This window comes from Symsagittifera roscoffensis, chromosome 7 (assembly GCF_963678635.1).
Source record: "Symsagittifera roscoffensis chromosome 7, txSymRosc1.1, whole genome shotgun sequence".
NCBI lineage: Eukaryota > Metazoa > Xenacoelomorpha > Acoela > Convolutidae > Symsagittifera > Symsagittifera roscoffensis.
The window spans coordinates 38,456,517-38,522,259 of record NC_087068.1 but is presented as its reverse complement, the minus strand read 5'-3'; the positions used below and the strand labels follow the sequence as shown (position 1 = coordinate 38,522,259).

At 38.7% G+C, this 65,743-nt stretch overlaps 1 protein-coding gene across 2 annotated transcripts; it reads left to right on the top strand.

The window, feature by feature from the left end:
• Positions 1 to 6,802: 6,802 nt before the first annotated feature.
• LOC134851604 (protein SCAI-like) lies at positions 6,803 to 60,117 on the top strand. Of its 2 annotated transcripts, none has more exons than XM_063867752.1 (3): positions 6,803 to 6,929; positions 57,803 to 58,650; positions 58,973 to 60,117. In XM_063867752.1, the coding sequence occupies exons 1-3, from the start codon at positions 6,899 to 6,901 to the stop codon at positions 60,005 to 60,007; spliced, it is 1,914 nt and encodes a 637-aa protein (XP_063723822.1). In that variant the 5' UTR covers positions 6,803 to 6,898; the 3' UTR covers positions 60,008 to 60,117. The 2 variants fall into 2 exon arrangements, with proteins under 2 accessions (XP_063723822.1, XP_063723821.1); XM_063867751.1 differs by lacking the exon at positions 6,803 to 6,929 and adding an exon at positions 57,371 to 57,590.
• The last annotated feature ends 5,626 nt before the right edge of the window (positions 60,118 to 65,743 follow it).

The following is a 65,743-nucleotide window of genomic DNA, read 5'->3' as shown; positions in this document are numbered from 1 at the left end:
TTGAAAGTCGAAACAAATTTTTATAAAACGCCTGCCATAGCAACAATTTTCTGACATAATTAAATACTTGAGCACGACGTTTGGGTAAAAAGCAAAAAAGGTTGTTTGGCGATATGTGCTCTGAAATGCAGCCTCATTGATAGCCATATTTCATAATTGGCTGAGTGGGGCAGTACAAGTGCCGAAGTACAACAGAGCCGAAAAAAATTATTTCAACAATGCCAAAAATGAAAACTTTGTTTAACAGTGCCAAAAGTTTCAACAAATTTCAACGTATTAAGTGCAGCAATCAAAAATTGAACGGCGATCGTTGTCATTATTAAGTGACACTTCAAGATTTTGAGCGAGAAAGTTTGCCTTCTTAGACGTTTTGGCGCAAAGTAATTGTTTAAGTTGCAGTCAGTTGCATACATTTTGGCGCCAAAATGGGAATGATTGTTCCGAATTTCGTAACGAAAGTAACGGAATAAATGTGCTCGGGGTGGGTTTTTTTTCTTCAGACAAAATATGACTTTTTAACTAGCCCTTTTTGACGGGATTTTTTTCATATCATTCAAAAGGTATTGTTGTCCTGCGCTTAAATTTGAAAAGATATTTCACCAGTGATTAATTTTGTAAAAATTTGTAAACGTTTTATTAACGCGTAAGCGGAGATTTAATCCGTCTTAGATTTCGTTCCAAATTGATTGAAGGAAGTTTATTTGCCATAATTGATTTGTTGGAGCGAAATCTATCACTATGAACTGTATATGGCGTGTGGGGTTGGTTGGAGGGTGAATTTCAAAAAAAATCTCAATTTAAAATAAATTCATTTTTATTTATTGCATTTAATTTTTTCATGTTATTACTGCTCCATAGACCTTGAGAGGTAGTCGGAACATTCAAAACCTCACCCTGATACGAGCAGTTTTGTTTTCTTTGTTCATTAGCGTCAGTAGTTTCCCGCTCTTTAGAAAAAGCATTTAAATGATTCTGAAACTTTCCCGCTATTTTCGGCACTGTTGTACTTCGGTACTGTTGAACGCCCACGACTGGGTTGATAATTCACTTTTTATCAGAGAGCTAAGCGGCTCATTTTTGAGCTATTGCAAATATGTTAATTGGCTTTTTGCAGCACCAGTTTGAAAAAAACTAGCAGTTGATATGCTAATTGGTCTGCTCTTCTCTATGTTGAGCCTTGTCAGTTTACTGATTTCAAAAAAACACTTCGATGAAATTGAACACTTCCTGTTTCTCAGCGTTAATGGATTGAATTAGTTGGAAGTGGAGCTAAGCTTTAATTTTGCATCATTTCTTTAGCAGTCTTGAAAGTTTTCAATTGTTGGGTTGCAAGTCAAAATTGTCTAGGAATATTTCTAACTGTATTGTTTCGTCGATTCGAATAATGGCTGGCTGTGAACCGAATATATTTTTACAATTATGTCTGACCCGCTTATATTCAAACTCATTCTGTGTCTGTCTGCCGGCCTCAGGGATTCCTAAAAAACTTCATTCATTTTTTTTTTATTTTTGCGCCAGCTAACGCATTTAAAAATTTCAGAAGTTTCGTGTAAATCAGACTACCTTTCATTTTTTGTATTCAATAATTGCAAAAAAAATTAAATAACATGTTCAGTTGCTGTTCAGTTGCATGTCATATTTTTTCGCATACAATCGCATATTTTATATAGAAGTTTTAGCTTCAAAAAAGAATGTAGAAAAAAAAGCGACGTATGTTTAACATAACGCTACTACGTAAAACAGAAATGCCCGACTGAAAATCAAACGTGTTAATACGTACCAAGTATCTCGCTTTTCTCCAAAAACAGCAAGTTTGAAACAATTTTATTCACAACTGCAATAAATCTGTGGAAATGTGGAAAAAAACTTATTACATGGAAAAATTTATAGCATTTCTATTATACTTGATTCTATCCTCTGTTTAATTTTTAATTTTGGAAAAAATTTTCAAAAAAATTCGCTTCTCTGACAAGGTGATTATTTTTTTAAATGGAAACAGTAAAATCGTCACATATTTCTTCTGCATTTTTATACTTTTAAATACATTTTTTTTTGTCCCATAAAAAGCCGAATTTTTTTTGGCCAATAAAAAACCAAAAAAAGTAAGAAAATTTCAAAAAGAAACAGAGGATTTTTTTCGTTTTGACACGTTTTCAATTGATTTTAAATATTTAATCTTAAAACCTTTTGGTCTGCAGCTAACGAGATTTTAGCGGAAAATAATGACTTAAAACACTTAATAACATGATTTTTCAATAATCAGCACAATTTGACCTCAATTTCAATGAAAAAAAAATCAACGCATGAAACTTTTATAAATAAACGAAAATGGTTTTCAAAAACAACTGGTATTATCTCATTTCAGGAATTAGGCAAAAAAAAAACTTTCAAGATTTGCGTTTTTTCAAACAAATTATCATGAAACCCAGTTAGGTATTATTTTAAGATCTCTTATAAAGAGTTCGATTGCATGCTTCCATTTTGGAAACTTGCTCTTGATCAGTTGACAAAATTGGTTTTTCAATGCGCTTATTTAAAAATGCAATGTACTGAGTGAGCCACTTGAAAATTTCAAACAAAATTTTTCGTTAAGGCTCTGTTGCATAGAAAATCCTAAAAAACTAGGAAAGCCCGTTATTGTGCAAATTGCACAGAACATTTTAGAAATGCGAAAAAAGGATTTTTTTTTACGAATGGTTAGTTTGTTTTGCGTGGTGTGATAAAAAGATCTGAACAAAAAAACTACAATTTTGGCATATTCGACAGTCATACTAAAACAAGCAAATGGAAAACATTTTTTGAAAAATATTTAAGAAAAAACGAAAAACGTACTAAATATTTTTGTATTTTTGAAGTTTTGATCATAAGATGGCGCTAAAACTCCATAAATTAACATTAATTTAGTGGAAACAATTTTTCAAGGCTCAAATTAAGCTTAAATAAGCTAATGCAAGCATGTTTCTTCGCTCGAAATCGGTTGAAAAACCAAAAATTTTATACCGGTTCTTTCTCGACAACATTAAAATGTTTGGAAAAATTTTATGACCTTTGAATCCCGGCTTGAAGGATTTTCACTTAATAAATCACTCAACCCAGTCCGATGATTATTTTTAGTACCTGATTACGAACCTGATTACACGCTCACCCGAATACAAAAATCCTCCCCATGTTCAATTGTCGGAAAAAACATAATATCAAAATTAGCCTTTGTAAAAAAAATGTCGATGATTTATTTTAGTCTGTCTGTTCAAATTTTTTTAATTATATTTTTTCCAAAGTTATACTAACAAACTTTTATTCTAACCCGTTTTTAAACAAGATAGAAACGTATTTGTGGTCAAAGAAAATATATTTTCTAACATTAAATTAATACCATATCTACCCGCTTTGGAGTTCCATGAATAAAAATCGATTATAATTGAGTTTCCTTGTCAGTGCCCTCAAAAGTGAAAAAAAATGGATTATAATCAATTGAAAATGGATTTTTTTAATACCATTTTTCGAGGCAACAAAATATTTTTTTCTTCCATTATAATCGATTTGTTTTCACTTTTATTAAATGCGGGTAGTTCAATGTGATTGATCTGCAGCAAACAATTTTTTGTTGGCAAATATTTTTATAGAAGTATGTGAGTGAATGTTGGCTTCTAGCATAAGCATATTCTGATTCAATCTACAAATGCAATATACTGAATGAGCCACTTGAAAACTTCTAACCAAAATTTTTCGTTAAGGCTCTGTTGCATAGAAAATCCTAAAAAAGAAGGATAGTCCGTTATTGTGCAAGTTGCACAGAACGTTTTAGAAATGCGAAAAAAAATTTTTTTACGAATGGTTAGTTTGTTTTGCGTGGTGTGATAAAAAGATCTGAACAAAAAAACTACAATTTTGGCATATTCGACAGTCATACTAAAACAAGCAAATGGAAAACATTTTTTGAAAAATATTTAATAAAAAACGAAAAACGTACTAAAACTTTTTGTATTTTTGAAGTTTTGATCATAAGATGGCGCTAAAACTCCATGAATTATCATTAATTTAGTGGAAACAATTTTTCAAGGCTCAAATTAAGCTTAAATAAGCTAATGCAAGCATGCTTCTTCGCTCGAAATCGGTTGAAAAATCAAAAGTTTTAAACCGGTTCTTTCTCGACAACATTAAAATCTTTGGAAAAATTTTATGACCTTTGAATCCCGGCTTGAAGGATTTTCACTTAATAAATCACTCAACCCAGTCCGATGATTATTTTTAGTACCTGATTACGAACCTGATTACACGCTCACCCGAATACAAAAATCCTCCCCATGTTCAATTGTCGGAAAAAACATAATATCAAAATTAGCCTTTGTAAAAAAATGTCGATGATTTATTTTAGTCTGTCTGTTCAAATTTTTTTAATTATATTTTTTCCAAAGTTATACTAACAAACTTTTATTCTAAACCGTTTTTAAACAAGATAGAAATGTATTTGTGGTCAAAGAAAATATATTTTCTAACATTAAATGAATACCATAACTACCCGCATTGGAGTTCCATGAATAAAAATCGATTATAATTGAGTTTCCTTGTCAGTGTCCTCAAAAGTGAAAACAAATCGATTATAATCAATTAAAAATGAATTTTTTTATTACCATTTTTCGAGGCAACAAAATATTTTTTTCTTCCATTATAATCGATTTGTTTTCACTTTTATTAAATGCGGGTAGTTCAATGTGATTGATCTGCAGCAAACAATTTTTAGTTGGCAAATATCATTATAGAAGTATGTGAGTGAATGTTGGCATCTAGCATAAGCATATTCTGATTCAATTTACAAATGCAATGTACCGAGTGAGCCACTTGAAAATTTCTAACCAAAACTTTTCGTTAAGGCTCTGTTGCATAGAAAATCCTAAAAAACAAGGATAGTCCGTTATTGTGCAAGTTGCACAGAACGTTTTAGAAATGCGAAAAAAATTTTTTTTCACGAATGGTTAGTTTGTTTTGCGTGGTGTAATAAAAAGATCTGAACAAAAAAACTACAATTTTGGCATATTCGACAGTCATACTAAAACAAGCAAATGGAAATTATTTTTTGAAAAATATTTTATAAAAAACAAAAAACGTACTAAATATTTTTGTATTTTTGAAGTTTTGATCATAAGATGGCGCTAAAACTCCATAAATTAACATTAATTTAGTGGAAACAATTTTTCAAGGCTCAAATTAAGCTTAAATAAGCTAATGCAAGCATGCTCATTCGCTCGAAATTAGTTGAAAAATCAAAAATTTTAAACCGGTTTCTTCTCGACAACATTAAAATGTTTGGAAAAATTTTATGTTCTTTGAATCACGGCTTGAAGGGTTTTCACTTAATATATCACTCAACCCAGTCCGATGATTATTTTTAGTACCTGATTACGAACCTGATTACACACTCACCCGAATACAAAATTCCTCCCCATGTTCAATTTTCGGAAAAAATATAATATCAAAATTAGCCTTTGTAGAAAAAATGTCGATGATTTATTTTAGTCTGTCTGTTCAAATTTTTTTTTATTATGTTTTTTCCAAAGTTATACTAATAAACTTTTATTCTAACCCGCTTTTAAACAAAACAGAAATGTATTTGTGTTCAAAGAAAATATATTTTCTAACATTAAATGAATGCCATATCTACCCGCATTGGAGTTCCATGAATGAAAATCGTTTATAATTGAGTTTCCTTGTCAGTGTCCTCAAAAGTGAAAACAAATCGATTATAATCAATTAAAAATGGATTATATTATTACCATTTTTCGAGGCAACAAAATATTTTTTTCTTCCATTATAATCGATTTGTTTTTACTTTTCTTAAATGCGGGTAGTTCAATGTGATTGATCTGCAGCAAACAATTTTTTGTTGGCAAATATCATTATAGAAGTATGTGAGTGCATATTCTGATTCAAAAATTTTATTGAACAACTGAAAGCTTGTGAAATTCAAAGTCCTTGCGTTGCTTACGAATTTTCTGTGCCATCTGAAGAGCTTCATTTGAGTGGCTTATCAACTCCTTGAAAACAATTTTTATTGTTTTTTCATCCGGCTGGACTTTTCAAATAGTTTCATCTGTCTTATGTCAAAATTCTAGCCAAGCTACAACGGTAAGTGAGAAATACAATCACGGAACAAAGGATTTGCAGCTTTTAGTTTTAAACAATGAAGTGATCAAAAAATCTCATTAAGTCAATTTAATGAGAGTTTTTGTTCATTTCATTGGTTAAAACTAAAAGTTGCAAATCCTTTGTTCAGTAATTGTATTTCTCACTTTCCTTCAGTACTTGCACACTAAGGAATTTAACATTGTTGGGAATTAGGCTTTGAAACACTGAAAGTGGCTTCGTGGAATTCGCTAAACGGTAATCTGTAAGTTAAGAAGACGTAACCACCAGTACAAGATAACAGACGTTATTTGTCATGTCATTACGTGTTTCCACAGGTAACTGAATATGAAACTCTAGTGGCCAGAAACAGACCTGGATATTTAGCAAGGTATGTTTACCACCTGTCTGTTCTCATAACAGAAAGACCAAACTTGCGAAAAAGTTCTAACAAATCAACGCTTTTCAGACTGTTCAAAACACCCTGATATTCCAGCTGATTTTTGGACAACTAAATCTGATAGGCCTATGTAACCTTCTGGGCATTCGGTGCTTCTGGCTTAAGGCATTTCCACAATTTCCTTGGTTTGTAGGCACCCGCGAACCTCAAACTTGAAAGATATATTCAACCCTACTACCAGTTATATTGACTTGCTACTCGGCTAGAAATAGAAACGTGCTAACAATATTACCGCGCTTGCCAAGTGCCACCTGCTTGTCGTTGGCACAATTTTAACTGATCTAGATTTGATTTCAATTTGTAAACAACGAAAAATTCATGTTCAGACCTTTCTGCCGTAGCGCTGCAGGTAAGGGTAGCAGTTTAATTAACATTACAAGAAAAGTACATTTTTTTCGAGATTCAATTCTTGCGAAAAGATGTTTGTTTTCATTCATTTGAAAGGGTTGGGGGTCAAAATCACAAAATAATGCAGTATAACAAAATTAGTGAAATTTTCGTACGCATTCCTATATGAAGCTTTTCTTAGAATGATCTCAGTGAAGCATTCGGAGCTTGCATTCTTAAGTTCGAATCCTGAGTTTCGATTCCGAAGTTCGAATCCGGCTTATAAATCAAATACTTCTTTTCCCGTATCTTTTTGGCATTCATGAAAACCCACTGACCCTGAAAACTTTAGAGGGGATTTTAAAGTTAAAAAATAATAATGAAAAGGTTAAATAAATTTTGGGTTTTTGGAGAGTTCAGATACTATATTTAGTCAAGTTTTAAAAATCTACTCGGCAGGTTTTCTTCAGGCCACAAAATGGGGAGAAAGTTTGCCTTCGCGTTTGTTTTATTGTTCTAGGCTTTTTTTTCGATCCAAGACCAAGGCTTTTTTACTCGTGATTCATTCGATCTTAAAAATTCCGATAAAAAATTTTTAAATTTTTAGTGTCGGCAAAACTGTTTAGAGAACTTACATTTTTAGTCAAACTCAGAGCGAGTAAGACAAACAGCAAAAACTTCTCGGTCAGTTTGAGATGAGCGGATTTCGGACGAAGGCGCGCGGTGGGGGGTAGGGCTGGTGGGTTGCTTAGACGCTTCCTTTCTCAGGAATTCGAACCCCTCAACAGCCAAAGGATATAAGCAACCTTTGGAATGATTCCATGATAGCCATTTTCGGCAACTTGTCGTAAAAATTTTTGAAGGGCACCTTTGACGCCAAATAGCGCGCCAAAAAAATCACATTTTTTTGATAAAATTTGTTCAAATAATTACCTGGCATAAGTTTCACTTTTTTACCTGTTTTTTCAAAGAAATTGCCTGCGACGCGGAACTTACAAACGTAATAGGATCCTTATAGTGTTCTGGATGCGCTGGGAAAATCAATTTGCGAAAGTAAAGGTCAACGATTTTACCATTTTGTTTTTGAAAATCCGCCCCTACCTCGAGAAAATAGTAGATCCGCCCCAACTTGAGACAGACTTGATCATCAGCAGCAAAAAGTCTGTTTTTAGAACTTTTAGCGCTACACCGACAAACATTAAAATTCTGTCAAACGTTTAAAACGAGTCTGCAAAAAAACATTTCTTTCTCCCTGTTATCCCAAAACTGCCTTTGTTAAAACCATTTGTGATGTTATTGATAAGTTTCAGTTCTTGTCTTTTGACCCCGCACAAAAACTTTTTTCTTCTATAAATTGTTCCACAAGAACTATGGTTGCGAAAATTCTGTACCTTTTGCACAAAACTCAACACTTTTTGGATTGTTGATTAGGATTGGTTAAAGTACAGTTCAAAGCTATCAATCCTTTTCCAAGTGACGCTTTTTTGGACTTGGGTTGTCGCTTTTTTCATCGAAACGTCTATTAACTTCATTAAATGACGATATCAAACAAATTGATATGCCTAAGTTCTTGATTCGCGCGCACTCTACCCCTCGTGCCGATGATATGCAGACCAAAAGTTCAAAACTTGTATGTTATTCCTAGCTGACTGGTCATCCTTTTGTCGTAATTTCCAGTGACCTTTTGAGCCGTCCTCTGAAACTGATTTCAATTTATTTCGTTCAAAATTTTAAAAACCTTTTGAATTTGCCTTTATTTCAATTTTTTAAACAAGTTTTTCTAACAAACAAATTTCGTGCGACTGAAAAAAACGCACAAAAAGGAAAAGTGACCCTTGATATTTTTGCGAATGTTTTCTTTGCTGGAAGTTTTCATTGCTGATACTAATATTTTAAATATTTTGTTGATGTGTGGGCATGAGTGGAATAGCTTTTGCTCTACTTCTCTTTACAGGTTAAATCAAAATCAATGTTTTTGATTTTTGATAGATAACCATCGTGTGTAGCACAGTTTTGTTGTTGTTTGGTTTGTCCCTCCTGCTCACATGCTGGTAGGTTGCACATCTACTCCAGGATTCTCAAATTCGCCTGTTCTATCTTCTTTCTGTCTCACACTGTTCCAGATACATCTCTAGTCCTCCTGCGTCCTCTTCTTCTCGTCTCCATCGCCATGGGTTTGTCTGGCTCCACTAATTTTGGCATTTCATTCTGTTCGGATCCTTCCAATCGTCTTCAGCAAAAGATCCTTTATCCGAGTACACTTCGATCTTCTCGCTGTCACTCAATCTTGAGACTTCATTACCCTCATTTATCTCCTTGGTTCTCTTTTCACTCACATGACATGCCAGTTCCACAATCTTGAACTCCAGTCCTTCCATGTTTTGTGAAACGCAACAACCCTCCCCATGTTTTAAGATAGGTAATAGATTTCCGGGACCTCTACCTATGTATTAAGATACGGAATAGGTTTAGCAATGGCAATATATTAAGATAGGGAATAGATTGGTGAGGCTTCATGGTTTGTGTGATGGTAAGAGAATGGTAAGAAAAACGTTATTTTTTGGATCCTGTGTAAAAATGTCCAGTTTTTTCACAAAAATATCTGCGCGCATTATCTAATTGGTAAATATAATTGGTGTATTACTTGTAGGTTGTGGAATATAGATATTATATATTTTTGTTCATGATAAAACAATGGTAAAACAAAAAATTTGAAAGTTTTTAAAAAAAAACTTCAAAACACGATAAAATTTGGTATAATTTGACCTTCAACTGTTATTTCAGGTGATCTTACTTTTTAAAACAGTGCTTTATCTACCTGAAACTATGCTGAAAACAAACTAAAATGCAGCTGAAACTTCCGAATTCTCGGAAAATTTGTCAAAAATTGAAAAATGTTACGTACAATTGATCAAACTAGACTCAGCATCTGTCCAAAATTTTTTTTTTTAAATCTCTTCATCTAATTTGCTACCAATTATCTGTTCTAATGGATAAATATGTTACAAGCAACATCAGTTCAAACATTTTAATTTCAATTTTAAATTTAAAAGGTTGTTGAAATTTCCATGTTTCGATTCTAAGTCGAATTTTTATTAAAGGTTAATCAAAATTCATTTGATAGAAACAGAAAAAAATCAAAATGTATACAATTCCGAGAAAAATTATTTGATGTTAGATTTCTGAGAAATTTTCAAATTTCTGCTATTTTACGATAGACAAATAATTTATACAAGTTTCTATCTCAATCATGATCCTAATTTCATATATGAAACAGATTTGGAGGAATTTTCTAAGTCAAAACTCAAAAAACTGTATCCGTTTCTGAAAGACATTCTTGAATATGTACATTTTTCTATTGAACTGTAGTTGATTTACATTTTCATCTGTTCTAGTCCTGATTCTTGTTGTTTCTCAAAACTATTTCTACAGCAGAGCTTCGTAGTAATTTTTGTTTGACAATTCAAGTAATTAAATAACTTGAACGCAGATTCTTAATTACTACTGGATCTACTTTCCTCCAGATGAACTGTTTTTTTTAGTGAGAGTTGGAACTAAAATGATAGTTTAGAGGAAAAAATGTATCAATTAACAGATCATCTTCTTCTCCAAATTAAATTCAAAAGAAATCTACTTGAAAACTCTAAATTTTCCCAAATTTCATCTAACTCATAACGACAGAAACAAAAACACGTTGAAAATTTTATCGATGTCTCTACTTGAAAATTCTGACTTTCAGTTTTTGTTGATTTTTATTCATAACCTAAAATCAAGAACAATTCTTCAAAATCCACAAACAGTTGAAATTTTTTTCAAAATTAATTTCCTCAAACTCAAAAATAACATGTTTTTGGTTACTGCTTGATCTACCATCTCCCAATTTCAGTGTTCTTAAATCCAATCTGAATAAACTGTTGCTCAAAATATGAAATGTACATGGAAAATCGTATCATTGCAACAAAAGTTCTCTAATGCAATGCAAATTTAGCATCAAAAATTACTAAAAAATTTCGCATCAAAACTTACCAAAAAAAAATCCCAGCCAAAAAACTTCTTGTGAGTTCCCTTGATTTTTGAAAAAATTTTAGTTCAGAGTTAAAAGCAGTTAAACAATTATTGTACTGGAAACTCTTTTTTTGGTAGAAACCAAACGAAAATACCCCCTTTTAAAAAGAAATGGGCTTAACTTAAGACACACAACAAATTTCATAATTGTTCCCTGTTCTAGCAAGTGACCTCAGTTTATGCTACCAATCAAAAACCCAAAATTCTGGAAAAAAATTAGAAACAAACAATAAAATACAGAAGTTCAAACAAAATTGAAATTTACATTCTGACAGTCGACTTCAAATTGTCGTGAAACTCTCAATGGAAATCAATCAAAAAACATTTTATCTGCAGTAATAACTAAATTAATAAATTTTTTACAGAGAATCGGTTGTGGTGAACATGCAAAAAAAGTATATATTATGATCTAATGAGTGGACACGTATTTGCTAAATTTTTTCTATAGAATACTTGATTTTTAGAAAACATCGACTAAATGAATTGTTTTGCCTAGCTATCATTTTGTAAATTTTCCAGGTTTTTGTCTTCGAATAAATTCATGGATTACCATGGATTTAAGCAAATTAATGAAGGCTATTGAAAATCATAATTTTTTTGAACAATTTTAGAAAAAAAAATCATAAAATGACGAAGAAAACTCAAAGTTTTATGTTTTGCTGGAAAATCCAGAATAACAATTATTTAACTCTAATTAATTCTGAAGTGAAAATTTTTTCAGAATTATCAAGGAACACAGAAAAATATACGGTTATTTGCCTTAGAAGTTTTCTTGCAAAAAAAAATGGGTTTTTTTGATACTAAAATTGCTTTGCATTAGAGAACGTTCGTTAAAATTATATTGTTTTCCAACTAAAGTTCCTTTTTGAGCAAAAACATGTTCAAATTGGATTTAAAAACACTCAAATTGGGAGATGATAGATCAAAATGTAACCAGTAGTATGTTAAGTTTGAGTTTACAGTAAAATAATGTTTAAATTCATTTCACTTATTTGTGAGTTTCGAGAAAATTGTTCTGGATTTTAGGTTATGAATAGGATTCTAAGAAAAAATCGTAAGTCAAAAATCTCAAGTAGAGTTACCGATGGGATTTTTATCGGGTTTTTGTTTCTAGTGTTATATGAGTTAAGTGAAGTTTTGGAAAATTTAGATTTTTCAAGCAGATTTCCTTTCAACTCAATTTGAAGACGAACATGATCGGCTAAAAGGTATTCTTTCCACTAAATTATCTTTTAGTGCTGAATTTCATTCAAAAGTAATTCTCCTGGAGGAGTTTAGATAAAATAAAAATCACAAATCTGCGTTCAAGTTATATAATTACTTGAATTGTCAAACAAAAACTTCTACAAAGCTCTGCTCTAGAAATGGTTTTGAGAAATAACAAGAACAAATGAGGACTAGAACAGATGATTATATAGATTAACTTCAGATTTTTGGAAACGTGTACATATCCACTATTTTTATTAAGAAACCGACACCGTTTTTTTGATCTTTGACTCAGAATGTTCCTCCAAATCTGTTTCATATCTGAACCTAGGATCATAATTGTGATAAAAATTTGGATAAAAAATGTGTTATTGGTAAATTAGCAAAAAATTTAAAAATTCTCAGAAATCAGACTTCACTACTTTTTTTCGGAATTCAATATAATTTTATTTAAATTTTGTAGCTTTTAAATGAATTTGGATTAGTCTTTGAATTTTGATTGCACATGGTACTGCTTCCGTCAATTTCATAAAATGATCTACAATCACTCGGATTGCGCTGAACCCCGTGTCAGTCATGCGGATCTTCTAATGGTGAAACTGCACAAACATGTAAAATTCCGAGTTTTTTCCGATTTCATCGGGAACTTCATCATCATTGGACTTTTTGCCTGCAGGCATGACAAGCATGCATTGATCCAACTCTCGCAAGACTTCCTCAACCCTGGCCATTCAAACCGATGGAGTAACTTTTGCTGCACCTTGTCTATACCCTGATGCCCCATTCGATCATGCTATCTAAACAACACTTCCGTCTGATACAGCTGAGGCAGTATGATGATGTTGTGCTTGTGTTCGATTTTCTCTTCATCTCTCCTCTTACAGGCCACTACACCGTCCGCCAAGTGCTACGCTAATTTCTTACGCTCTTTGAAGAACTGGCCCAAGATCTTCTAGATATCCTCCTCTAGGTACCCTTTTTCTTTTTCTCCTCTTTTTATCCATTTGGTGTGAAAGCTAGTCATTTTGTCATTCTTCTTTGCCCTAACGAGGTCTGAAAGTCTATATTTTGTATCTTGCCTTCACGTGTTCTTTTAGCGCCAACATTTGTCCTGTCAATTACCCTGCGTTGTGGATGTCATATTGTCTTTTCACAAAAACTCTCTTGCTCAAGTATCTACCGCGGGTTTCAGGCTCTAGATTCGTCCTTATATTAGGGTTTTACGATAGTTGTCTGAAGGCTGTCCTGGAAAACGCTATCATCTCTAGCTCTTCTCCTCCGCTCACGTCATCAGAGCCTACATTGTACGTTCCTGAGGATGGATCTGTGTGCATTTCTCTGCCTTGATTCCTCAATTTGTATTTGATTCCTCCCTTGTATCGTGCACAGGCTGTCAGAATCATCATTACGATCTGTAGATTCTGCATCCGCTTCTCTTGATTCCTCGGACAAAATTTCTGCTCCGCTCCTCTTCGCATGCACCCTTAACTCCCCGTACGCTTGATTGGTTTCAAACTCTTCAGAACCCCTCCTTGAACGACACTCTCTTCTTTCTCAATGTAGTCTGCATTTGAATGTCTTCTGGAATGCTCTCGACTAATGTTCGCACCTTACGTTCCTGTTCTGCTGGCTGTCTACTTCCTTCCGGACACACCCTCTATTTCTTCATTATTGTGACCTCATACTCATTGTTTTCCCCACAGCTGTCCTTGAAGCTGTTAGTCGCCAGTTTCTGCAACAAATTCATCAAGTCTTCTTCCACTACTAACGTTCCTTTCTCGATTTTCTTAAAGTCCTATTCTATTGCCTTCAACGTCTCCCTAACAAGTCTTGACCTGAGCAGTATCTCCATCGGTGCTTCCATTTCTGTGACGAGAACTCTTGCCTTCTGGTCATCTGCAGGTAATTTTGGATGGTGTTTTATCGGTTTTCCTGATTTATCGACTTATCCATTAGCAAATCCATCTTTTTATCTCAGGTCGGTCAACCTCCCTTTGCTCCTGACTCTCGTAGAACTAAATATTTTAGCTCAAGCTGTCCGCATTCTGATGATTGTCTCTGGTTCTGAGCTCAATTATCATTTTGTAACCAACTAGACGCAGAATCCATCTACCTATGTAGCTTTGATCTATGAAGTACGTCCTCAACCAGGACATTGTTCTGTTATCCAGGAGTAACATGAGTGGATCGATGCTCAGATATGCCCTGTACTTTTCCAAAAATGTCACCACCGCAAATATCTGCGCTTTGGGGGCTCCCTGCGTCAACTCCGTACCGCTTAACACTTTGCTCCCATATGCTATCGGTCTCAAGGCAGTCTTGCCATTCCCCTCTTGTTCCTGATGCAGCATCCCCGAAATTGCGACTACCAATGCGTTTGTACAACCGCATCAAGAATGTAAATGCCTTTTTCCGTTGACATCCCCAACAGCGGAGCTTCACAATGTTCTTGTTTTTTCTCTGGAAGGACTCTTCTCCAGCATCTTTCCATGTAAATTTCTCGCCCATGTATCTCATTAGTAGTTGCGTCGGGTACATCTTGTCCGCGTATAATTTAATGAACTCCCTCTATCAGTTGGTAATGCCAAGAAAGCTCATCAACTGGTGCTCGGTGTTTGGACAATTCCACGTTAGGATGGATGCAACTGCATCAGCATCTGGCTTGATGCCATGTTTGTCTACCTTCCTCCCAAGATATTTTATCTAAACCTCTAAAGTTTCACATTTCGGCTGCTTGTATTTCATGGATGCAAACACTTCGTCCAGCGCTCGATAAAATCTACAAAAGTTGGCGTTGCTATTACCACGTCATTCCTGTATCACATGACAGGATCATATACTTTTTTGCCATCATTGTTTTTCCCACAGCTGTCCTTGAAGCTGTTATTAGCTAGTTTCTGCAACAATTTCATCAAGTCTTGCTCCACTACTATCGTTCCTTTTTTGATTTTCTTAAAGTCCTATTCTATTGCCTTCAACATCTCCTTAACAAATCTTTACCTGAGCAGTATCTCCATCGCTCTTTGCAATTCTGTGACGAGAACTCTTGCCTTCTGGTCATCTGCAGGTAATTGTGGATGGTGTTTTATCGGTTTTCCTGATTTATCCACTTATCCATTAAGAAATCCATTTTCTTATCTCAGGTCGGTCAACCTCCCTTTGCTCCTGTCTCTCGTAGAACTAAATATTTTTGCTCAAGCTGTCCGCATTCTGATGATTGTCTCTGGTTCTGAGCTCAATTAACAAATTGTAATAATCTAGACGCAGAATTCATCTCCCTATGTAGCTTTGATCCATGGAGTACGTCTTCAACCAGGACATGGCTCTGTTGTCCAGGAGTAACTTGAGTGGATCGATGCTCAGATATGACATGTACTTTTCCACGAACGTCACCACCACGAATATCTGCGCTTTGGGTGTTCCCTGCGTCATCTCCATACCATTTAACACTTTGCTCCCAAATGCTATTGGTCTCAAGACAGTACTGCCATTTCACTCTTGTTCCTGATGCAGTATCCCCGAAATCGCGACTACCAATGCGTTTGTACAAACGCATCTAGAATGTACATGCTTTTTTCGGTTGGCATTACCAACACCTGAGCTTCACAATGTTCTTGCTCTTTTCTCTGGAAAGGTTCTTCTGCAGCATTTTTCCTAGTAATTTTCTTGCCCATGTGTCTCGTTAGTTGTTTCGTCTGGTACATCTTGTCCTCGTATCTTTTAATGAACTCCCTCTAATAATTGGCAAGGCCAAGAAAAGTCATCAACTGGTGCTCGGTTTTTGGAGAATGCCACTTTAGGATCGCCTCAACTGCGTCAGGACCTGGCTTGATGCCATGTTTGCCTACTATCCTGCCAAGACTTTTCATTTGGTCCTTTAAGGTTTCACATTTCCACTGCTTGTACTTCAGACCTACTCTATTCATGGACGCAAACACTTCGTCCAGTCGCTCGATATAATCTTCAAGAGTTGGCGTTGCTATTACCACGTCATTCATGTATCACATGACAAGTTCACATACTTTTTTGCCATCTTGCCTGTGCCATCAGTCTCTGGAATGTAGCGGCCGCGTTATACAGGCCAAAACTCAATTTTTTCTTCGGAGATTTTCCCAGTTCGCAGGCAAATTCCGTTTTCTCCCTATTTTGTTTAATAAGAGGTACCTGTCAGAGCGCTGACACTAGATCAAGACTAGTGAGAAACTTTGCGTCCCCAATTTTGGAAGATTTTCGTCTATTCTCGGAATGGGATAGGCATCTTTCACCGTGATGGAGGTCAGATATCGAAAATCTCAACACAATCTCAATTGATCCCCTTTATTTTTAGCCATCACTACTCCACACGCGCCCACGGTGATTTGAATGGTTTGATCATTTCATACTCTAGTATTGTTTCTATTTCCTTTCTACATGAATTCAGTTTGTGGGTGGTCATCCGCCTAGGTCCTTCTGCGTGGCACAGCTGATTTCTCTAGCTCCGTTTCGTGTTCAACGAAGTTGCAACATCCTCTATCCACCTTATGTCTCGAGAAAACAACCTTAATGACCTCGAACTGTTCGCCCAATATTTCCCCCTTAAATGCTATTTTTCTGGTAAAACTGGTTTATCCGTATCCAAGTCCTCGGGTGTTGGTTTTTCTGGTCCATCGTCAATCTCAAATTTAAGTGAAAGAAATTTTTTTGATGAGCTCTTTAACTGCTTCAATCAACTCAAGATACAAACTTTGTCATTATGATTCGGACAATCAAGAATTTTATCTTTCCTAATGTTTTCAGTCATTTCGTAACCAGTTTGCACTGGCAGTACATATCGCAGCTTACTACCCCTCTAGAATGTGATCGAAATATCAAGAGCATTCAACAAAACACTGACGCAGAGGTAACCCTTGGTGATCGAGAAGGATCTTCATAAAAAAGCAGTAATTTCGCTATTTGGATTTGGTACCACATATGTCTGTTTATCATCACCGAGCTCATTTAAAGTCCTCATTCTCAAGCTTACAACTGCGGCTTCATTAGCTTAAAGCCTCCTTCTCCTACTGAAGAAGACTGGAGCTTTACGCTCCTGTGTCAATATAAAAATCACAGGTTTTTTACATACTTCTTCTCCAGCTTGCGAATTCTGATCATGGCTTTGTTAGGATTGATTGTTACATCAAAGCTTCTGAAAAAATCTCTGCCCAAAACGAACTGATCTGAATCATCTAGATTGCAGTGCTAAGATCAATGTCCTGCCAAGTACCCTTAGTGCACTCTTGTTCGCTGCAGACAAGTGTATTCTGGAGTCCATTAGGTCATATTTATCGAATACCATCCGCGTCCAAAATTCGTTCGGTATCACACTCAAGACAGCTCCCGTATCTAAAAGATCTTTTAAGGATTTTTAATCCGATTTATGTCAATACGAGGGCTGGCACGTCTGCTTCTATGCCGTGGTACATGGTGTCCTGCTGAAGCATGGCACAATGTTTAAATAATCTGACAATCAGTTCTTCTCGGCCAACGAAAATCTGGCCCGCCAAATCATCATCACAGGTAATCATTTTTGTCGTGTGTATGTTGATTCAATCTATGTTCAGCATGACCTCATTTGGTCCGTGAGCTTCGGTATATCTGCCATCAGCCCTAATCGATCTCCCGTCACCTCTTTTCAGTCACGCTTTAAGGGCTTTCAATGGAGTTTGGTGTTTAATAGAGCCTAAAGAGTCAACATATACGTCTAGGTACATTAGCGTTTGGTCACCTGGTTCATCTAGATTCCTCATCACTTCGTGGCCAGCAACGGTGATTACGATTGCCCTATTTTCGGGATCCTGAAGGGGTTTCCGTTTTCCATCTTCAGAGTGTTGCAATTGCTCCTGATCTTGAGATGGTTGCTCACATCAGGCCCTTTTCCATCCCATAATCAGGCCCTTTTCCATCCCCTATCTCTTGTCTCAAACTCTGTTCTATCTCTTTGGTCGCTTAATACCGCTTCACTTTGTTGATAGCATCAGCTGCAGCCTTTTCATAATTTACTTCAAGCGTCTTTTTTGGATCCGTGTTTCTGTACTAAGTCTATTCGGTGACGGTTTTCATGGACTTTGTCGGTAGTTTGTCTTTACTCACATCTTTAATCTGGAAATCTCATTCTGCCTGTTTGTTCCTCGTGTTCTGCACTTTTGCCAGCGCCAACTTGTGTTTCGGATGATTCGGAATCCTCATGGCCTCCCAGAACAGAGGACATTCCATCCGGAAGTGACCTTCTTGGCTACAGAAGAAGCATTTGGCGCCAACTTGGAAAACCGAGTCACTCTGAAATTCATGTTCGTTCATCAGGTTCGTGTCATTTTCAGGCGGTGCGTACACTAGGTTTTTCGTTCCAGGTTTCAAAGAGGTGCAATCCGCAAAGTGATGATCAGCTGATCCGCAATTTGAACACAATTTTCGCTGTCCATATCCTCCCTGGGCTTAAACCACGTTGCACTCTGTGGTTTCCTCCCCCATAATGATTCCGATCAGATGAAAAAGAAGATATTTTCTAGAATTTTCCCTTATCTCTTCTGCGGGGGTTGCATTAACTTTCTGTAGCGTGTAGTAGGTTTCCAACATCGTTCTCAATTTGTCACTTTTCACCCCGTCGTTGAAGTTTGATGCTATGCTAAGTTTCTTCCTATTGGTGTATTCTCTTCACTGTCACTCCTTCTCCTCAAGGTCTCAAGATCATCCAAAAATTGGTCAATTGATTAATCATCCCTTTGTCTCCTTTTCACTTATCTCATGAAGGCTTGATGTCGTAGCATTCCAGAGCCAAAACGATTAAGCAGAATTCAAGGATATTTGGCCACTACGCTTTTAAGCACCGTGCCCTCCAGATTGCTGAGGATAGCTCTGCTGGCTTGTCGTTCGTTTTTCGGATTTTCCAGCACTAGATGCACTTTCATTACTTCAACCCATGTCAAAGCGGCTGTCCGAGTCATCCTTGAATTCTTTTGGTTCTTGAAGTTTTATCTGGAATTATTGCCTCCTCTTTTGCTTGGTTCTGAGCTCTTTGTGGCAAATGCTTTAAGTGTCCTGTTCATCATTTCCCAAGTGTTAGCCCTGTCGTGGCATAAGGTGCTATGCTCATATGAATAGTGGTGTTCTTCGGAACTTTGTCGCTTGAGAAGTCTTCTCGTTGCCGGAATCACTAGGTCAGAGAAACTGTCCCAAAGGTTTTGCTTTTTCCAGTCCCAGTCGTGGTTTTTTCCTAATCTTTTGATGTAATCCCAACCATGGCTCCAAATCTGTCTGTGAAGGAGTTTCTCTTTGTTTTGGAATCATGTTTTATCGTCTCTGGAGTATAACGTGAAATCACATTACCATCTCCTAGTGTTGAGAACTCTATTATTGTTGTTTGCGGTTCCACAGTATTCGGCATTGGTGTTCCTCGTTCAAGCTCTGTTCAGGTGTCTCTAGATCGATCTCTGTAACCGAGGCTTCTTCTCGTTTCTCAAGTTTTTTTTCCAGCTGCTTCTTTCGCCTCGGGTTGTTCTTTTTTCCATCGTGTAATCACCGTGCTCACTTAAATGTTTTTATTCTTTAACCTTCGTATCTTTACTACTGGTGTCATTTTTAGTTGCCCTATTAGGCGACTTTGTCTTGGTGCACACTTGCCTTTCTCTGGCAATGACATCCTTGCTTTCGTCATATTCTCCTCATATAACCCCTATATGTAATCCCAACTCCTATTTTTTTTTACAATTCTGTTTTTGTACACATGTATATATAAACAGATATAAGCTAAAAGAATAATAAAAAGGTTTGTCAGGTGCCTAGCCCTTCTAAACAATCAAAATTGAATCTTCATTTCAACAGTCTGAATTCAAAATCTAATAGTCTTAGTAGCTAATTGCACTGCTTATGATTCAAAGACTCTACTGTGGGGCAGTTGTCTGAACTTCCAAACACTCAAAACTTCAGAAGTAGGCAGTCTTTGGAACTTCCCAAGGCGTAAGCAAACTTAGCTTTGGGGAGTTTTTGAACTTCCCAAGACTCAAGGCCCCTAGTTTTGGGCAGTTGTTTTAAATTCCCAAGACTCATAACCTCCAGTGTTGAGAAAGTATTTCAACTTCCCAAGACTCGAGATTCCTAGTCTAGTATTGGACAGCTGTATGAACTTCCCGGGACCACAACCGTTTGGCAGTTGTTTGAACTTCCCAAGACCCAAGACCCCTAGTGTTGGGCAGTTGCTTGAAATTCCCAAGACTTATAACCTCAATTGTTGGGAAAATGTTTCAACTTCCCAAGACTCAAGATCCCTAGTCTAGTGTTGGACAGCTGTTTGAACTTCCCAGGACTTCTAGTGTTGGTAGTTGTTTGAGCTCCCCAGGACTTCTAGTCCTGGGATGTAGTTTGAACGTCCCAAGACCTCAAGTGTTGGGCAGTTAATTGAATTTCCCAGAACTTCTAGTGTTGGGTAGTTGTTTGAGCTCCCCACGACTTCTAGTCTTGGGCAGTTTTTTGAACTTCCCAGGACCTCCGTTGTTGAGCAGTTGTCTAGTACCTTGTTGCCACGCGTTATTTCCACTGGTTTGGTGGATATTGGGATGGTTACCTTTGTGGTCTATAAAAAAAATAATTTATCTCCGGTCTCCCACCCCACCCGATCCGGCAAGTCTACCCCTTTATATCTCGAGTTCGCTTTGCCATTTTGCTTTTGTTTTCGATCTTGATTCCGGTCAAAACTGATTCCCGTAAGTTTATAAGGTACGCAAATCGACGATGTCGATTATTATGTAGCAGTGATAAGGTCCCCTTTTTAACCATTTCCAATCACAACCTTTATCGTAAACAACCCCCTTTGTCTACCTCCCTCCATAGTCTAACTTCACCCACTTAATTAAAAACCCCTTAAGCGCGTTGGGTGCAAATCCTTTCAAGAGAAACCCCGTCGAACCTATTTCTAAGCTCTGTTCAAATAAAAACGTTTGTGTAACAGTCGCCTACTTAAGTCACATAAAAAGTTAAGAAAATTAGGCTCCATAACCATTGGTTCAAGATTCAGGGAAACTATCTCTTGTGTTTTTCTACCTCAAATTTTCGGAGCCAATTCGGTTTTCTTGCGACATGAGACTACAAACCGTATTACAGCTTAAAGGTTACTACCAAAATACCCTTCCCTCCTTCCACTCTAGAAAAAAAGGACGCCCCCATGATTAGGTCTGAAAATACCTGAATCACGCAAACGCCATTAAAAACTGGGTCGGAACCTTTATGCATACAGTTTCTTTTTATTAGACAGTGGACCTTTGATCCACTTCACATGGATCAACCTAAAACTCTCCCTAACTCAACATAACAATGTAAAACACACTAAAAAAATTCAAATTGGGTACTTACATACCGACACGACCTCTAAATTGACTAACTAAATCATAAAGTAACTCTAGAATTAATCCGGTAGTCATGTTTAGCTCAAGAAGTTTGAAATGAACAAGTTTTAACTCAAGGCACAATTTTTCTATTTGGACCATTGGGCAGATTCAGCTGTCCACCTTTCCGTTGAAGGTTCACTCTGGTCCACTCGATCTCCTTTTCTATTTGTTCTCGGTCAATCTCGATCCTTTGCCAAGAATAAGACAGCTCTACTCTTGTTCGATTTATGTGGCAAAACTGCGAATAGCAATTTCACGCCTCTATTTTTTGGACTATTTTCACGCAATTGCATTTCGTTTCTTCTGGTCTTAATTTAGTCTTAATTTCTCATACTTTCAGTTATCGCGAGAAACTTGAGCATGACAGGCTCAATTCGAAATTTAGAAAAATTATATTTACCCCAAAATCAAAAATAAACGTTGCTCAAGGTCAAACTTCCAAATATGACCGAATGGCACATTGATCAAGACACAAATATGAATGGTGCGACTAGTCACTTTTTTACTTGTCGCCTATAGAATAAATGAGATGTCAACGATACCCGAATGACCCTCACAACGCACACTGGTGGTCTCCTGTGGTAGTCACGCTGTTGAGGTCACCCTCTAATGGCCTTTTCCCTTGTGGTGTTCTGCCTTGATTCCTGGGTATTTGTAATCTGAAGTCCTTCACAATCCATCTGGTCACCTTACCCAGCGAAGCTTTCCACTTGTAATCCGAAGTTCCAAGCCAAAAAACCTTTCAACACCCCTTCTTTCGCGCACATCTTCAGTACTGCTACAAAGATCAGTACTGAAACCGAAGTCAAGATTGACACCGATTGACTACACACATGCAAACTCTATTTTCAAAATTCAGAAGCCTTGTATCTCTCACTAAACGTTTATCATTTATCAAGCGAGTTAATTTGTTAAATCCTGACATAGTTTGCGTCATAGAAATGTAAAATTCGCCCGGAAGATACATATCGATGGAAAATAAAGCTAGGTTCTAAGACGACTGGCCAACGTCTAAACAGAGCTCTACATGCTTTTCACCGTCTCTACCAAGCCAGTACTTTCGGTGGTCTTTCTAACATCGGGTCGACAAAAAACGTTACTGCTTTCGGCTTTGGTCAAAACACTCAAATTAACTCAATTACATGCAGAAATAGTGAGCTCATGGCTGGGTCTCAGTATCCCCAGACCACGAGGTCACTCCTAAAAACAGGGCTACTACTATTTATTGAATTATTATTGTTTTTGTTCAGTAGATGAAAATCATCATCTCTATCGAAGATGGATCAACCCTTTCCCCCAACTCCTAGCTTCTCAACTTAGTAGAATGAATTCAGATGTTAATTAAATTCAAATCAGGACATGACAGGGAAGCTAAAAGTTTATATAAGTCAATAAGAGTTTCAGTCCCGAGACCCCTCCGGATTCCTGAATCCGGGGAAATAAGGCTCTTATTCTCCTTCCGGAAGGCTGGTTTTCCACTCTTCACCGTTGTTCGCAACGGCCTTGCAACTATTGTAGCGACACAATAGTTGCAACTCGGAACGGTCTCTGCTATTCCTGCAATCTGTTGTTGTTTCTCAATCACAATTTCCGTTGTTATCGTCAGCGCAACTATCGTTGTTGTGTTTTTCTTCAACCTTTTTTCCAAAATGGCCGTTTCTGCGTTTCTCAGAAATATGACGTCATAATTCGAATTTTTAAAATTTCAAAATACCAGAATATTCTAGCCCTCACCGTTTTGCCAATCGTTCTAATAACGCTCTTATTCCTTCAAACTCGCCAATTCGGAAGGTTCACTGCTAAAAACTCGAATATGCTGAATCTGCATTTTGATCCATTCTGGTCGAATGTCACAAAACGAGGTTCGACGCAGCTCCTGCTGCTAATATCTTTCTTGAAAGCAGTTACAAAATTGCTGCTTTTTCTAGCAGAAGTACTGGTGAACATGGAGGCACACTTATCCTCTGTAAAAACACATGTGCTTACATCACTGTCCCCGCGGGTGTCGACTTTGTTTCATGTGTGTTTCTCGTCAATTTTCAAACTATCATTTTATGTGTTTACAACCCGCCGATCGGCAGTCACTAAAGAATTACCTCCCAAAATTTTATCGGTGCTGTTTCGGATATTCTTCGGATTTACCGTGGTACGAAGATGATTATTTGTGGTGACTTCAACCTGCCTGATTTGGTTTGGTGTTTAACATAGCTCAAGGCCAAGACTCCTCAAGTATTATCGATCATTTCATGGATCTTGATTTGCAACAAGTTGTTTCCTCGTCAACACATGTTCGTGGTAACATCCTAGATCTTATTTTCACAAATATAGTCAACTTTACCCTCGTTTATCACTCCGTTGATTTTGCCGATCATCTCGGTGTTTTGTCCGATTTCAATGTCTTTAGCAATGAAATTAACCACAGCAAAAACAATCCTCCTTGTAGACGTCTCCAGACTTCTGGTTTTGCCAAAGTTTTGGCTCTGTTTTCATCTTCTCTTTTCATTTATTACTGTTGAAACTGACACTAACTACGTTGAGCAGTGGCTCAAATTCTTTTATCAAGTAATACATGACAACTGTACGAACTGAACTGTACGTTTGATTTAAGAAAACGACAAAATCTTCCATATTTTTATTCCTCTCACACTGTTCACTTGCTCAGCAAACTGCAGAACGACGATTGGCAGAAAATTGGACCAAGTTCACTCAGGGTACTGTTAGCCGCCTCAGAAAACAATCCTCAGACTCTATTGAAATGGATACGGTTGTGTTCAATGAAATTTTCGCCTCTCTCAACACCATTACAAATGACAGTGTGTTAAAATCGATGTTCTCAGTGAGGTACCTCATGGTTCTATTTTAGAAATCAGAAATGTCCTGATTAAAAACTTTTTCTCCTAGATTTAAAAGGTGTTGGTTTGCAGGACGGTCCTGCCAACCAACAAGCTAAAATTATCCTACTATGCTTCTTCCCTTCGGAAATCTTACTTGTTATTGTCCTGAATATTAAAACTAAGAAACTCTGTGGTTAGAAAGAACAATGAAACAATCTCCCTCTTCGAGAGATTACCCAAGCCTTGCATGTCACCACAAAGTGATCAGTTCTCCTAGCTGATTAAAAACAGTCATGCAGGCTGGAAAATTTAAATATACTCCTTCACTCAGCCTTTCTAAATAAATAGTAAGTAAGTGTCTCTAAAGCCACTTAATTAAAATCAAAATGCAAATTTATAAATGCAACAACTTCAAAACTCAACTAAATGTTTCAGTTTTCAATTACAACTTGGTTGCTTGGTTTCTCACTTGAGTTTTTTTACACACATAAAACAATTACACACATAAAACAATTCACATTTAACTTTTTCTTCATCACTCCTTTGTTTTCTTCTTTTTTTGTCATTTAGAAGTTCTAAAACTTCTAAATTCTTCTAATTTCGTTTCTTTTTGCATCTCGTTTTTCGGCCATTCGTCAATGTTCCATCTCTTCCTCCTGTGACAATGACTCTGCACTTTCAGTTTCTGTGTCCTGCAACACGTCGTTAGCTATCCTGACGCTGTTGGAAGCCGTCCTCCAACACTTCTGCTCTTCTACCCTCTGTTTGCAACAAGGTAGGGGATCCACGTTAGATTCTCTGTTCCTGCAGAAGCTGTTGTGGAGACACAAGGTCACATTTCTCTCCAAATCTTCCTTTAACATCTCTGCTTTCTCCTTTCCACTACGTTCACTTGTCCTGGATATTCTCTTCACAGCGATGGTCACTGCATTCCGATTAGTCACGAGAGCTCGCTTGAAAGCTCCTGCTCCAATGTCCAGCTGATATTCACTGTACACTCTGCCGTGCTTCGACATATGCTTTTTAGCATATTCGTACAACCATGCAGTCATGTTAGCTCTGAACCATGGCATCAATCGTTTTCTTGCCCATATCTTCTTCACTTCCATCGGAATGTTTAGAATTTTGCACATTGTCTCAAAAAGATCTATATCTTTTATACAATCCAATTTCCGCAACTGTTCTCTCGTTGGTGCCTCCTGTCTATTGTTTTCTTTCACATAAGCTTCCAGCCATCGTATCTTTGGACATCACCATCTTGATTCACTAGTTTTGGGTATATTCTTTCCTTCACATGACCTGGGGGTGAGCTCACTTGTCTGAAAATCTTCACATGTTGTCCGATCGGCGCCCTTGTCACTAGAAATCTTCCAGGTCTCTCTTCTCGATTCCCTTCATCATGATTCAATCTCACATTTTGCAATGGTCTCGCATTCACTGGTCCCATTGTGTTGTTAGAGGGCAGTCCCTCTAGGTCAGCAAATCTCATGGCCGTCGTGGAGCTGAAATTTATACTAGCGGCTATCAACCAGTCTACGCCGGTTATCGAGTACAGTCTGCTGATGGATAGCGTCGCTCCATTCAGCATCCTCCTTGCATCTTCGATGAAGCTTACCCTCTGGAGATCCAGCTTCATTAGTTCGTCTTGTATACATGCCAGGGAGACGGTATGGGTCTTGACCACATCAACGAGCCTCTGCCCGGAGGTCTCTCCTCTCGACTGGTACTTGACGTCTCCGATCTCGTGTCCGATCTAGAGGTGCTGGTTGTCTCTTCGATTGGGTTGACAGGTCCTATTCTTCTCCTAGGATGGATGGTCCTCCTCATCGGCGCTTCTCCCAATCGATCCTGTACGTCTGTCTTTTGACCTGGTTCGCTGGAGCTCTGTTGTCTGTAGTTCGTGACGGCCGGGACCGTCCCCAAGCGTGTTTCCAGGCTAGGAGGCACAAAGGTGGTAATCACCGCGTCATTCGATGTTCCTTCTTCCTTCAGCACTCCTGTGTCAAAGAGTTCTGCTTCTAACTCATCCAATCGCTCCTGAAAGACTCGATTCAACCAAGCTTGTCCTTCGATACTATCGAAGTGGATGCCGTCCGTGGTCAGTCTGGCCTGATCCATAGCTCTCAACTCATGCTCGATGTCCATGAGGATCATTCTTCCGGCATTTCGACTTGCGAGATTCCTCAAGATGTTATTCCACCTGACGACTCCTTCGTTGTGCCTTCTCCCTGCTGCTGTCAAGCTCCCCGTGTTCATTGGCACGGTGCAAACGGTCAGTACCGCGCAATTGAATTTCTGCCAGAGGGTAGTAAACAAACACACCATCATTGATTCCCATAGTGCTTCCTGCTCATCTGAACCTCTGGAGATGTCATTCGTCCGACCAGGATCATCACATTGGGGATCCTCCCTGGATTCATCAGTTCCACCATTCGATATAACTGGGCTATCGTCGCGCCTCCAAAAGCCATCACCGTGGTGACCCAAGAGGTCCTCAAATTCGATAATACTCTGACCAAGCTGTCTCCCAGTATCAGATGTGATGTCCCCAGTGGTGGTTGCTGCAGGTTTACTGCCGGGCTCAAAGTCGCTCGATTGAAGCAAGCTCTCGGATCTGTCTCCAGAACTCCCGTGAAATTATATTTCAATTGATTGTTCTTTTGCACGTCTATTATGCGAGACACTTTCTTCGCTGGCATCTTCTGTATTCTTCTCTCTGGGGCCTTCCAGCTCCCCATGAGTGACGTCACGTCTCGTATCCCCTGTCTGATCACGGTCTGGGAGAGTCGTACTCTGCCCGTGTCGTCGATCGTTCCATAGGGTGCAGTCACCCCGGAACCTGGCGCATTCTTGTTGGCGACCAGTCGTCCAGCTGTCTCTATCAGCTTCCTCACCGTTTGTTCCACGAGAGGGCCACCCAAGGTGTCATTAGGGTCCGGGATTGTCACTCGATCTGTCGCTGTCGGGAGCCGTGTTTCCGTTGTCTGACTCATTTCTCGAGGCGTCAAGAGCTCCATCGGGGACTGCCCACGAGGAATACTCCTTGCAGGTATCACTTTCTCCACGGCCGTTGTCAACGCCATCTGTTCCCATCGCTCCTTGTAGTCCTGCCTCAAGCGCTCAATTTCTTGACCCTGCTTTTTGTTGCAGTCTTCGAACAATCTTCTCCACATGTCCCGATCGTCCTCCATCATGAGCATGCTTTTGGTCATCTCGTTCGGCTCCTTTTTTGTCCTTTCCAGTTCATCCTTCATCCCATCCAGATCTTGCATGGTTTGGTTCGTCTGAACCTTCTGTCCTACTTTCGCCCTCTTTGGTGGCACAGCTGCTCTCAGTGGTGAACCAGACGAAGCAGCCTCGCTGTCGCTGTTCATCTCCTGATGCATTCTCGTCAGCCCAGGTTTGGGCTTCGAGGGCATAGGCATTTCACCTGGTTGGTAGGTCCTAGAACTTCCCAATCCAGGCTCATTCGCCAAGTCACTACCTGAGAGAGCCCCGTTTCTCCACCTCATCACTCTCATATTCGGGCGGTCTAGTACTCCTCTCTCTCCATATGCTGCCATCAACAGGTCTTCCGTGGGGCGGTCCCCACGGTTGTCATGCCCCAAGATGTTGATCAGGGCGGTCAGCAACATGACTACCTCTGGGTCCTCCAGAGCGAAGTCTCGATCCACGAGCCGACGATAGATCGCATCTATCATCGATCCTACATATGCCTCTGCCAGGTTCATCAATTCATCCAGGTTGAAATTATCCATTCTGTTCTTCAAGTTCGATTCGTTTTGATTCAAAGGTTTGACTCAAGTGAGTAATTAAATGATCAATGAGGATCTAGAAAAGAAGTCACAAATGTCACACTTGTCAGTTTCACCTTAACATATATCGTTAAAATCTGCTTAAAAACAGTCCAGATAGAAAAACATTTATCCTAAAATTTATTAAAATCAATCGGTCTCTAAAATTTTGGAATTCGACCTAAGATTGGACAGTCCAAACTTTGGATGTATTCCTAAGATCATCATTCAGTTGTTCATGGTCACTAACCCCTTCTTACCCACGATCTTAATAACCTAACACATAACATAACATAGCACACATATCATACATTACATACAACTTAGACTTTAGCCTAACACCCTCTCGCACGTCACTCAGCCTATACTTGAGTAATATTTCTTATGTAAGTATACTTGTACATTAGTATCAGAAAATATCACGTGTACAAGCGCGTACAATTCCCGAGGATGCAGTCGTCCTCTGTTTGGATCGTACACTGGAAGCGAGAGCTCCTTCACGTCCATTTCCACGAGGAAGTCCCTCAGCCTCGTCAAGGATAAGACTAGGTTCTCTGGGTCCACGTGCTGCTTCTCCGTCGCCCTCATTACCAAGAAGCATAGGTATTTTACCGGTATCTGTGACGCCGTCGGAGGTAAGGCTGCTACGCCCCCTATTCCTGGTTGTTGCTTCCAAAGGAACTCTATGTTTTTATTTTCTCTCTTAAAATATGCCGCTAACGCTGTCCTAAAACTCATGTCTGCTGTGATTGCTATCGCACATGTTTTATTTGTGAGTATGAAATCACTGTCTGTTAGTATTATCTTACTTGAATATTCATTCGGTAAGTTAAAATATGACTCAACTACCCTACCTATGTCAGGTTTCTTAGGTTCTTCGCCTGTTTCTGCTTCTAAGTCTCCTGTTTCTCTTGCTGATCTTAATTTTTTTATTATCAAGTTTTCAGTGTGGGTAAGTCCTACCCCCACTCCCCGGACAAAAATATCCATCGACGTCCCCGTCAATCGCATACCGGGTATCAAATCGAGGTTAGAAGCTAGAATGAGTAGTCGTCCTTCCTGAGCAGCCCAGGAAGGATCATCTCGTTCGGTATTGATGTATTCGTCAAGTCTTGTTCATATGACTGCTGTTGCTCGTCGTCGAATTCTACCTCGGGGTTCGACCGGTCGTCGACCCACTCATCATCGTGATCATCGACTATCTCAATGTCTTGTGACACAGTTATTTCTTCTAGACCCACTACTTCCTCCACTATCTTCTTCAGATCTATCCTATCCACTACAAAGTCGTCACCGTAAGGATTGTATTTCTTTCTGGGTGCTGTCCCGTCCTTCTGACGAGTCTGTATCGTGAACGGAAGATCCGGTTCCAAATTCTTGGGAAACTCTATCTGTTCGGGATCCTGCCAATCTTCCTCTGCGTAGGGTAAGGTTTCATCATCTGTCTCGATCACCTCGTTTGGATCCAGGTCCAGCGGTGTATCCGTTCCTTCCTCCACGACTTCGTTTCCATCATTCTTCTCCCTGGTGCCCTTCTCGCTGACCTCACAAGCAGGGTCTATCAATAGATAATCCCCTTCTTCCATATCTGCAGGTATACACCAGTCTTCTGTCGATGGATTGTGTGGCTTGATGTTCTCGTAGTGGGCGGCTCGGCCAGTACTCAGTCTATAAAAGCGTCCCACCTGGTGCACCTCTGTAATCATGAAGGGTCCCCTCCATTTTTTCAGGAGCTTTTTCGTATAACGTTCTGAAATACCCATACGTAGTCTCCCACCGAGTAAGCCTTTGCACCAGCTGCTTTCTTGTCGAATCTTTTCCTCTGCCTTGCCTGTGCTTGCTGAGTATTTTGTCTACACAAATCGTTCAACTCCTGTTGGCGTCTGATCACATCCCTCACGTAGACCTGTGGAGACGTTTTCTTTCCCTCATACTCTGGGTAGAAAAAGGTTAAGGGTAAAGACTTCTCGTGTCCAGTTAGCATCATGTGTGGACTGACTCCGGTGGTAGAGTGTTGCGTGCAGTTATATGCTCCCATGAACTGTGGAAGGTATCTGTCCCAATCGGTCATGTACCTGGAACAATATACTCTCAGCATCCACACTAACGTCCTATTTTGTCTTTCCACTAAGCCATTCGTCTGAGGGTGGTATGTCGTGGAGTGAGCCTGAGCGACCTGTGAGCGTCTCATAAGCTCTTTCGTGAGCTCTCCTACGAGAGTTGTTCCATTATCCGATTTAAACGTCATCGGACAACCATGTCTCGCTATCCACGTATTGATCAGGTGGTCGCATGTCTCTTCCGCCGAGGCAGTTATGCAGGGCACGGCCTTTGCATACTTCGTAAAATGATCTATCATGACCAACACCTGATTATAACCACTGTCTGTCATGCATATCTTCTGGTGATCTATCTGCACCACCTCATTGAATTCAGACGAATCGATCGATTGTAAAGGAAATCGCATTTTCCTTGGGTCCTTGACCTGTTGGCATGACAGACATGCTGTTACCCACTTCTCGCATGCCTTTTTCATTCCAGGCCACTCAAAGCGCTTCAGGATCCTCTGATATACTTTATCGATCCCCTGATGGCCCATCTGATCATGCGACCTGAAAAATAGTTCTGTCTGGTAGAGTTGCGGTAACACTATCGCGTTATACTTGTATAGGACTCTGTCTTCTTCTCTTCTTTTGCAAGCCACAATCCCGTCCTTGTTCAAATATAACCTCCCTTCCTTCTGCATGAAGTACTGTCTCAGGATGCGATAACTATCTTCCTCGAGGTCCACTTTATCCGGAGCACGCTTGTCATGCGATCATTTCTCTGCGCCCTGAGAAGATCCGAGAGTCTGTATCTCGCCTTCAAGTACGTCTTCATGACCCTCATCTGACTATTCAGCTCATTGGGATGGTGTGTGTCTTCTTCCATCTTAACGCACCAAATCTTCGCCAACGGCTGTGTTTCTTGTTTAAACGGCTGAAGATCAGTCCTGACTAACTGTTTCTGCGGCAACAAACTTATCGAACGTTTCGATATCGCTATTTTCTCCAAATCCTCCGCTGCGTTGTCAAAGACTCTTTCGCTTGGTATAAGGTAGCGATCGCTGTCAGGATCCTGGTACACCTCTCTGTCTAGATCCCTTGCCCCAGTTCCCACTAGTAGTGTGTGGATCGCTAGTTCGGACAGTTCTGATCCCGAGCTCGAGTTTCTTTCTGAATAGGTGTCCATTCCTGAGTTTCGGGAATTGTCATCCGTTGAAGAGGTTGTGCTGGAGACTGCACGCTCCTCCAGATCATGTCTGTGCCTTCTTCGCATCCATCTGAACTCCCCGGACAAAACCTTGTTCTCTAGGTCCTGTTTCTCATCAGGAATTTTTTCGTCTATCTCAGACTCCCCGGACAAACTTTCTTGTCCCGGGTGTTGATCTTGTGATCGCTGGTTCTTCTAATCATTCGTCTTCCCGGACAAATAGTCTTGCAGCAGATTTTGTTCTACCTTTTCACCTTCCTTATCCTGGTCCAGAAAGGTGACGATTTTCTTTCGTTTGCTGCTCCCCTGTTCTTTCTGTCCGTGAGAAGTACTGTTTAAAATCTCGTGGGGTATTGAGGATACTAGTTGCTGAACTATTGTCCTACAATCCCTCTCGTTCTCTGCGTGCTGTCGTCTGGACAGCATGATCTTCACCTTCTCACTGACTGTTAGCGATGCCACTGCTGCTGTCCACTCGGGGTCATCTCTGGTCACTTCTCTTTCTAACAATCCACCCAGCATCCGCATCACTTGCGGTGTGACCTGCACCGTTTTATCCAATAATGAGAGGCTGTTTATGTTCATGCGAGAGAGTTCTTGCTGGACCAGATTCGAGCGCAGCAACAGATCCAAGGGGACCGGGTCCCCCTTGGATAGGATCTTTATCTCGGCTGCTTTCTCTACAGGTAACTCAGGATGCCCTGGAATTGGATGTCCAGACTTATCCAACCATCTCGTTAAGGGAAGCGCTTCATAAGTTTCTTTGTCGAGAAACGAGAATCCCTCCTTTATTTCCGCCTGATTGGCCTGCTTCTGCTCCAATCTTTCATAGAACTCAATTTTCTTGCTGAGGCTGTCAGCATTCTGGTGTTTATCACGCATCCTTTGTTCGATTATCATATGGTAGCCATCCAATCTTACTATCCATCTACCAATATAACTCTGATCCATCGAGTAGGTCTTCAACCAAGATAACGCTCTGTTGTCCACGCGTAACTTGAAGGGAGCGCTCCCCAAGTACGCACGGTACTTTTCCACGAAAGTGACTACTGCAAACAATTCTGCTTTTGGTGCGCCATATTTCATCTCTGTGTCACTCAAGACCTTGCTGCCGTATGCAATGGGACGGAGAACCGTTCTTCCGTTCCATTCTAGCTCTTGATGCAATATTCCTGAGATGGCTACTACCGATGCGTCTGTGTCAAGAACATACATGCCCTTTTCTGTAGGCATGCCTAGCACTGGCGCTTCGCACAGTTCCCGCTTTAAGTTCTCGAAGGCAAGTTGTGCTTCATTGTTCCATTCGAACTTTTTCCCTTTGTTGCGCTATAGCTTTTGCATCGGATACACCTTGTCCGCATATCTTTTTATGAACTCCCGGTAGTAATTGGCAAACCCTAGGAAGCTCAGGAGCTGTGTGTCCGTTCTGGGAGCTTTGCATGTCAACACTCTTTCCACTGCTTCCGGGTCCGGTCTCACAGCATGCCTGTCCACCATTCTTCCCAGGTACTTAATCGAATCCCTAAGTATTTCACATTTCGATGGTTTGCACTTCAATCCTGCTCTTTTCATGCATCCAAAGACCTCATCGAGCCTATCAATGTGGTCTTCCAGGGTCGGTGTCGCTATGACTACGTCATCCACGTAACATATCACGAGATTCCCGTACTTCTTGATCACTCTCGTCAAAACCTGAGCCATCAGTCTTTGAAAAGTGGCCGTTGCATTGCACAAGCCGGAGGGCATCCTCTTCCACTGGTAGAATCCCAATTCGCACGCGAATCCGATTTTCTCTCTATCCTTCTTCCGCAGAGGGACCTGCCAGAAGGCAGAACCCAAGTCCAATGTGGTGAAGAACTTGGCATCACCGAGCTTAGAGAGGCTCTCGTCTATCCGCGGTATCGGGTACGCATCTTTAATTGTTACCGCTTTCAAGTAACGAAAGTCGCAACAAAATCTAAGCTGCCCCCTTTCTTTTTCGCCATTACTACCCCGCAGGCCCATGGCAATTTCGAGGGTTCTATCATGTCGTATTCAAGCAACATTTCTATTTCCGCTCGGCACGCTTCCGATTTGTGTGGAGTAATTCGTCTTGCGCCTTCCCTGTGGGGAACGGCGCCCTCTTCAAGTTCGATTTCGTGTTCGACGAAATTACAGCAACCGATATCCGCCTTATGTTTTGAAAATACATCTGCGTTCCAATTTTGGAGGTCCCGCAATTTATTGAAATCTCCCTCACCTATTTTCCCTTTTAAATGTTTTATCTCTGGCAAAACCGGTTTGTCAGATTCTAGTTCACATGACGAGGGGCGATCCGGAAAATTCGAGCAGCTTGATAAGCCGTCGTCCGTTTCGGATTTCATTGAAAAAAATTTATGAATAGATTTTAATTCATTAATCCTCTTTAAAATTTTATCTTTACTAGCATGGTAAGGACAGTCTTTCACACTATGTTTCTTCAAGTTTTGTGTCTCCTCATAGTCGGTCCTCATCGGCAAAGCGTAGCCAAGCTTCTTTCCACGCTGGATTGAAACCGTGGTGTCCAGTGTGTTCAATAACACACTGACACACAGTCCGTTTCGCGTTACCGAGAAGCTCCGGCCTAAATTCGCCGAACTCTGACTATTTGGATTCGCTACTAAGCGAACCTGTTTATTATCACTTAACGAATTCAATCTTTTCTGCGTGCCTCCGCTTCACTCAACAGGCGAGCCTTGCTGGCTTTCACTCCTGACAAAGCTTCTTCATGCCTTGGAAGCTTGATGTCTGCCACTGCAACCCAGAATTGCGGACAATCTGATTTAAAATGACCTTCCAAGTTGCAAAATAAACACCTCGGGCCGAATTTTGCAATTACTCCTCTCATGAAATCCTCATGGTCCAATTCTGACGCATCTTCGTCCTCGAGGCTAAAGCCTATTGCTTTCATGCCTTGTTTGTAAGTTGGGCATGCCGACACATGATGGTCCGTTGAACTGCAATTGGCACAAGAGCGTCTCTTGTCCATATCATCCCTCGGTTTGTACCAATTGTTCCCTTGGTTTGCTGGTCTGTTGTTAAAATTGCCATAATTGTTCTTGTAGTATCCAGATCTCGAAGGAGGTTTCAACAAAAGATACTCTTTTGACTTGAGCCTCAACTCCTCTGGTGTTGGCGCGTTGGTTGATAGTGGTGTGTAATGCGTTGCTAGCATTGTTCGAAGTTCATCATTCTTCACACCATCGATGAATTTTGAGGCTACTGCCAGGTTCATCCTTCGGTTTGACTTATCCGCTTGGCTGCGTCTTCTCAGCATTTCCAAGTCGTCTAGAAACTTGTCTATCGTTTCATCTTCCCGTTGTCTCCGTTTCTCGAAGCGCATCATTGCTTGGTGCCCCTGCACCCCTGATCCAAAACGGTTTAACAAGATTTCGAAGATTTTCTCGGCTGTATCACGCTGATATTGCTTCTTGTCTATTGCGGTTTATTTCTTCCCGCAGACTTTCTCTTTCAATGTGAACTGCTCTTTCTAGCTCACTCATTCTTATGGACATCTGTTCATTTTGTTCTCCTAAACTGTCCACTATGTTGTTCAAGGCTTCTTCTAGTGCTGCCCCGTTATCCACGAGTGGCGTCACTAGTGGCGGTGTAACCTTGTTTGTCCCAGAAAGCTTCGTGCTGGTCGAGATTCGGGCCTTGACTATCTGCCTCGACGTCTTTTCATTATCCAACTCGGGATCCACCAATGCGTTGCCTAGCCCTCTGTTTCTACTCTCCCCAGTTCGCGGCTCTGAATTTGTCATAATCGCGAAGCCTCTCGACTGGCCCGTTGTGTTTACCTCTTTGCTTATCGTTCTCACCACACCAATTTTGTCCATGGTTCCAGACTCTCTTTCGACGTATGCCTCATTCTCCTGGGTCGAACTATTGAGGCTGACTTGAGATCCAAAATCCACTTGCTCTTCTCCGTCCTCCTCCTCCTGGGATTCACCTTCATTTCCTGCGCCCCCTCCCATGGTGAATGGAAAGATGTTTCCTAAGGTGTTCCTCGTTCTTTCTGAGAACGATGATGACGTTGTTTGTTTCTCAGTCCCGCCTGCCATCATAGTGTTGTCTGTTGGAGATCTTCTAGTTGCCGCTATTTCAGATGAGATGTCGGGAGATGAGACAGTTCCGACATCTCCTCTCGATCCAATGTCCCGGTGGAAGTGGCAAAATCATGGCCTTGTTCTACTGGAGTAGTTTCACTCGCCAGCCTTCTGCCTCTCCCTTCCAGTCCATGTACTTCCTGGTTCTCGTTCATGGCATGGTCCGTATTGACCTCTACTTCTAACAGTTCTTTTTGCTCTTCTGAGGTCTTCTGACTCCTTGTTTCAACCATTCTGCCTGAAACCATCTCCCCTTTGTCGCTCCGGGCTCGTTTGATCCGATCCACAAAAGGGTCGGTCATTGTTTTTCTTTGCGTTTTAGGTATGAATTTCCTAGAGCTATCACCTCGTTTAGGTATCCTCGACTTGTCTAGACTCATTCTCAATCTGTCACTTCCTAATGCCTATACACTTAATTCGATTGCTAGTGACCTTATAGTTTGACCACCAATAATAATGACACAACACAATAAATTTCACAAGATTATATTAAATAGTGATCACGAATCCCTGTATGTTATCAGAGTACAGTTTTGTATATAATTTATTCACACTAACCGATTATCGGTCGTAAGATTTGAGTACTAGCACAATATGATGTTATCAGTCAATTTAAAAGATAGTGTACTCACTACCCAATCAAACACAGTTTATGTTGATTTAAAATCAAAAACAAACAACAAAAAAATATATATAATGACAGAATATGAATACCTCTATAAAAAACGTATGTGTATTGTACTTTTAGTTGGTCGCAGTACAATATTCGAACTTAAATTTTAAAGAAAAAGGTTTCCCTGCTCGGTGCTGCACCAAACAGACAAAACTTTGAAGGCAGTATTTTTCTCAAGTGGGCGTCTATTGCACCCACCGCGTACTGTGTTACCTATCTGCCTTCGGACTGCCCGAGCTAGACCTACTAAAATCCTCAGGGCAGTCACTTTTCAAAAAAAACGTATTGGGTGTCAATCCGCACCAATGAATTACGCTCTCTTTAGTTTAGACTTAGTGTCGCGAATATCCGAGTTCGGAACTGTTTTGTTTTGGTCTGGTTTTTGTTGAAAGACAAGTTACCAGTGCAGTCACTGATTCCTAGCCTGTCTGCTAATAACCTAATACCTCTCACTTTAGTCTTTCTTCCGTTTATCTAAGTCCTTTAAAAAAATAATACCCCTCCGGATTGGAAAAATATATATATATATATATATATATATATATATATATAGGACCCTTCCGGACTAACAAAATTTAGAGCCCTCCGGATTGGGACCCCACCAGATTGGGACCCCTCTGAATTAGCAAATATAAGACCCCTCCGGATTGGGACCCCTCCGAATTAGCAAATATAAGACCCCTCCGGATTGGGAGCCCTCTGGTTCGTAATAGTAGCTTTTCGGAGATTTCCTTCTTTCAACCTATACCCCTCCGGATACGTTCTCCGATGCGATATTGCTTTTTCAAATAACTAGGAAGGGTATGTACTGCTTTCCTTGACCCTTCCGGATTGAAGTTAAGCCTCTTATTTGACAATTCACGCTAACGGTGAAGAATCTTATCGCTAGCCCAACTTCGGCTCGATTAAGGTTTTCTTGTGCCTTTAGCCTCCCCTTTTCGTCTAGATCAGCCTAAAGTTACTCTATTCAACCGCTGTTACCTTTTGGTAGTGGTGTGAGGGCTTTTCTAAAAAAAATTTACAAAACGTGAAGGGTCTACCCTCCAAATAGGTGAATTTGTTAAAAACAATCTCAAAAAATTTTCACGCTTACTTTTTCGAAAAACTTTTGTCCCTATCAGTAAGCTCAGTTAATTTCTGATCTATTGATACCAAGATCAACTCGATATGCCCAATAGTTCCAAAGTTATTAATCAAAACGTCTTTTTTCTAAAGTCAAAAAATTTGTCTCTTATAGGTTCCGCCTAACTTTTTCCGCAATTTTATTCTTTTCGACCTAAAAATTATTGATCCGAGCTCAGAAGGCCTATACTCTTCTAGTTCAATGCAAAAGACCCGATCTAAAACGCTTTAGTTGAAAAAATTTGCGAAAAACTATGCTACCTGTACCCCTCCGGATTGACGAATCCACCAAATCAAACACGTTAAGTTCGATTTCTCTGCAACCCGGAAGGCTTTCGGATAGCGGGTTTTAAGACTTGTAGATTCACTAGTGGACGTTGTCCGAACAACTATTTTTACTGTCCTAACTCAAAAATTTCAAAAAATTTTTTGAATTTAAAATGTTTCGTACTATCAAAAATAGCGAAAATACGGTTTTCGGTGCCAAAGTAGTTCCAACCACTTCCGAACTAAATTTAACCGGTTCTATCTATTATGGTAGTGCAGTTACGATGTAACACACTACTTTAGCGCTTTTTTCCGTTTCAAAAAATATCGATATCTCAAAAATCGCGACTTGTGGGGGGATCAAAATATCGCTATTTTGACCCTAAAAACCGGTCTGCTTTCTGTGTTTTTCACAGAAAAACGATATAGGAGTATTAATATAGGCTATATAAGTAATAATAATGGTAATACTATACCCCTCCGGGTTTGTTTGATATCCGAATTAAGGTGTTTAACTCGGATATTCGCAGTTCGGTGAAGGGTCACTACAGTGCAGCACTGTGGAGCCCCCCACAGATTACTATCTTAATTTTTGTACCGAAAGGGATACACAACTTGTTAACGATACCCAACAGTCGATTGTTGTTGTCATTGAGCCCCTTCTTGTTGCTCCTTGTACTGCTTGCCGGATCAGTCTTCTCCCAAGACCCTTCCGAATTGAGCGCAAATCAGCTGACCCTTCCGGATTGAGCGCAATTTATCATTAACGTGCTTAAATGCTCAATAACCCTACAGTACAAGCCTCACAAACGGGCCACAAAATTGATCGTAACAATCCTGACTGGTATAAATGCCTGCAACAACAAAATATCTATCAACAACAAACGGGAGGGTCGGATCACATCTTGTCTGGGGGGATGATTTCTACTGATTTTTTACTTTTTTACTGTTTTTGGTTTTTTCGGTTATTTTTTTATGTTTTTTGTTTTTCTTGGGTACTATTCTACTTTTTGTTTGGTTTTATATATATCTTTAAGTGTTTTTGGTCACAAACCTCTCAGGGAACGAGGGAATGGCCGATCCCCCCGCCCTTCCTGATTCGCGAATTTTCGGTCTTAACTAGGTTAAAAAGCTATTCACGGTAATCCGGAAGGCTTCCGCGTTCCGAACTACCCTTCCGCCCCGGCGGCTTAGGCCTATTAAGGGCGTTAATGTGAGCATCCGCTCGGCGCGGAGTGCTGGTTAACGGTTCTGCCGGTCATGATGTTAAAAAGAATAACACCCAGGAGCGCCATAAAAACATCTATGTAACATTCGCCCGGAAGATACATATCGACGGAAAATAAAGCTAGGTTCTAAGACGACTGGCCAAAGTCTAAACAGAGCTCTACGTGCTTTTCACCGTCTCTACCAAGCCAGTACTTTCGGTGGTCTTTCTAACATCGGGTCGACAAAAAACGTTACTGCTTTCGGCTATGGTCAAAACACTCAAATTAACTCAATTACATGCAGAAATAGTGAGTTCATGGCTGGGTATCAGTATCCCCAGACCACGAGGTCACTCCTAAAAACAGGGCTACTACTATTTATTGAATTATTATTGTTTTTGTTCAGTAGATGAAAATCATCATCTCTATCGAAGATGGATCAACCCTTTCCCCCAACTCCTAGCTTCTCATCTTAGTAGAATGAATTCAGATGTTAATTAAATTCAAATCAGGACATGACAGGGAAGCTAAAAGTTTATATAAGTCAATAAGAGTTTCAGTCCCGAGACCCCTCCGGATTCCTGAATCCGGGGAAATAAGGCTCCTATTCTTCTTCCGGAAGGCTGGTTTTCCACCCTTCACCGTTGTTCGCAACGGCCTTGCAACTATTGTAGCGACACAATAGTTGCAACTCGGAACGGTCTCTGCTATTCCTGCAATCTGTTGTTGTTTCTCAATCACAATTTCCGTTGTTATCGTCAGCGCAACTATCGTTGTTGTGTTTTTCTTCAACCTTTTTTCCAATGATAGCCCGAGTTCGCCTCTCCATCATCGCGTCTATCATTGTGTAAAGAGTCCCAAGATACTGCTCTTGCTGAATTCTCAACTTCTCCAAGTCGTCTCTTAAGCGTAACTCTCTCTGTTCCGCTTCTCTTGTCATTCGCGACAAATTCTTCGCTATATGCTCGTCCGTTCTTTCTTTCAAGCGTTTTTTGCTCCTACCAACTTCTTGTCTATTGCGGTTTACTTCTTCCCGCAGACTTTCTCTTTCAATGTGAACTGCTCTTTCTAGCTCACTCATTCTTATGGACATCTGTTCATTTTGTTCTCCTAAAATGTCCACTATGTTGTTCAAGGCTTCTTCTAGTGCTGCCCCGTTATCCACGAGTGGCGTCACTAGTGGCGGTGTAACCTTGTTTGTCCCAGGTAGCTTCGTGCTGGTCGAGATTCGGGCCTTGACTATCTGCCTCGACGTCTTTTCATTATCCAACTCGGGATCCACCAATGCGTTGCCTAGCCCTCTGTTTCTACTCTCCCCAGTTCGCGGCTCTGAATTTGTCATAATCGCGAAGCCTCTCGACTGGCCCGTTGTGTTTACCTCTTTGCTTATCGTTCTCACCACACCAATTTTGTCCATGGTTCCAGTCTCTCTTTCGACGTATGCCTCATTCTCCTGGGTCGAACTATTGAGGCTGACTTGAGATCCAAAATCCACTTGCTCTTCTTCGTCCTCCTCCTCCTGTGATTCACCTTCATTTCCTGCGCCCCCTCCCATGGTGAATGGAAAGATGTTTCCTAAGGTGTTCCTCGTTCTTTCTGAGAACGATGATGACGTTGTTTTTTATCAGTCCCACCTGCCATCATAGTGTTGTCTGTTGGAGATCTTCTAGTTGCCGCTATTTCAGATGAGATGTCGGGAGATGAGACAGTTCCGACATCTCCTCTCGATCCAATGTCCCGGTGGAAGTGGCAAAATCATGGCCTTGTTCTACCGGAGTAGTTTCACTCGCCAGCCTTCTGCCTCTCCCTTCCAGTCCATGTACTTCCTGGTTCTCGTTCATGGCATGGTCCGTATTGACCTCTACTTCTAACAGTTCTTTTTGCTCTTCTGAGGTCTTCTGACTCCTTGTTTCAACCATTCTACCTGAAACCATCTCCCCTTTGTCGCTCCGGGCTCGTTTGATCCGATCCACAAAAGGGTCGGTCATTGTTTTTCTTTGCGTTTTAGGTATGAATTTCCTAGAGCTATCACCTCGTTTAGGTATCCTCGACTTGTCTAGACTCATTCTCAATCTGTCACTTCCTAATGCCTATACACTTAATTCGATTGCCAGTGACCTTATAGTTTGACTACCAATAATAATGACACAACACAATAAATTTCACAAGATTCTATTAAATAGTGACCACGAATCCCTGTATGTTATCAGAGTACAGTTTTGTATATAATTTATTCACACTAACCGATTATCGGTCGTAAGATTTGAGTACTAGCACAATATGATGTTATCAGTCAATTTAAGAGATAGTGTACTCACTACCCAATCAAACACAGTTTATGTTGATTTAAAATCAAAAACAAACAACAAAAAAATATATATAATGACAGAATATGAATACCTCTATAAAAAACGTATGTGTATTGTACTTTTAGTTGGTCGCAGTACAATATTCGAACTTAAATTTTAAAGAAAAAGGTTTCCCTGCTCGGTGCTGCACCAAACAGACAAAACTTTGAAGGCAGTATTTTTCTCAAGTGGGCGTCTATTGCACCCACCGCGTACTGTGTTACCTATCTGCCTTTGGACTGCCCGAGCTAGACCTACTAAAATCCTCAGGGCAGTCACTTTTCAAAAAAACGTATTGGGTGTCAATCCGCACCAATGAATTACGCTCTCTTTAGTTTAGACTTAGTGTCGCGAATATCCGAGTTCGGAACTGTTTTATTTTGGTCTGGTTTTTATTGAAAGGCAAGTTACCAGTGCAGTCACTGATTCCTAGCCTGTCTGCTAATAACCTAATACCTCTCACTTTAGTCTTTCTTCCGTTTATCTAAGTCCTTTAAAAAAATAATACCCCTCCGGATTGGAAAAATATATATATATATATAGGACCCTTCCGGACTAACAAAATTTAGAGCCCTCCGGATTGGGACCCCACCGGATTGGGACCCCTCCGAATTAGCAAATATAAGACCCCTCCGGATTGGGACCACTCCGAATTAGCTAATATAAGACCCCTCCGGATTGGGAGCCCTCTGGTTCGTAATAGTAGCTTTTCGGAGATTTCCTTCTTTCAACCTATACCCCCCGGATACGTTCTCCGATGCGATATTGCTTTTTCAAATAACTAGGAAGGGTATGTACTGCTTTCCTTGACCCTTCCGGATTGAAGTTAAGCCTTTTATTTGACAATTCACGCTAACGGTGAAGAATCTTATCGCTAGCCCAACTTCGGCTCGATTAAGGTTTTCTTGTGCCTTTAGCCTCCCCTTTTCGTCTAGAACAGCCTAAAGTTACTCTATTCAACCGCTGTTACCTTTTGGTAGGGGTGTGAGGGCTTTTCTAAAAAAAATTTACAAAACGTGAAGGGTCTACCCTCCAAATCGGTGAATTTGTTAAAAACAATCTCAAAAAATTTTCACGCTTATTTTTTCGAAAAACTTTTGTCCCTATCAGTAAGCTCAGTTAATTTCTGATCTATTGATACCAAGATCAACTCGATATGCCCAGTAGTTCCAAAGTTATTAATCAAAACGTCTTTTTTCTAAAGTCAAAAAATTTGTCTCTTATAGGTTCCGCCTAACTTTTTCCGCAATTTTATTCTTTTCGACCTAAAAATTATTGATCCGAGCTCAGAAGGCCTATTAAGGGCGTTAATGTGAGCATCCGCTCGGCGCGGAGTGCTGGTTAACGGTTCTGCCGGTCATGATGTTAAAAAGAATAACACCCAGGAGCGCCATAAAAACATCTATGTAACATTCGCCCGGAAGATACATATCGACGGAAAATAAAGCTAGGTTCTAAGACGACTGGCCAAAGTCTAAACAGAGCTCTACGTGCTTTTCACCGTCTCTACCAAGCCAGTACTTTCGGTGGTCTTTCTAACATCGGGTCGACAAAAAACGTTACTGCTTTCGGCTATGGTCAAAACACTCAAATTAACTCAATTACATGCAGAAATAGTGAGTTCATGGCTGGGTATCAGTATCCCCAGACCACGAGGTCACTCCTAAAAACAGGGCTACTACTATTTATTGAATTATTATTGTTTTTGTTCAGTAGATGAAAATCATCATCTCTATCGAAGATGGATCAACCCTTTCCCCCAACTCCTAGCTTCTCATCTTAGTAGAATGAATTCAGATGTTAATTAAATTCAAATCAGGACATGACAGGGAAGCTAAAAGTTTATATAAGTCAATAAGAGTTTCAGTCCCGAGACCCCTCCGGATTCCTGAATCCGGGGAAATAAGGCTCCTATTCTTCTTCCGGAAGGCTGGTTTTCCACCCTTCACCGTTGTTCGCAACGGCCTTGCAACTATTGTAGCGACACAATAGTTGCAACTCGGAACGGTCTCTGCTATTCCTGCAATCTGTTGTTGTTTCTCAATCACAATTTCCGTTGTTATCGTCAACGCAACTATCGTTGTTGTGTTTTTCTTCAACCTTTTTTCCAAAATGGCCGTTTCTGACGTTTCTCAGAAATATGACGTCATAATTTGAATTTTTAAAATTTCATAATACCAGAATATTCTAGCCCTCATCGTTTTGCCAATCGTTCTAATAACGCTCTTATTCCTTCAAAATCGCCAATTCGGAAGGTTCACTGCTAAAAATTCGAGTTTGCTGAATCTGCATTTTGATCCATTCTGGTCGAATGTCACAAAACGAGGTTCGACGCAGCTCCTGCTGCTAATAACTTTCTTGAAAGCAGTTACAAAATTGCTGCTTTTTCTAGCAGAAGTACTGGTGAACATGGAGGCACACTTATCCTCTGTAAAAACACATGTGCTTACATCACTGTCCCCGCGGGTGTCGACTTTGTTTCATGTGAGTTTCTCGTCAATTTTCAAACTATCATTTTATGTGTTTACAACCCGCCGATCGGCAGTCACTACAGAATTACCTCCCAAAATTTTATCGGTGCTGTTTTGGATATTCTTTGGATTTACCGTGGTACGAAGATGATTATTTGTGGTGACTTCAACCTGCCTGATTTGGTTTGGGGTTTAACATAGCTCAAGGCCAAGACTCCTCAAGTATTATCGATCATTTCATGGATCTTGATTTGCAACAAGTTGTTTCCTCGTCAACACATGTTCGTGGTAACATCCTCGATCTTATTTTCACAAATATAGTCAACTTTACCCTCGTTTATCACTCCGTCGATTTTGCCGATCATCTCGGTGTTTTGTCCGATTTCAATGTCTTTAGCAATGAAATTAACCACAGCAAAAACAATCCTCCTTGTAGACGTCTCCAGACTTCTGGTTTTGCCAAAGTTTTGGCTCTGTTTTCATCTTCTCTTTTCATTTATTACTGTTGAAACTGACACTAACTACGTTGAGCAGTGGCTCAAATTCTTTTATCAAGTAATACATGACAACTGTACGAACTGAACTGTACGTTTGATTTAAGAAAACGACAAAATCTTCCATATTTTTATTCCTCTCACACTGTTCACTTGCTCAGCAAACTGCAGAACGACGATTGGCAGAAAATTGGACCAAGTTCACTCAGGGTACTGTTAGCCGCCTCAGAAAACAATCCTCAGACTCTATTGAAATGGATACGGTTGTGTTCAATGAAATTTTCGCCTCTCTCAACACCATTACAAATGACAGTGTGTTAAAATCGATGTTCTCAGTGAGGTACCTCATGGTTCTATTTTAGAAATCAGAAATGTCCTGATTAAAAACTTTTTCTCCTAGATTTAAAAGGTGTTGGTTTGCAGGACGGTCCTGCCAACCAACAAGCTAAAATTATCCAACTATGCTTCTTCCCTTCGGAAATCTTACTTGTTATTGTCCTGAATATTAAAACTAAGAAACTCTGTGGTTAGAATGAACAATGAAACAATCTCCCTCTTCGAGAGATTACCCAAGCCTTCCATGTCACCACAAAGTGATCAGTTCTCCTAGCTGATTAAAAACAGTCATGCAGGCTGGAAAATTTAAATATACTCCTTCACTCAGCCTTTCTAAATAAATAGTAAGTAAGTGTCTCTAAAGCCACTTAATTAAAATCAAAATGCAAATTTATAAATGCAACAACTTCAAAACTCAACTAAATGTTTCAGTTTTCAATTACAACTTGGTTGCTTGGTTTCTCACTTGAGTTTTTTTACACACATAAAACAATTACACACATAAAACAATTCACATTTAACTTTTTCTTCATCACTCCTTTGTTTTCTTCTTTTTTTGTCATTTAGAAGTTCTAAAACTTCTAAATTCTTCTAATTTCGTTTCTTTTTGCATCTCGTTTTTCGGCCATTCGTCAATGTTCCATCTCTTCCTCCTGTGACAATGACTCTGCACTTTCAGTTTCTGTGTCCTGCAACACGTCGTTAGCTATCCTGACGCTGTTGGAAGCCGTCCTCCAACACTTCTGCTCTTCTACCCTCTGTTTGCAACAAGGTAGGGGATCCACGTTAGATTCTCTGTTCCTGCAGAAGCTGTTGTGGAGACACAAGGTCACATTTCTCTCCAAATCTTCCTTTAACATCTCTGCTTTCTCCTTTCCACTACGTTCACTTGTCCTGGATATTCTCTTCGACAAAATCTTCCATATTTTTATTCCTCTCACACTGTTCACTTGCTCAGCAAACTGCAGAACGACGATTGGCAGAAAATTGGACCAAGTTCACTCAGGGTACTGTTAGCCGCCTCAGAAAACAATCCTCAGACTCTATTGAAATGGATACGGTTGTGTTCAATGAAATTTTCGCCTCTCTCAACACCATTACAAATGACAGTGTGTTAAAATCGATGTTCTCAGTGAGGTACCTCATGGTTCTATTTTAGACCCTCTTTTGTTCATAATACTTATTAAAGATCTGGCTGATTATTGTTTAAACTCTTGTTTAAACAAACTGACTTTCGAAACACACATCACTAAAAAAGCCAATAAGGCAAACGGCATGATAGCAGTAATTAAGAAAAGCTTCACTAAAGTCACGAAACAAGTATTTTTAAACAACTAAAAGTGCTTGATACGGCCACACCTTGAATTTGCGAACATAATCTGGCACCCAAGACTGATCAAGCATCAAAAGATCTTAGAAAACGTACGAAGAAGAGCGACGCGTCTAGTTAGTGGTATGAAAAATCTATCCTATTACGAACGCTTTAAAAAACTGAATCTATCATCGCTGGAATACAGAAGGAAAAAAGGGTCAATGATAGAAATGTATAAAATCTGCTATGGTTTGTATGATAGGAATGCCACTGCGGGACTATTCGAGCGGAATGATAGGGATTCTAGAGGTAACGCATGTAAAGTAGTAGTACGTAAAGCAAATCTAGAAATGCAAAAAAATTTCTTCACAATTAGAGCACCTCTCGACTGGAACAATCTGCCACAGGAAACAGTGCAAAGCAAGACCATCGACGAATTCAAGTGGAAACTAGACAAACATTGGAAAGCGATTGGAATTGACATGTACGAATTTGAACGGAGATAGGAAAAAAACATTTGAAATGACCACAAGAGGCACTGCCTAATGGTCATAAAAACTTGACTTGACTTGACTTGACTTGTATGTTTTTATTTGCCGATGATAGCAAGTGTAGAGCAATTAATTTGTATGAAGTACAGATGGATGTTAATTGTCTCCTTGAGTGGGCACGCAAAAACGGAATGATCTTTAATATTAACAAGACCGTTTTCATTCTTTTTGCTAATCGTCATGTTCTTCCTGGTCCTTATTATCTTACGTTTGATGATAGTGATATCTCTGACAAATGTGAAGTAAAAGACTTGGGCTAAAAAAGTATCAAAAAATCTAAAGTGGAAGTTACATCTGAACTGGAAGATCCAAAACTGCTATGGTGTAATCTCCTCTATCTAGCGAACTATTCCTTTCAGTACTCCAATGCACGTTAAAGTTCGACTTGTAAAAACATATATGTTCCGCCTTGCGTTACTGTTCTCCTGTTATCTTGTGTTACAAAATGGGCCACAACGTGAGACTTCGAGGAACGATTGACAAAGTGTAATATGACGACATTGCAAAACTTTTTACAGCTTCTTGCTTTGACTCTTATGAACTCGCTTTTGAATGAAAAACAAAATTTTCCTATTTGGAATTATGTCTCGCTACACTACAATGTTGATCGTCAGTTGCGCAGCTCACAGAAGCTCTCGTTTGAAGTTATAAAGACTCGGCGTAACTGCTCTGACCAGTGGTAATTCATCAGAGTCGTGAAAAGTGCCAAAACTACACTCCAAAACCACACTTCGTCTCTTCGATCATCCAAGTTCTTTCAAGCGTGAACTGAAAAGTTATTATCTTAAGACTGGGCGTTACTTTGTTTTTTTCGTGCTGTTTCTTTTTGTTTTGAAGGTAAACAAACTAAGTCTTTTACTACTACTACTACTATTATTACTACTACTACTACTACTACTACTACTACTACTACTACTAAGATCAAAACAATCTGTCTTATTGTGAAACAGTATACGTATACTGTAAATTGGTAAAAGGGTCCGATCCATCCAATTGTCAATGTTTTTCTTTTACTGTTTTACAGTTTTTCTTTTAATTTCTAATCTTCTCTTGTTTTTCGTTTCGTTTTCTGATCTTCCAACCGTTTCTTGTTTCTATAAGAGCTCTTTATTACGGTTAGCTAAGCCTCATATAAAAAAGCGCACCGATAATTTTTTCTATATGTTATCTAAAGAGCTATCACGGGGCGACCAGAAACTGGACACGTTCCAACTGAAACGCACCAGCGGTACTCTACAAGTTGTGTCAAACGGGCTCAATCCAATAGTCATGATGACGTAAAATTATCCAGGAGCGTCATTAAAAACCCTCTGTAACAGTCGCCAGCTTAAGTCACATGAGAGGTTAAGAGAGTTAGGCCCTAAAACTATTGGCTCAAGGGTCAGGGACACTACCTTTTGTGGTTTTGAACCTCAATCTGCCGGAGCCAATTCGATTCGCTTAAGACATGGGACATCGAGATCGGGATACAGCTTAAAGGCTACTACCAAAAAACCTCCCTCCACTCTAGAAATAAGCACGTCCCCATGTAGATAACAAAAACACGCGAACGCTGTTAAAAACAGGGTTGGAACCCAAGTAAGTACCATTAGTTTTTTTTTGGACAGTGGACCTGAATCAGCCTAAAACCCGCCTTATCTCAACTGTAGCAATTGAATTCATGTCTCAAATATTGACAACAACTCTGGACTCAATCAGCTTAAACAACTACGGTAACTCCAGAAGTGTATGGAAATGATTAGTTTTGACTCAAGTAGTTTTATCATTTTGAACCATTAGGTCGCTTGATTGGTCGACCTTCTAAGTCAAGTTGCTTGTTGCTCCAGTACTAACACTCGCGAACCACTCTCGATGTTCTATGTCAGGAACAAGACTTTAACTCAAATTGTTTTATTAAATGTAGTAGTAGTAGTAGTAGAACAGGATTTAGGGTTGTTATCCCATGGGTTTGCACCCAAAATGTAGTTTTAGTGTTAATGAGTTCTGAGTTTTCCATTTGGGTTACAGTTTCCACATGGACACATTATTCGCCATGTGCAGCTGTCCATTTCTGAGTATCTTTCGAAGAATTTCTAATATATTTCCGCTATGTCAGATTTCTGTATGTCAGTTAACTGTTTTGAGACATGTCGAATTAGGACATTGAAAAGTGCTGGGCATCTAATGAAGAAGTCTGAGTTGGTTTTCTTAAGGCGAGTTTTCGGTATTTGATATTCGTTTCTTTCATTTTGTCTCGTTGAGCTTTTGGTGTTTTCGGCATATTGGTTAATGTCAATTTCGTAGTTATTGCGAACTATAGAAATGAACAGAAGGAAGTCGTGCATTTCAATGTACAGAGACAGCGGTAGCATTCTTAATTTTGTAGTCTACACTTATATGGGATATGTGAGTTAAGCATCCATTTAGTCGCCGTTTGCTGAACCTTTTCAATTGCTCGGAGGTTTGATTTCGAGTAGTGCGTTACTGACGCGCCATAAGCTGCAATTGGGACTACATATCCCGGGTAGGCATTTAGCTTAGAAGTTATAGGACAGTTTTTAGAGAGGTTACGCCTTAGTGAGTAAAAAGCCGATAGCGACTTCTGACAACGCTTAGACGCATTTACATTCCATGAGAAAGTGAGTGTTACTAAAATTCTTAGATCCTTTTGTTCAGTTTCAATTTTTTTTTGATATTTCCATTAATTTGACCTTCCAGCTCGTTTTTGAAATTAACGAGAGTACATTTTCCGGTATTTAGACGCATTTGGTTTTAACTACTACAATTTTCAATTGTCGTAGTGGCATAGTTCATTTCTGTTTGAGTTGTTGCTATAACCTTAAAGTCATCAGCATTTCCAAAAGAGTCAACTAGATTCAAGTTATCTGGTAAGTCGTTTATATATAGTATGAAAAGTAATGGTCCCAATTGAGAACCTTGAGGGACACCACTTGTTACGTAACATATCTTAGACTTTGCTTTGTTTATTCGCACGTACTGTTTCCGAAGAAATAAATAAGAGGCTATTAGTTGAATTGCTTTTCCTCCAAAACCATAACACTTCAATTTATGCATTAAAAATTGATGCGGAACGCAGTCAGAAGCTTTTTCAAAATCTAGATAGAGCGCTGTTATATTTTTAGTCGTTTGGTCATCATAATTTAGGTATACTTGATGTAAGTAAGCAAGGAGTTGGGTAATTGCTGAACTTTTTTTACGAAAACCATATTGAGAGTTATGAAGTTGATGTCGCAATCTTTCATAAATGTAGTCAAACAAAACCTTTCCGAAAATTTTTGAGCTGCAGCATAGTAAACTTATCGGTCTGTATCTTTTAATATCGCATTTGTTCCCATCTTTGAAGATTGGGACAACTTCACTTAACTTCCACGTTTCTGGGAATATACCTTTATTCAAAAAAGTTTGAAAAATTAGGAGGACTGATTTTGATACCGTTTTCGCTAAGTTTGTTTAGACAAGATTTCCCAAATTATCTGGACCTGTTGCTTTAATGATGTCTAGTTCGAGCATTATTTTCTCAATGCAGTGTTTATTCATCTCAATGTGGTTGTATTTTGCTTTTTCAAAGATACTTAATTCGGTTATTTGTTCCGCTTTCGTAAATACACAACAGAAGAATTGATTAAACGCATCGCATTTTTCTTTGTCTGTCTCAAGTTCTTTGCCGTCAAGTTTCATTATCGAAGGTAGTCTAGGTGCTCTTCTTATGCTTCGCAAATACTTCTGAATTGTACTAAACTTTCTTGGTGCAAAAATCTCTAATTCGTAGTTTTCAGTTCTTTATCAGCAGAAATGTTTATTTTTTCTTCTAAGTTTGTAGTTTTAGATAGAGTTTCTGGTTTCGGGCAGGATTGCTGTTTCGGAAGTAAAGTTTCTTTGCGCTTAATAAGGTGGCAGGTTGGGGTGTGATCCAAGGGGGGAGTGTGGCTCTATGTTCTGTTACTCTAGGTATATTTTCTTTCAGAATTCTCCAAAGCCAGGTGTACCATTAATCAAGTAAAAAATCGCAGTTACTAAAGCAAAACGGTGTGAAGGGATTATTGATTATTGTAGTGTTGATTGCACTTCAGTCTGCTCTTTTGAATGCATATTTTACTTTGTCATCACTTCTTGTTTCAATTAGCCTTTGGTTCAGATTGATTTCTGTTGTAAAGGCATTGCGATCACTGAGGTTCTTATTTTCTATTGAATACATTTTATAAACATTTTCATCAATGAATGAGTTAATGATTAGGGAGGGGTTGTTGACTAGGAAAACATCTAAGCTTTTTGCTTTTTCAGGTGCCAATATTTGATCAAAATTGTGATCAATTAAAGTTTCAAGGATTAGATCTTCCTCGGGATCATCTGATGCCATTGCTTTCCAGTCAGTTTTCGAAAAATTTATATCTCCAGTTATCATTATTTTTTCACATTTCAAGTATTTTGCAGTGGCACTAATATTGGTTAGAAAATCAACAATAGAAAAGGCTGTTGGTCTATGTGGGCAATAAACACAGCAAATGAGAGAGGATATATTTTTGAAATCAATTAGTCTCAATGTAACTTGTTCAATATTTGAGATTATCGGTACATGTTGATGTTTAGAGTTGTTTTTGATGGCAATTAAGACACCGCCATGTTTCGTCTTGTAATTTTTGGATGGTCGATCAAATCTGTATATTTCGAATTCTGGTATAAAAAGATTTTCGGATCTTACTTCATCAGTCAGCCATGTTTCAGTTAGGCATAAAATATCATGTTTATTTGAAAGACAGATTGCATTTGCTAAACAAGTTCGCCGTGACATTTCTAATTGCGAATAGCGATTTGACTCCAGATTGAATTTTTTGTCCACTTTCCTACATTTTTATGAACCCTTTTCAGTTGCTGCGATACAATCGAAGAAGAAGAAGAAGAGACTTTATTAGTGAATGATACTACATATAAAAGTGAAATTTTGAGTTTGCGTATTTCAAGCTTTGAGTTAAATTGTTAATGTTCAGGAACGACATGTGTTACAACGGCATTTGATGAAGAAAGTGCATGGATTGTCGAGATTGAAGGTTGATTGAAGTTGCTGTTTAAAGAAATTGAAGAGTAGAGTCTTGGTTTGTGAGACTGTAGTTGAAGAGTTGATGTCAACTTTTGCTAAAACACTATTGACGCTATGAATTGTTCTTTGGAAAAAGCTCCCAAGGGAACAGAGTTTGCGGGTAAGAGGTAAAGAGAATACCATTCTCTGACTGGATCTGTTACCCGGTCTCGATTCACTAACAGTAACATAATCATTAATATCAAAGTCATAACAGTTATGTAACAGTTTGAAGGAGATAAGACAATCAGTCAAAATAATTTGATAGCAAATAGGCAGTATGTTTAACATCACAAGACTCAGTATAATTAGTGGAACCAATTATCCACTTAACTGCTTTTTTCTGGAATTTTTCCAAATCACGTAGCTTTGATAAATTTGGGTACCAAATACAAGAGTTATAAATTAAAATGGACCTCACACAAGAAATGTACATTTGAAGCTTAGTTTTAACAGGTGAGTTGAAAGGAACATTACGCTTTAACTAATGAAAACACTTCGTTGCTTTACCAAGTTTCGCAGAAACATGGTGATTCCAAGACAAAGTAGGCGAGATATAAATACCCAAGTCTTTGATATGATCAACAGAGCATATTTCTGACCCGTTAAGATTAAGGTTGAAAATAAAGCTATTGTTTGAAATGAATTTAGTTTTGTCTGGATGAAAATTAAGACCGTTTTGGGTTGCCCAGGTCTCTACCGAATCTAAATCAGACTGAAAATTGTCATGACAGTTGTCTCGATAAAGCAGTTTCAGGTCATCAGCAAATAAAGACGGTGAGGAATACTTGACAACATCCGGGAGGTCATTGATATAAATAAGGAAGAAAAGTGGTCCTAAAATGCTTCCTTGTGGTACACCGCTAGAGATGTAACCTTTGTAAGATAGAATATTGTTAATACACACTCTTTGTGAGCGATTGAAAAGATAAGATTGAATTAACATGATAAAATTTTCGTCAAAACCAAAAGAAGACAGCTTGTTCAGCAACTGCTTGTGTGACACAGATTCAAAAGCCTTTTGAATGTCAAAATATACAGAACAGAAATTTTCATTGGCATCAATACATTTGTAAATATTTTCAACATATTCCAACAATTGTGTAAACGTGCTGCGCTTTTTAACAAATCCATGCTTGAGCATTACATGGTCAGTTCGATTTTTCCATGAAATTTTTCCATTTCACCCCAAAACAAGATAAAGTCTCAGGATATGACCGACTGACACACTCCACAATTAATTGCTTTTTTTTTTTTTGGTTTTGCCCCATGAATTTTCCTGAAGCTGTCTGAACTTGTCTGAGTTGACCAGACTTAGGATTGTAAAATGAGCACACCTAGATGGTTTCCTTGGCGAATTGCAAGTTGCGGATGACACAGCAGTCAACATTCAACTGTCGTAATCGTAACGTCTGATGATTGACAGGGTTGTAATTTCGGAAAAGAGTCTGATGGGAAGATTCTGATAAGGTATAGTTTCCTTTTGAATTTTCATATTTTCTCTTTAAAAGGTTTTTGTAAGGCGAAGGATGGGGATTTTGACTTCAGCCTTCATTAGTTCTTTGAATATATCAGGAGCTCAAAATGTCTTCTTTTGGTTTTTGGTTTTTTGGAGTTCTGATAGGTTTTAGGTTGCTGACAGGTGTTCTGTTTCGCTTTAGGTGATTGGTCAAAATGCACAATGTTGTTTATGACGTCATGCGACAGATTAACAAGTTCGCCTTGAGATATCTTCTTGAGGATGCTGAGGATTTGTTTGTCAAATCTAGCTTCTGGGTGTATATTACAAAATGAATGTTTGTAAAATGGATATTTGATCAACGCACTGTTCAATGAGTTAGCACCAATCACGATTACCTTTTTTGAAAAAAGGGTGACAATTGTCGCCCCATAAATCATTATGACCTTAAACTATTTAATTTGTTTACTCCTGCAAAAGTTATAACCTAAAACTGTTTAATCCTTCAAAAAGTTTTACTTACAGCTCTGTCGTGTCATTTTCATTCGCTTTTAAGGCCTTTTATTTTTTTTGCAATTCGATTGTCGATCTTTTCATAAATTTTCAGCTTCCGAAAAACTTTTTTAATTGTGAATTCTGCGTTTTTCATGGTGACTGTTTTTTTATCAGAGTTCATACTATGGATCTCTATGAACAACAATAACTCCTTAATATCGTCGTTGCCTATATTTACGAACTCGATGATGATCAGTATCAGCGCCGATAACGCCATACCAGTTTGCAACACTTGTGTCATTCGACCAGAATGATCTGAAAAGGTAGATCACGACGAAATTTTTGTTCGAGCAGTTTTTGTGGAAAATATGTTGATTTCGACGATTAGCACTCTTATTTATTAGAATGCAAGAACTGGAAACGTTCAACTTGGACTGCCATAATTATTTAAAAATTTCGTTTTGAGCATGCAGGACACGTAACAATTTTTATTTTCGCAACAACTGAGAGAGAAAATAAGAAGAACGATTTTCGCTGGTAACGAATAGACGTGCGACAGACATAGAAGACGATCAAAATTAGAATCATCAGTATTTGAAGAAGAATGCTCCGAGTTGTAACGGTTGTGCAGCCACAATCGTTACAGAGCAAATCTCGCGATGTGAGTATTCGATAACCGACACGCTCTCTTGGACGCAACACGCAAAAAAGAGGGCTGAAAAAGCCTTAAACGCTCTCTTCGTACTCAAAAGGAATCTCTCAAAGGCGAATTTCGCGACCAGAAAAAACGCATATATCTGTTACGTTGTGCCAATTCTGTGCTACGGTTCAGCTATCTGGAAACCATCAAAAGGTGACTTAGGAATCATAGAAAGTGTGCAGCGGAAAGCGATCTCGTGGATTTTCATGACAAGCAATAGCCAAATCTCCTATAAAGACAAACTCGTGAAACTTAACATCCTTCCTATGTCTCTATACCAAGAGCTTCATGTTGGACTGCTGTTTGCAAAAATACTAGCTGGAAAAGTTGACACTAAATTTCGTCTGCAAACAAATGCGTCTGAAGAAGTGCGAGTCGGATTTCTGGTTTCGGGCATGTCGTCTTGCTAATCTGTACAACGAATACTTCAAATGTGACATATTGTTTGACCCAGAATGCAAAAACAGACTTCTAGGAATGTACACAAAGTTTTTCAAAACTCGCTACAACGAATCAGACACATGCACTTGGCGCATTTTATGCGAATGCAACAACTGTAGAGACCTGAAGAAACTTACACTTATAACTGAAAACTAAACTTTGAACAATGCAATGACTGGGTTTTATGCGAACCCTTGGATTATATTCCTAAATCCTTTGTTATTATGATTATTATTATTCGCTACCCTTCCTGCTCGTGAAGAAGACGCTTCTTCAGGCGGATTCAGGAATCCGGAAGGGTACCGGAGAACAACTCTCAACTGCTTTTAAACAATTTTGAGCTTCCCGGAATGGCCTGATTAGAGTTCAACTTAACATCGAATTCATTTTCAGATTATGAGAAGCTAGGAGTTGAGGGAAAGGGTCGATCCTTCTCCGATGGATAAACTGATACTATCTACTGAACAGAAACAATAGTTACAGATAATTAAGTAGTAGCCCTGTTTTTAAGAGTGACCTCGTGGTCTGGAGATACCGAGACACAGCCATGACCTTACTATTTTTCATGGAACTTGGTTAAGTTGAGCGGATTGGCCGATAGCTCTTGAGTTGTAACGATTTCGACGACCCGATGTTATGAGAACCCTACATTAACTGTCTTTGCTACAGAGGGTTAAAAGCATGTGAAGCTCTGTTTAGACGCTAGCCAGTGGTTTCATAAAGTAGCTTGTTTTTCCGTCGATATGTACTTTCGGGCGGTATTTTCGGACTTTTCTATTTTTCTCAGAAGATTATCAAGTATATTCGTGGGTCGTGCTATCGAAAAAAAACGTGTTTTGTATAAGGTTGACCTTAATTTGAGCAACTTTTTGTGGAGGATCTGGGCGGTGAAGTCCCAAATTGTACCACGGTTCAATTTTAATAAAATGAAAGTCCGTTTTGTACCAAAATTATTCAACTCGATTTCTAAGTGGTCGAATTTGAGCCAACGAATTATTACATTAATTTTCTGTTCAAACTAAAGAAAACTCAACAGCAGAATAGTGACCGCCGCAGTCGCGCCAACGTGTTGCGAGCTTGCCAACAGAGGGTAGGACTCTATACAAAAATTAGAGCTGGTTATCGCGTGGACGCGCGTAGCGCGCCCACCGGTGACCTTAAGCCAAGAGCTTAAAATGTTTGGCTTAATAGTCTTTGGCCAATTGAATATTTTTTGTACTAACGCTACTGACTCTTCATTTTGGTACAAATTTGACTGATTTACCATTTTGGTACTTGTGAATACCCACCCATCTAGGCAAATGTCATAGCTAGTAGAGAGTAACCAAAAAGTGAACAAGTTCGAGAAAATTGAAAAAAACTGGCTTGATGGCGTACGACTAGTGAGGTTCACGTTTAAAATCAATTCTTTAAATCCGTGCAAATTGATAACAAGAAAGTCACGAACTTGTTTACGAAATAGTTTCTTCACTAGCAGCCATAAACGATAGGAACTCACTACCAGAGTCTGTCTGTAATTTCCAGCGTTTACATCAACTTGTTCAAATCGAGGCTGGATAAACACTGGGAAAACGACATGTATGATACATTCTTTCTCGAATGACGAATTGGACGTCCACAGAAGGAGCTGATCGACAGAGGCTGAGAAGCCTATAGATCAGAAATTATCTGTTTAGTGCATTTTTGGGCAGAAAATAATTTCCTCTAGCATTTTTGATATATTATCGATAGCATGGTCACGAAAGGATGTTCATTGTTAGTGGATGTCATCAATAGTCTTTCTCTTCTGAAGTAACTGTTTTCAAATTTAGATCAACATTTCATGCGTTCCAGTAAATACATGTAATCATTCAAGGCCCAGCACATGATTATATTACTGGTATCTTGATGCTGACATTTGTTACGAGGTTTGGTTCTTTTTTTTGAATTTAGATTGTTTTTCCACTTCGAAAAAAATTGTTCTCATTCTGAATTTGAATTTTTTTTTTAGAAGTTTTGTCAAAACTAAGTTTCATTGAAAAACATAAGTTCAAAAAAAATCAATTTATTTTCAGTTTGTTGTATTAAGTTCTTTATAAAGACTGTAAAAAACCTAGAACAATTTGATCTAGGTTTTCAAAATTCTAAATGTTTTTTTTGTTCGTAAAATGAAATCTAAAATGAGGTAACAGAACCATTTTTGTGTGACCTAATTTTCTCGAACTAGCCATTTTTAAGTTGTTTGTAATCCCAATCAAGGCCAATGGGGTTTCAATATGACGCGACACTTGATCGAAAGGTAACTGTTACAAGTCAATGATTTTCGTCAAAAAGGGAAAATGAAAATGAAGGCTACCTACTGCAGGAAAATCAGTGTTGTTTTATTGTTTTTACCGGAAGGCACATGGGTTCAGAAATATTACGTTTTTTTTATTCCATCTGTGCTATAATCGAGGAGGGTAGATTTTAATTGACAATTATCTCCTGGATGCTTTAAAATCGACTTGATTTATTCATAAAAGTTTGCCGATGTATTTATGTAGCGTTGGTATGGCCCTATCCAACCTGAGCACGGAACGTCGCATGACGGAGGGGCCCATTTTAATTGAACTCTTTTTAAATTAAAAAGCCCTGCAGCGATATGGTTTCTTTCATATTTTGTGCATTTTGACTACTTAAAGTGCATTCAATTCCATTTTCTTAATTGACGATGTGAGAGAGAACGCTTAATGTAACTTTTTTACCATGATATTTTCCGCCTTCTATATGTCTTTTTTCATAAACATTGCTCATTTAAACACAGCTCCTGCTTCACCTAAACGAACGGGCACTTGTAATATTTTACTTATTAATCAAAAATCGTGTTATTGAATGTGTTGTATTTTGTTCTGAATAGCAAGCATTTTAATTGGTCTTATAAATCATACCGTGATTTAGAGCTGCTTTTTGCTCGTTAGTTTTCTAGACATTTTCAAAGCATTGTTTTTAATCTAAGCACATATAAATGAAAAAGAAAAAGAAAACATCGTTTAGAGATGAAGTTGTTGGCGCAGAGATTTTTAGCGACTCGCTGTTGACTGGTGAGTTTCAAATGATTTATGTTGTTTGCTGGGCAGATAATTGCAATGGTAACTGAGACAAATTGCCCCATTAGAAACCAATTTTTTCACGCTCCATTGGAACTTAGTCTGTCTCTAATTTGATGAATATTATTCGCTTCTATAACACATCATATCAAGCTTTGCTCCATTTTTTGATAGCTCACTCAAAAACATTGCCATTATGGTTTCAGGCCATGGTGGTTTAGATCATGGAGTAAAAGGAGCATCGAGATGGGCCCATGACAGTGCGGCAAATCATACAGACGACGAATTAGGTGCTCAACACGAAACAAAGAAAAGTCATGTGTTGTCGTCCAACGAGGTCGCTGAAATATTGGAAAATTTCCGGGAAAACTTGGAGAAATCCAGATACATGTTCCATGCCCTAAAAGACATACCACCCCATGGCCATGACGCCTGGAAGATCCAGTTTGGGAAAACTTTCGAGATCCATAACTTAGTTTGGAAAATGCAACAGAGGCACAGGAGTGTTCTAGTGGAGAAAGGAGGATTACGCAGGAGCGAGATTGGAGAAATTGCCTCTAAAGTTGGTCAACTGTACTACCAGTACTACATCAGAACATCTGATGTTTCGTATTTGCAAGAAAGCTTCAACTTCTACAACGCTTTGCGACTCCGAAACTATTTCAAAGATGTAGAGGGCGAGCCAACTTCGTACAGAATGCTGAAGAAGCTTCGGTTCTACACGCGTTACTTAGTTGTTATTCTCCTGTTGGGAAGGATGCAGCTAGTTCTAGAAGTCATGAAGGAGTTTTTTCATTTTGTGGCCCAGTTTTCGAGCGTGTATCTGGAAGAAAATCAAGAAGAGTGGGCCATTGTGTGCTCAGAGCTGCAGACGTTCAATCAGAAAGTAGCACTTGTGAAGATAATCTCCTCTAAGACGACCAAACAAGGAAACCCTATTCATTTGGACCCCGTGCTGAGGCTTAGCCATGAGGATGTACCTAACATAGAACAGCAATTGCCTGTCAAGATTACCATCGGAACAGCTGTGGTGGTTGGAAACGCTATGGGACAGGTTTGTCTACTTTTTAATCAATTCTCAACATAACACTAATGCGGTTAAGTGTCAATGAGGAATGGCCGTGTTTTTTTTGGAAATAATCATTTTTTTTTTTCGGTGTCTGTTAGCTCTTTTCCAACTAACTGTTGACTATGTTCATGAAAATCAATTATGTTTGTAATTAAGTGATCAGTCTTGATTCGAAAGTTTTTTCTGTGAGACTACTTACTGAATGACTCAGGATCCAAAAAATTGTTCCCGGCACCAATTACAGTCATGTTGACCCATATTAAAGCCGTGCTTAACCGTGAAGAAATATTGTTTTGCGAATGTTTAGGTGAAATTCAACGATCTCTCGATTGACATGTTCCGCATAGTAACGTGCTTCGAGTTGGAGAAAGTGGAGAAGATAGTTGACAAATCAAACTCAATTGGCGATGCGCCAGCTGCCAACAAATTAGTAGTCGAGAAATCTACTCTACAGAATCAGAAACAAGCTCGACCTCATGAACAACAAGACAACCCCGTGAAATACTTGTTGTATCAGCCAAGTATATCGTCGCTGAACAATTACTTGAGTAGCGCCTTCAAGGAACTCAAAGACAAACAGTGTCTTGTGGTGTACATATCAGGCGAGGAGTCGGGAGTCCATGCCGACATGGGAGGGGAGATATCTTACGGCTGTGGGGGAGTAGCTACCAACCGCAGAAGCGAAAGTGGATCAAAATCGCAATCAAACTTAGCCGCAGGTCCAGGTATTGGTCTAAATAACCGCAGACTACATATCAACGATGTAAATTGCCTATACCCCGGAGACCTGTTTCCATACACCAGGAAACCTTTGTTTCTTATAGTCGAAAGCAGCAACGGACTCCCTTTTTTACAGATCCCAAACTGGTTTGGAGAGCCGTTTATGTGCATAATAGCTCCGCAATTCATGCCCCAAGCTGTTGAAGACAGCATGGAAAACGCAGGGGGACTTTTGACTCTATTTCTGGCCGACCCTCTCATGGGATTGTGTAAGGTATGCGGCCTTGAAGACATTTCGGAAAAACAGCACTCAAATTGTACGGTAATTCTGAAAACGTTCTACCTCGAAGCTGCAAAGTTCTGCCATAAATCGAAAGAGATTCATTTTCATATTCTGTGTTTTATGTCGGACCAGTTTCTCAGAATGATTATTCTGAAGTATCTGTTCTGCTCTTATGTTCTAAGACTGCACAGGTCCTTCAAAAACTGGACTCAGTGGCCGAAAAGCTATCCCGATTTCTCTATCGATCTAATGGACAATTTGGTTCTGGAAAAGATAGTTAGGGACATATCAGTGGAATTGGAGATTCAAACTCTGTTCAATGATTCAGTCAGATTATAAAACTGTGAATTTATTCAAACTTAAAATGAAGATACATTTATTAGACTTCAAATTGCGTTTAAGTCTCTATTAATGCTTCGTGATTTGCTCATAATCAAAATTAACTCACATTTTTTGTTTACACTAGCATCAGCTTAGTGTATTATTACGAGCCTTCTTTTTTTCTAGCCTAAGTCGCAAGAAAAAAATATATTGGTGCCACTTTTGGGTCACCTTTACAGCTTTTAGATAGCATGTGCTTTGACATTCGAATACTAATAAGTTAACCAGTTGATGCATTCATAATTCATCAAATGAACCGAAAAAAGCTATTTGTTTCTAATATCATAAAAACTCGATTTCGGAAACTTTCAAACTCAATGTATCTAGAAATTTTCTGAAATGCATAATTTATAAATAATGTGACTTTGCCTTGCGATTTGTTACATGCAAAGTTAGTGTGGATGCCGAATGGAATTGGCAATTGCTGAATGGCATTGGCACTTTATTAGCATATGTAGCTGCTTTACTCGTGACTAGTGTTTGTGTGTGGTTGAGCGTGCGTGGCTGAGTGGTTCGTGCGTGAGACACAAAATCTCTTGAGTGCAATAGGTCGCAGATCGAATCTTATACTAGCCGAATTTTTGCTAGTTCTAGCCTTATTTCTATTTTTTCTTATTGCGTTTTCTAGAGATGCTTTTTTTGTGTTCTCGCTAGTGTTTACGAAGCGAAGCTTTGCCTCTGTGTTTAATTTTTACGAAGCGAAGCTTTGCCTCTGTGTTTAATTTTTTAAGAATAGGAATTTTTGATTTAAATAGGCTAGAGCATTCTGATGACATGGTGTTTAAGATGACTTGTTCTAACTCAACGAGTAATTTCAATTCATATTAACAACTAGTTTAACAAAATCACAACTAGGTAAGAGTCGATAAACGTAGTTCAGACTCTAATGTAGGTCGTAATTATGTTTTTTTTTTCGTTTTTTATTGTAAAAAATACTTTTTCAGGCTCAAATGTACTTTTTCGCGGTTTGACTTTTGATTTCTATTCAGGATCATTTCATTTTTTTTGTTAATAGGTAAACTCCACTATTGACCAGCGAGATTTAAAAGTCACGAAAGACTTTGGAATTTAATTATCAGATTTTGCAGCGAAATTTTACCTATTGATCCAGTTTTCTCAAATTGGGTTATTTTTCTCAAAAATCATTTAAATTAATCATAAATTGTTCGAGAAATTGAAAATGCTTTAAACACTTTCAATTCTCTCCATGTATCAGTTATGCGCAAGTCATTGCGTCGCACATAACTTAGGTGATATTTATTTTAATTTTTGTCTGAAATTCTTTTCTTTTGTCATTTTTAGATCGTTTTTGTGTATGTTTGTATTTGGTCTTTGCAAAAACTAGCTAACAAGTCTTGTCTTTAACTTTCTGAAAACTTGATTTTTTGATTGCAAAGATATGAAAAATTAAATGCAAGTGCTACCGTGTAAAAAAGTTCCCTATTCTTTTTTTTTCTCATAGAATTCATTTGCCTGGTTTGAGCTCGTCAGGTGATTTATTCAATGAACAATCAGGCTAAATTTATATATATTCAGCTGTTATATATATAAAAAAAATTCAGCTGCTTTTCAACTAAATAATTGTCGAATTTAGTTTTGTCGGCTTGTTTACCTAATGTTTTTCTAGTGTCCGGTCGTTGTTTGATAATTTTTCAACTTTGACATAGTATTTAAAAAATCTTGGAAGTTTTTCGTTATTTTCTTTTTCCAATAAAGCTTTATTTGATTTTTTTTCTCAGTACTTCTTGTGCTGGCTGCTTTTCTGATGTTATTTCGGCGAAGGTAATTAGAGTCATAAGTTTACAAGCAATTTTATTGATTTAATTTTCTATCAGTTTTTTGTCAATTGATTTTTTGTTATGGCTCAATTGCTTTCTAGTGCTAACGCTTATCGTAAAACGATAACTTTCTTCAGTAAAAAACTCGGGTTTAGAAGGCCTTCAATGCTAACAGATTAGAAAACACCTTGAGAATATTTTCATTCATATTTTGTTTGCTCGTTAGTTTCAGAATTTTTTAAATTGTTTTCGCTATTTGTCTCTAGTGCACTTTATGTTTTCATCTCGTTATGTTTATTTTTTTCCATGTACAAACCAAGTTTAGGCAGGTTGAGTAATGTTAGTGTTCATTTAATTCATCAAAACTCTCTGCCATCGAAGGAAAACGAAAAAGACGACAATTTTCGGCAGCATTTTTCTTTCGAATTTTTTTTCATCTTTGTCTGTTTGGACTTAGGTCTTAGCAGCTTGTTGTCCTAATTATTCGTGTTGTCTGAGGAGACCTTTTCTTGCAAATCGATTCGAATTGTTGGCCAATCGAAACGAAATTTGTCCTTTTTTAAGGACAGTTTTTTAAAGTATTTTCAAATCCACGTATGGACATTTTTTGGCCATTTTTCCCAATTCAATAGGCGTTCAGCTAACTTCTGTTTGCATAGTTACCATTCAGTAATTTTTTAAATGCTGATTCAAAGCTGTTCAATTTGTTTTACTACAGGTTTTCATCTAAATGAGTTTTTTTGAGAAAAACATCGGGTTCTATTACGATTCTGTTGAGACAATTTATCCACAAGGGAAAGCAGCCACATAAGAGCTGTTCAGCTCATCACGGAGAACCGCTGTTGTGCCCCTTGTTAAGAACTGCATGCATTTTTTTGTTTATTTTTCTGGGCTAGGTAATACTGCATCAGCCTGAAGCAACCAGCACAGATCAAGCACGTTGCAAGTAATGCGCTTTAGAAGGTCGAGTTGTATCCTTACAATCATCATAATTACTGTAACTGGCTAGGTGGCTTATTTTCTTGATATAAACGTGGTTCACAGAATGGTCATTTTTACCATCTGGGGTTATTTCAGAATAATGCTATTTTGGTAAACAATAATATGTTCAGTCGATAGTTTTCTTGCTTATAAACAATGGCAAATCTAGGCTTTTAGCTTCCTTGCTTCATATTGTATTCAAGTTTAGCGTTGCTGGCCAACTTAGCCTGGAGTTAATGAATATGCACCAGGACCTGTTTTTCTTAAAATGGAAAAGGTTCTGTTTCAAATAAAACTGTGGGCCAATTATTTGTCTGCTTATCTGTTATCGGCTTAGTAGTCACATCTTGGAATTCTTTTTTGTTCTGCGCACATTCTTCTTAAATGTTGTTTCTAGTGTTTGATTTACGCCTACATTTTAAAATTTTATCTATCTATACTATATTTAAATGAGAGTGACAGCTATCTCTCATGTTTAAGCATAATATTTTTGCATGTTTAACGAACGAATTTTTTCATGTTTAAGCTATATCGTATATTGCAATGCTTAAGAAAATTTTTCAATTTGTTTTCCACAAGTTCATTAATTTTTCAGTATTTATTTTTCAAGGTTAAATTATGTCAGTCTGTCTGTGTGCCTGCTTTTTAAATTAATTTGATCATGTCTGTCTACCCGTCGCCTAATTTTTTAGCTTTTATTTATTATATATTTACATGCGGGCTTCACTATCTCGCCGTGTTTGAGCTTTTTCAACGTATTATTTTTGCATGTTTAACAACAGAATTTTTTCACGTTTAAGCTGTATCGTATATTGCAATGGTTTTTTTCGATTTTCCAGTTTAAATTCAGTGATTATTTCATCTAGTTTGAAATAAGCAACCCAATAGTAGGATAATGCCAGAGTTTTTCCAAGTTTTGCGATTCTGGCCTTCATATATGAATAACCAAATCGTTCTAGTTTACGAGATTTTTCAAAAATTTCTAGAAAATTTATTTTAGAAAAATTTCTCAATTTTTGAAATTCTCACCCTGTAGTTGGGTGCTGTCAGAGTACTCTCAGGGGTTGCAAATCTTGCCTCCAATTCTCACTTCTCAAACACTTGTAAATATCGAGATATGACATTTTTTTTTGATTTTTTCAAAAAATTTTCAAAAACTTAGATTTGAAAATTACCAAAACGTTCTCAATCCTGTTGTTGGATTTTGTGAGTGTGTTCTCAAGGGTTGCGAATCTTGCCTCTGATTATGGCTGCTCAAATTCTTGTAGTTTTCGAGATATGACGTTTTTTATGATTTTTTCCGAAATTTAAAAAAAAAATTGAATGTTAAAAAATTACAAAAGTTTGAAGATCTCAATCCTGTTTTAAAATCTGTGCGGGTACTCTCAGGGGGTTGCGAAACTTGCCTCGGAATATAGGTTTTTTTTAAAAATTTTTGAGAAAACTTAAGTATAAAGAATTTCACAAAACTTGAAATTTTCATCTCTGTAGTGAGGCTCTGTCAGGGTACTCTCAGGAGTTGCGAGTTTTGCCTCACAATTTGACTGCTCAAATCCTTGTAGTTTTCCAGATATGACGTTTTTTGTGATTTTTTCAAAAACGTTTTCATGGAAATTAAATTATATATTTTTTCAAAGTTTCTTAGTTTATTTGAGTTTCCTAACCTGTAGTTGGGGGGCTGTTAGAGTAATCTCAGGGGTTGCAAAATTGGTCTCTAATTAAGAATGCCCAAAACATCTTTGCTTAAGAGATACGACGATTTTTGTGATTGCTCAAAATTTGGTAGTTTTCGAGATGTGAATACCTTTTTTGTAGAAAACTTAAGGGGAAGTTTCTCAAAATTTGAATTTCCCACCGTTGTAGTTGGGTACTGTAAGAGTACTCTCAGGAGTTGCAAATCTTGCGTCCAAATGCGACTGCTCAATTGCTTTCAGTTTCCCAGATGTGACGTTTCTTAGTTCATTTTAAATTTTTCGAAGAACTTATATAAAACTTCACAAAATTTTATGGTTCTTCAAAATTTGTATAAAAACCTGAGTAAAAAACTTTGCAAAATTTGTAATAACGAACCCTGTAACTAGGTGCTGTCAGAGTACACTCAAAGAATAAGTTTTTTGAGTTGTCGAAAATTCGAAGCACCGGTGGTGCGTTACACGCTAGTTAACCTTGACTTCGTATTTCCTTCTGTTTTTTTTTTGTGTTTCGCTAAAACAAACTCATCGGCCAAAATCATTTCGCTATTTTTCTTCGGCTTAATGACCTAATATTGGGCGGTTTCAAGATAAACACAATTTAAGCACTTCCCTCTGCACTTTTCAAGTTGGTTGTATGTTTACCAATCGGTTTGTTGAAATTTCATTTTTTTTTTCGTTTTAGAAATTTTTTTGACTATTGCAAAATTTTTAGTTTTTCTCGGAACCTTCTCCTGATTTTTGAAAAAGGGGTAGCAAGTGAAAGACAGCTTTTTCCCTCTGTGTGCCTGCGTACTCCGCTAGAGTCCCTTTTTTTTTACTTGACCCCTCTGTCTACAGCTTTCGAAAGAAGTGTGTTTTTCATTTTCTCTAAAATAACTCCTCTCAAATTTGAGTTTTTGGTTTTAATGAGTTGAACTGTGTTCGAAAGCTCCCCTGCATAAGTGGTTACGATTAATTTTTTTGCACATAAAGTTATGGGTCTCGGAATAGTCAAATTTTTGTTATTTGACCATTTTGTGATTTTTTTTTCAACTTTTCTCAAAAACAAACCTCTTAAATCTGATATTTTGGTTGCAATGAGATAACGGGTAGTGGGAAGCTCCTCTGCATTAGCTGACTTTAAAAAAAATTACACAAGAAGTTATCGACCCTGATTTTTTTACTGTTTTTTAACTTTTCGAATTTTCTCGAAAACTACCCTGTCATACCTGAGTATTTGGGTTCAATGCTCAGAACGGGTC

Coding starts and splice junctions, on each gene's coding strand:
- LOC134851604 (XM_063867751.1), top strand. CDS start 57,515: ATGAAAAAGAAAAAGAAAACATCGTTTAGAGATGAAGTTGTTGGCGCA. Junction 57,591..57,802: donor TAGCGACTCGCTGTTGACTG/GTGAGTTTCAAA, acceptor TTATGGTTTCAG/GCCATGGTGGTTTAGATCAT. Junction 58,651..58,972: donor TTGGAAACGCTATGGGACAG/GTTTGTCTACTT, acceptor GCGAATGTTTAG/GTGAAATTCAACGATCTCTC.